Below are 72,089 nucleotides of genomic sequence, written 5' to 3' on the forward strand. Positions count from 1 at the left end.
GCACGACAGCGCTCCTCCACTGCAGTCGAGGTTCACCGGCACCACATCGTTTCGGTGTTCTAGTGTACCAAACTCCGATCAAAACATGCTACACGAAGAGGAGATTAAGGCAGACAAAGGAAAGATGGTTTTTCCGGCGATCAAGCGACAGATGGAGTTGGTCATGGTGTGGTGCAGATGTACGACAGAGGGTAAACATCGGTGACCAATTTCTTCCTCATCGCTCGATGATCTTTCCTGGTGTGGCCATGGACACCTTCCTCGCGACCTGGTGAAGCACTGTGATATCCTGGCCCCTGGGATGGTAATTTCCTGGCCCAAGGCTTAATAGAATTAATAGAGTATCCATATCAACAGGTGCATCTTCTTTTTTGGAAGCCTATCTCGGAAGTACCTCCAGTTAAGCGTGCTTGCCTTGGTGCAATTTGGGATGGGTGATCGACCAGGAAGTTTTCTCGTGTGCGCATGAGTGAGGACAAAGTGCGCACAAAAGTCTCTTGTTGGTCTGTGTGGACGATATATGATCCTAGAGAGCTGCCAGGAGTAAGTACCGTCGATCCAGGAATTGGACGGGGTATTACAAGTGGTATTAGAGCCGACCCTCGGGGTTTCACGGGCGTGTGTGGGCTAGGGGGTTAGGGTATATGTCGCATGGCGCATGTGGGCCCAGAGTGGTCACATGGCATGGTGAAAGGGAATTAGGCTTACACCTTTTTCCTAATTGATTTTGGTGGTTGAATTGCCCAACACAAATAGTTGGACTAACTAGTTTGCTCTAGATTATGAGTTCTACAGGTGCCAAAGGTTCACTACAAACCAATAAAAAGACCGTAAAAGGATTCAAATACAAGGGAGCAAAGTCAGCCGAAGTGTGCCCTGGTTTGGCGCACCGGACTGTCCGGTGCACCACTGGACAGTGTCCGGTGCACCAGGGACTCCAACTCCAAACTGCTCACCTTTGGAAATTCTGGAGGCCACTCCGCTATAATTCACCGGACTGTCCGGTGTAGCACCAGACAGTGTCCGGTGGCGCACCGGACTGTCCGGTGTGCCAGCGAGGCAACGGCTACTTCGCGCCAACGGTCGTCTGCAGAAGGCATTAAATGCGCTACAGTGCGCGCCAGAGTCAGAGCAGAGCCAGATGGCGCACCGGACACTGAACAGTGCCTGTCCGGTGCACCACCGGACTGTCCGGTGGCCCAGAAGACAGAAGCTCCAACGGTCGGAATCCAACGGTTTGGTGACATGGCAGGCGCACCGGAAAGTGTCCGGTGGCGCACCGGACTGTCCGGTGCGCCATGCGACAGCAGCCTTCACCAAACGGCTAGTTTGGTGGTTGGGGCTATAAATACCCCCAACCACCCACCATTCATTGCATCCAAGTTTTTAGACTTCCCACACCTTACAAGAGCTATAGCATTCAATACAAGACACACCAAAGAGATCAAATCCTCTCCCAAGTCCATAGATCATTTCCAATCAAATAGTGACTAGTGAGAGGGTGACTTGTGTTCATTTGAGCTCTTGCGCTTGGATTGCTTCTTTTTCTCATTCTTTCTTGTGATCAACTCAATTGTAACCAAGGCAAGAGACACCAATTGTGTGGTGGTCCTTGCGGGGACTTTGTGTCCCGTTTGATTAAGAAGAGAAGCTCACTCGGTCTAAGTGACCGTTTGAGAGAGGGAAAGGGTTGAAAGAGACCCGGTCTTTGTGACCACCTCAACGGGGAGTAGGTTTGCAAGAACCGAACCTCGGTAAAACAAATCATCGTGTCTCACTCTTTATTTGCATGTGATTTGTTTTTCACCCTCTCTCTCCGACTCATTCATATTTCTAACGCTAACCCGGCTTGTAGTTGTGCTTAAGTTTATAAATTTCAGATTCGCCCTATTCACCCCCCTCTAGGCGACTTTCAATTGGTATCAGAGCCCGATACTTCATTAGAGCTTAACCTCTCGAAGTGATGTCGGGAGATCACGCCAAGAAGATGGTGATCGGCGGTGAGAAGTCCGCTACAAGCCACGGGAAGGGTCCATCAAGGGAGTCCGCCAACAACAAGAAGGATGGATCCCCTTCACGCATTCGATCACACAAGAGTGGCGAGAAGAAGAAGAAAATGAAGAAAGTGGTCTACTACGAGACCGACTCTTCCTCGCCCTCTACATCCGGATCCGACGCCGCGTCCGTCACTTCTAAGCTCCAAGAGCGCAAGAAGTATAGTAAGATTCCCCTATGCTATCCTCGCATTCCTAAGCATACTCCATTACTTTCCGTCCCATTAGGCAAACCACCGACGTTTGACGGTGAAGATTATTCTAGGTGGAGTGATATGATGAGATATCACCTAACCTCACTCCACAAAAGCATATGGGATGTTGTTGAGTTTGGTGTACAGGTACCATCCGTAGGGGATGAAGATTATGATGAGGACGAGGTGGCCCAAATCGTGCACTTCAACTCCCAAGCCACCACTATACCCCTCACCTCTCTAAGTCGAGAGCAGTATAACAAGGTGCAAGGATTGAAGAGCACCAAAGAGATTTGGGACGTACTCAAGACCGCGCACGAAGGAGACGAGGTGACCAAGATCACCAAGTGGGAGACGATCGAGGGGGAGCTCGGTCGCTTCCGGCTTCGCCAAGGGGAGGAGCCACAAGAAATGTACAACCGGCTCAAGACCTTGGTGAACCAAGTGCGCTACCTCGGGAGCAAAAAATGGGATGACCATGAAATGGTCAAGGTTATTCTTAGATCACTCGTTTTTCTTAACCCTACGCAAGTACAATTAATACGTGGTGATCCTAGATACACACTAATGTCTCCCGAGGAAGTAATAGAAAAATTTGTGAGCTTTAAATTGATGATCAAAGGCTCAAAGAAAATCATCGAGCAAGATGGCCCCTCCACGCCCGAAGCACAACCGGTCGCATTCAAGGCGACGGAGGAGAAGAAGGAGGAGTCTACATCAAGTAGACTACCCATTGACGCCTCCAAGCTTGACAATGAGGAGATGACGCTCATCATCAAGAGCTTCCGCCAAATCCTCAAACAAAGGAGGGGGAAGGACTACAAATCCTGCTCCAAGAAAGTGTGCTACAATGTGGTAAGCCCGATCATTTTATTGCAAAATGTCCATTATCAAGTGACAGTGACAGGGATAACAACAAGAAGGGCAAGAGGAGAGAAAAGAAGAGGTACCACAAGAAGAAGGGCGACGATGCCCATGTGTGCTGTGAGTGGGACTCCGACGAGAGCTCCACCGAGTCCTCCTCCGACGAGGACGCCACCAACATCGCCGTCACCAAAGGACTTCTCTTCCCCAACGTCGGCCACAAGTGCCTCATGGCAAAGGATGGCAAAAGGAAGAAGGTAAAATCAAGATCCTCCACTAAATATGCATCCTCTAGTGATGAAGATAATTCTAGTGATGAGGAGGATAATGTGTGCACCCTCTTTGCCAACCTAAACATGCAACAAAAAGAAAAATTAAATGTATTAATTAGTGCTATTCATGAGAAGGATGAACTCTTGGACACCTAAGAGGACTTCCTAATTAAGGAAAATAAGAAGCATGTTAAGGTTAAGAATGCTTATGCTCTAGAGGTAGAAAAATGTGATAAATTATCTAGTGAGCTAAGCACGTGCCATGATATTATTGCCAACCTTAGAAATGAGAATGCTAGACTAATTGCTAAGGTTGATTCAAATGCTTGTGATGATTCTATTCCCAATCTTAGAGATGATAATGTTAGTTTACTTGCTAAGATTGAAGAATTGAATGTCTCTCTTGCTAGCCTTAAAAATGAGAATGAAAAATTAATTGCTAAGGCTAAAGACTTAGATGTTTGCATTATTTCCATTTCAAATCTTAGAAGTGAAAATGACATTTTACATGCTATGATTATTGAACTAAAAACTTGCAAACCCTCTACATCTACCGTTGAGCATGTTTCCATTTGCACTAGATGTAGAGATATTAATGTTGATGCTATTCATGATCACCTAGCTTTAATTAAGAAACAAAATGATCACATTGCTCAACTTAATTCCAAAATTAATGAGCATGACTTAGAAAATGAAAAATTTAAATTTGCTAGAAGCATGCTCTATAGTGGGAGATGCCCTGGCATCAAGGATGGTATTGGCTTCCAAAAGGGGGACAATGTCAAAATTAATGCCCCTCCTAAAAGATTGTCTAATTTTGTTAAGGGCAAGGCTCCCATGCCTCAGGATAATGAGGGTTACATTTTGTACCCTGCCGGTTATCCCGAGCATAAAATTAGGAGAATTCACTCTAGGAAGTCTCACTCTGGCCCTAATCATGCTTTTATGTATAAGGGTGAGACATCTAGCTCTAGGCAATCAACCCGTGCTAAATTGCCTAAGAAGAAAACTCCTATTGCATCAAATGATTTTAACATTTCATTTAAAACTTTTGATGCATCTTATGTTTTGACTAACAAATCCAGCAAAGTAGTTGCCAAGTATGTTGGGAGCAAGCATAAGGGGTCAAAGACTTGTGTTTGGGTACCCAAAGTTCTTGTATCTAATGTTAAAGGACCCAAAACCGTTTGGGTACCTAAAATCAAGAACTAAATTTGTTTTGTAGGTTTATGCATCTGGGGGCTCAAGTTGGATCATCGACAGCGGGTGCACAAACCATATGACAGGGGAGAAGAAGATGTTCTCCTCCTACGAGAAAAACCAAGATCCCCAACGAGCTATCACATTCGGGGATGGAAATCAAGGATTGGTCAAAGGATTGGGTAAAATTGCTATATCTCCTGACCACTCTATTTCCAATGTTTTTCTTGTAGATTCTTTAGATTATAACTTGCTTTTAGTTTCACAATTATGCAAAATGGGTTACAAATGTCTTTTTACGGATATAGGTGTTACTGTCTTTAGAAAAAGTGATGATTCAGTAGCATTTAAGGGAGTGCTAGAGGGTCAGCTATACTTATTAGATTTTGATAGAGCTGAACTCGACACTTGCTTAATTGCTAAGACTAACATGGGCTGGCTCTGGCATCGCCGACTAGCACATGTTGGAATGAAGAATCTTCACAAGCTTCTAAAGGGAGAACTAGGACTAACAAATGTTCATTTTGAGAAAGACAGGGTTTGTAGCGCATGTCAGGCAGGGAAGCAAGTTGGTGTTCATCATCCACACAAGAACATCATGACAACTGACAGACCACTCGAGCTCCTACACATGGACCTATTCGGCCCGATAGCTTACATAAGCATCGGCAGGAGTAAGTACTGTCTAGTTATTGTGGATGATTATTCTCGCTTCACTTGGGTGTTCTTTTTGCAGGAAAAATCTCATACCCAAGAAACCTTGAAAGGATTCTTGAGACGAGCTCAAAATGAGTTCGGGTTAAGGATCAAGAAAATTAGAAGCGATAACGGGACGAAGTTCAAGAACTCACAAATAGAAGGCTTCCTTGAGGAGGAGGGCATCAAGCATGAGTTCTCTTCTCCCTACACACCACAACAAAATGGTGTAGTGGAGAGGAAGAATTGAACTCTATTAGACATGGCAAGAACCATGCTTGATGAGTACAAGACTTCGGATCGGTTTTGGGCGGAGGCGGTCAACACCGCGTGCTACGCCATCAACCGGTTATGTCTACACCAAATCCTCAAGAAGACATCATATGAACTCCTAACCGGTAAAAAGCCCAATGTTTCATATTTTAAAGTCTTTGGTAGTAAATGCTTTATTCTTGTTAAAAGAGGTAGAAAATCTAAATTTGCTCCTAAGGCTGTAGAAGGCTTTTTACTAGGATATGATTCAAACACAAGGGCATATAGAGTCTTTAACAAGTCCTCTGGATTAGTTGAAGTTTCTTGTGACATTGTGTTTGATGAGACTAACGGCTCTCAAGTAGAGCAAGTTGATCTTGATGAGATAGATGATGAAGAGGCTCCATGCGTCGCACTAAGGAACATGTCCATTGGGGATGTGTGTCCTAAGGAATCTGAAGAGCCTCCACAAGCACAAGATCAACCATCTTCCTCCATGCAAGCATCTCCACCAACTCAAGATGAGGATGAGGCTCAAGATGATGAAGGAGAAGATCAAGAAATTGAGCCACCTCAAGAGACGAGCAATGATCAAGGGGGAGATGCTCGTGATCAAGATGAGGAAGATGAACAAGTTCCAAGACCGCCACACCCAAGAGTCCACCAAGCAATTCAACGAGATCACCCCGTGAACACCATCCTCGGCGATATTCAAAAGGGGGTAACCACTAGATCTCGTGTTGCTCATTTTTGTGAACATTACTCGTTTGTTTCCTCTATTGAGCCACACAGGGTAGAGGAAGCACTTCAAGATTCGGATTGGGTGGTGGCGATGCAAGAGGAGCTCAACAACTTCACTAGGAATGAGGTATGGCATTTAGTTCCACGTCCTAACCAAAATGTTGTAGGAACCAAGTGGGTTTTCCGCAACAAACAAGATGAGCATGGTGTGGTGACAAGGAACAAAGCTCGACTTGTGGCCAAGGGATATTCACAAGTCGAAGGTTTGGATTTCGGTGAAACCTATGCACCCGTAGCTAGGCTTGAGTCAATTCGCATTTTACTTGCCTATGCTACTTACCATGGCTTTAAGCTTTATCAAATGGATGTGAAAAGTGCCTTCCTCAATGGACCAATCAAGGAGGAGGTCTATGTTGAGCAACCTCCCGGCTTTGAAGATAGTGAGTATCCTAATCACGTATATAAACTCTCTAAGGCGCTTTATGGGCTCAAGCAAGCCCCAAGAGCATGGTATGAATACCTAAGAGATTTTCTTATCGCTAATGGCTTCAAAGTCAGAAAGGCCGATCCTACTTTATTTACTAAAACACTTGCAAATGATTTGTTTGTATGCCAAATTTATGTTGATGATATTATATTTGGGTCTACTAACGAATCTACATGTGAGGAATTTAGTAGGATCATGACACAAAAATTCGAGATGTCTATGATGGGGGAGTTGAAGTACTTCTTAGGATTTCAAGTGAAGCAACTCCAAGAGGGGACCTTCATTAGCCAAACGAAGTATATTCAAGACATTCTAAACAAGTTTGGGATGAAAGATGCCAAGCCCATCAAGACACCCATGGGAACCAATGGGCATCTCGACCTCGACACGGGAGGTAAATCCGTAGATCAAAAGGTATACCGGTCGATGATAGGTTCTTTACTCTATTTATGTGCATCTCGACCGGACATTATGCTTTCTGTATGCATGTGTGCAAGATTCCAAGCCGATCCTAAGGAAGCTCACCTTAGGGCCGTAAAATGAATCTTGAGATATTTAGTTTATACTCCTAAGTTTGGGCTTTGGTACCCTCGGGGATCCACATTTGATTTAATTGGTTATTCGGATGCCGATTGGGTGGGGTGTAAAATTAATAGAAAGAGCACATCGGGGACTTGCCAGTTCTTGGGAAGATCTCTGGTGTCTTGGGCTTCAAAGAAGCAAAATTCTGTAGCTCTTTCTACCGCCGAAGCCGAGTATATTGCCACAGGCCATTGTTGCGCGCAATTGCTTTGGATGAGGCAAACCCTTAGGGACTACGGTTACAAATTAACCAAAGTTCCTCTTCTATGTGATAATGAGAGTGCTATCCGCATGGCAGATAATCCCGTTGAACATAGCCGCACTAAACACATAGCCATTCGATATTGTTGGGTCTATGCTTCGTCGCCGAAGGTCTTCGAGGGAGAAGCGGCTTTCGGCTGAAGCTGTTTGTATGAGATGGCCGAAGGTTCCTCTTCATGAAGCTTCGATATTACAAACCGACTTAAAGATAGAATGACCTTTTAGTCCATAAAGGTCTGGGTCAATGTTGTAAACTTTTATGAGGGGCATAATTGTAATTCCTCACAGGCTGTGTCTTGTGCCTATAAATAGTGAACAGTATTCCGTTACTGTTCACGCATTCTGGTAATTGCAGTCGCATCTTTCGGAAATCAACCTTTGCCAAGGCAGAGGTATTATTGTATTCAATGATTCAATATATTAAGTAAATATAATATAATTCATCTATGATTTATTTACCCTTTTATACCCTTTATTTCATATTATTTTATACAATCTATTGGGATTTTATTACGAAGACTTAAGCTTCATAATTATATTCTCATCAACCTTCGCCCAAGACTCATTATCCTCAAGGGAATAATGTTTCATGGACGAAGGACGTTAACATTTAACATTTTATGTTGCCTTGTTCTTAATTCAGAGCATTTAAGAACAAGTCCCCAACATTGGCGCCCACCTCCGGTGAACTCACTTCCACCTTTTGAGCTGATGGCTTCGTTCAACGATCAAGCTGGAGCTGCTTCGGACCCGAAGCTGGTGCTCCCGATTACAGGTGGTTCGTCCTCAGAGCCAGCCAACAAGAAACAGAAGAAGGAAGCACAGAGAAGGGTACAGCATGTTGGGGTGCAAGGACCCTTCATCAAGTCAAGATGGTCTCACATCCCTATTACCTTCTCCCAAGAGGATCTTCAACTCAAGGATTACCCACACAATGATGCCATGGTTATCTCTTGTGTTATCAAAGGATTTCTGGTCCACAATGTCTTGGTTGACACAGGCAGTGCAGCTGATATCATATTTGCTAAGGCCTTCAGACAAATGCAAGAGCCAGAAGATAAGATTCATGATGCTACACATCCTCTCTGTGGCTTCGGAGGAAGGCAGATTGTAGCACTGGGCAAGATCACCATGTCAGTGACCTTCGGGTTCATCAACAACACTAGAACTGAACAAGTTGTGTTTGACATTGTTGACATGGAATACCCTTATAATGCAATTATTGGTCGTGGCACCCTCAATGCCTTCGAAGCAATTCTTCATCCTGCTTATCTTTGCATGAAGATACCTTCGGATCAAGGACCCATCGCTATTCATGGAAGTCAGGAAGCTGCCAGAAGGGCCGAAGGAAACTGGACTGACTCAAAAGCAATCCATAACATAGATGGAGCTGAAGTTTGTGAACAGTACAAATTCAGAAGGGAAAAAGCAGCTTCAGCAGATCAGCCGAAGCCCATGCTCTTATGTGAGGACATAGCAGAGCAGAAGGTGCTGTTGGGCTCTCAATTATCTGAAGAACAGGAGAAAACCTTGATAAGGTTTTTGTTCAACAACAAAGATGTTTTTGCATGGTCAGCCAATGATCTCTGCGGAGTTAATAGGGATGTTATTGAACATTCGCTCAATGTTGATCCATCCTTCAGACCTAGAAAGCAGAGGCTTCGGAAAATGTCTGATGATAAGGCCGAAGGTGCTCGTAATGAAGTCAAAAGACTCCTCAGTGCAGGAGTTATCAGAGAAGTAAAGTACCCAGAATGGCTAGCTAACACTGTTATGGTAAAAAAGGCCAATGGCAAGTGGCGAATGTGTATCGATTTTACAGATCTCAACAAGGCTTGTCCGAAGGACGAATTCCCATTGCCAAGGATAGACTCTTTAGTTGATGCAGCAGCTTCTTCAGAGCTCATGAGTCTGCTAGACTGTTACTCAGGCTACCACCAAATCTGGATGAAGAAGGAAGATGAGCCGAAGACTAGCTTCATAACCCCAAGTGGCACATATTGCTATCTTCGGATGCCTGAGGGGCTCAAAAACGCTGGAGGAAGTTTCAGCAGAATGACTGCGAAGGTTCTCCAGTCTCAGATAGGCAGAAATGTGCTAACTTATGTTGATGACATCATTGTAAAAAGCACGAAACAGGAAAATCATGTTGCTGATTTGCAGGAGACCTTCGCCAGTTTCAGACAAGCCGGCTTAAAGTTGAATCCAGAAAAATGTGTCTTCGGTGTAAAGAAGGGGAAATTTCTTGGATGTTTGGTTTCAACAAAGGGAATTGAAGCTAATCCAAGTAAAATTGAAGCCATACTTCGAATGGAGCCACCAACCACAAAAAAGGGGGCCCAAAGATTAACAGGAAGGTTGGCATCTCTTAATAGATTTATATCCAGATCAGCAGAAAGGAATCTACCATTCTTCGAAGTGCTGAAATCAGCCGAAGTCTTTCAATGGGGACCAAGCCAACAAAAAGCCTTCGAGGAGTTGAAGCAATATCTGATAGATTTAACAACATTAACTCCACCGACGCTAGGGGCTCCTTTGTTATTATATGTGGCAGCTTCGCACTCAGCGGTAAGTGCAGCACTTGTCCAGGAGAAGTTTGATGGTCAAGTCAAGAAGCAGGTCCCAGTATATTTTGTATCTGAAGTTCTTAGTATATCAAAGAAAAACTATACAGAATTAGAGAAGGTGTTATATGCTGTTTTGATGGCATCCAGGAAGCTTCGGCATTACTTTCAAGCATACAATATTGTTGTTCCTTCTTCGCAGCTGTTGAAGGATATTATGAGAAATAGAGAAGCTACTGGGCGGATTGGAAAATGGGCTGCAGAGCTCAATGAATTTTGCATTGATTATGTGCATAGATCTTCGATCCAGTCCCAGGCGTTAGCAGACTTCATTGCTGACTGGACGCCAGGGGCTCAGGATGAAGAAACAAATAAAGATGCCGAAGTATGGACAGTGTTTTGCGATGGGTCTTGGGGAACCTTCGGGGCAGGAGCAGCTGCTGTGTTGGTCTCGCCATCCAAAGTTAAAACTTGTTATGCGGCAAGACTCGATTTTAGTTGTACAAATAATATTACCGAGTACGAAGCCTTGCTTTTGGGTCTTCGGAAGCTAAGAGCAATGGGAATCAGAAGGGCCATTCTTAAAACTGATTCCCAGGTTGTTTCGGGTCATATTGACAAGAGTTGCTAGGCTAAAGATCCGAAGCTTGAAAAATATCTGGACATGGTTCGAAGAGTCGAAGCTTCCTTCGAAGGATTTTCTGTCAAAAATATCCCTCGAGGACAAAATGAGCATGCTGATTTGCTAGCTAAGTCAGCAGCACAGGGGCTGCCCTTACCTTCGGATGTGTTCTTCGAAACAATAAAAGCACCTTCGGTGGAACTTCTTGAAAGAGCAGTCCTCAATATATCTCCTGTTTATAGCGAAGATTGGAGAACCGAGATTATCTCTTACCTTCAGGGTAAATTCCTTTCAGATGACGAAACTTATAACAGGAGGATAGAAGCAAGAGCTCATCCATATGTCATGATAGAGGGGGAGTTGTACAAGCATGGAGTTTGTGCTCCGTTACTCAAGTGTTTATCTAGAACCGAAGGCATAGAGTTGATGAAAGAAATACATGCAGGCCTGTGTGGATCTCACATTGGATCTAGGCCGTTACTTGGAAAAGTTTTCCGCCAAGGGTTTTATTGGCCGAAGGCAGCTTCGGATGCAGCGGAATTGGTTCAAAAGTGCGAAGGTTGTCAGAAATGTGCAAGAGATCAAAAACAACCTTCATCTTTAACACAGCTCATACAACCCATCTGGCCATTGCAAAGGTGGGGCCTTGACTTGTTGGGTCCATTACCACCGGCCCAAGGGAACTTAAGATATGTTGTAGTGGCTGTGGAATATTTTTCCAAATGGATTGAGGCAAAGCCTTTAGCCACAATAACTTCGGCCACCATTCAAAAGTTTTTCTGGCAGAACATTGTTTGTCGTTTCGGGGTACCAAAGGCCATCACTATGGATAATGGAACACAATTTGACTCCGAAGCTTTTAGGGATTTCTGTGATCAAATTGGTACGAAGATCCATTTTGCATCAGTCAGGCATCCGGAGTCAAATGGGCTCGTTGAAAGAGCCAACGGCATTATAATGACAGGAATAATGAAGTTAATCTTCAATCAACCCAGGGGAAAGTGGCCAGATCAGTTAACCAAAGTGGTGTGGAGCCACAACACAACAACATCAAGGTCTACAGGCTTTACTCCATTCAAGTTATTATTCGGTGACGAAGCAATAACTCCGGAGGAAGCTAAAACTGGATCAATAAGAGTAGTAGCTTCGGCAGAATCAGGTTCTGAAGATGCTTATTCTGTGGAAAAAGATGCTTTAGAAGGGATTAGGCTTCAAGCTGTGGAGAATATCAATAAATATCAAGCCGAAACAATCAAATGGCGAGATAGAAAGGTTCGGCTAAAGAATATTGAGCCTGGACACTTGGTGCTTCGGAGGGTGGCCAACCCAGACACAGTGGGCAAGTTGCAGTTGAAATGGGAGGGACCTTTCTTAGTAGCATCTTCGTCAAGACCCGGTTCATACAGATTGAAGGATATGGACGGCAACGACATTCCTAGATCTTGGAATGCGGATGAGCTTCGGCGATATTATGTGTAACTTGATGTAACTTTTTATGTTTCTTCTTTTTATGGCACCCTTTTCCTTTCTAAAGGGGGAGAAAGGTTTTTAATGGGGCCATCATATGTAATTTCCTTTTTTAGTTCTATAAGAGCAAAATCCCCCCAAGGAATGTAAATGTAAAAGCTGAGAACGCACCATCGAGTGCCGAAGTAAAAAGCGAAGAAGCTCCAAAGTCGTTCCTAAGGGAATGCAGAGCTTACAGCAAAAAGTCAACGCTGATTCCGCCAAAAAGTAAAAGGCGAAGAAGCTCCAAAGTCGTTCCTAAGGGAATGCAGAGCTTACAGCGAAAAGTCAACGCTGATTCCACCGAAAGTAAAAGGCGAAGAAGCTCCAAAGACGTTCCTAAGGGAATGCAGAGCTGATGTATTATTGTTTCTAAGGAAATAATGGCTGAGAGTATGGCTTCGGATATGTGTTTGGACATTCATTTGCACATCACATTACATCATAGCATTTGCATTCATAAACATTCATCCAGGCATATGTAGGATAATCATCATCATGGCATAAATGGTTGCTTCGGCAAAAAAAAAGAGAAGAGCTTCTTCGCGTACAAAAAGGAGAGCTTCAGAAAAAAGGGAAATGTTGTTTTCTATGCTTCGCTGAGTACGAAAAGAAGGGAAGGTGTTTTTTCGCCTTCGGCTCAAAAAAGATAATTTCGTCCACAACGAAGCACATCGCGTACATTAATGGAAGGGCAAGAGCATGATACAAGGTATGAACAGAACTCATTAAAGACAAGTTTAGTTACATTTACAAAAGTTATCTCAAAAGTTTTCTGAGTCTGTCTACAGTCTACTCCTACTTAATCTTCGGGGGATCTTAGCTTCGGCATCATTCTTTTCAATCATCGCCTTCAGCTTCGTCATTCTACATGAATTAAGTTGTTGTAAGTCAAAATTGAGCTTGAGGGAAGAGGTAAGCACAAGGTATGATTTCTTACTGGTTCAAGATGACTCCGAGCTTCGTCTCCAGCCTTCTCTCGCCCGCCTTTTGTCCATATCATTTTCACAAATCTATTGGAAATACTTCGGGCGAGATTAGGAATGTCATCTAGGATTGATGGTGATAAAGTGAAATTAGGCCTATTGACAATCTTTCCGTGATCACAGCCAGCTTTTAGGAAGGCTGCAGCAGTGCCCCGAGAAGCTACCCAGGCACAGAAGTCACCGTGCCCAGCTATAACTTCGTCGAGCTCGTCAATTTCACCTTCAATATGTTCGAAGGTCTTCGATAAATCTTCAGTTGAGGGGGTGAATTTCTCACTGCTGGCTCCAACTGAGTGAAAAAATTTTATTAGTCGTTGAATGCATCTGTTGCTAAATTCCAAACATTTTTCTTGAAGGCCCGTCAATAGTTTTTTCAAATCTGAATTTTGTTGAGCTTCGGCTTCAAGTTTTATATTAAGTTCTTGCTTTTCTTGTTCAAACTGCTCAGATTGGCGGAGAAGCTTCGTGTTCAGTTCTGTTATTTTTGCTTTGGCTTCCACCAATAAACCTTCGGTTGCCTGGAGCTCAAAGTTCTTTTTCTCGATAGCATCTGATTGCTCCTTTATTTTGCTTTCTAAATTTTCAATTATAACTTCGTGTTTCTTGTCTTCAAAATCTTGCTGCATTTTCAAGGCTTTGCTCAGCAGCATACTCTGCACGAAAACAACTCTTGTTAGACATGATTTTATTATTAAAAACAATAAAAATTAAAGGAAAAGTAGTTCACCTTGAAATTGGAATAAAATAAACTACCAACGATATGTTGTCGTCGGTAGCGGCTAATGTCCGTTTCTAGGTTCGGAAAGCCGATACTCTTTGACAGAGTACCGATAACTTTGGCTCCAGTTTGGTTTCGGATACAATCTAATTTCTCATCATCAATACCTCCGAAGAGGAGTGCTCCTGGCTTGTACCCGCAAGATTTGGCATACTCTTTAAGTTCTTCTATTTCGGGTTTTGACAATTTTTCTCCAATTAAATTTTGAAACATGAAGGCTTCGTTTTCTGAAGCTTCATCAGCAACTTCCTTTCCTTTTCCCGACGCTGCGGCCGCGGCCTCTTCGGCGGCGGTGGTAGTTTCTTCTGTGGCCATGTCTAGCAGTATTTTGTCAATGTGTTCGATTGTGGTCTCCAGGTTTAAATCTTCAGCTGAGGCAGCTTCGGCAACCGCGACCTCCGAAGGTGTGATTTCAATATCTGTCCTTTCCTCAGCCGCTGGTGTCTTCTGAGCTGAAGCTCTTGGCGGTGTCTTGTCAATCACTTCTGTCACACCGATGATTCTTTGTCTCTTTACTTTAGTCGTTTTCTTCATTTGTTCGGGCTCCTTTTCCTTCTGAAAAAACTTTGTCAGTTGAGGCCCCAATGGACTTAGCTTCGCAGGCAGGGATTCAGTCATTACCTTCAAAATTGCCTCCACATCAGTGGCAGAGGGTGATGCGGGGGTTTCTTCTTCGTCGGATATTTTTCGTTTCGGAGAAGACGCTTTCCTCTTCTTCGGAATTTTCTTCTTTGGTGTTTCTTTTTCATCTTCATTTAAGGCTTCGGTTATCCTTTTCCTTTTTTGGCCTCCGGCACCTTTGTTCAGATTTTCATAGTCAGGGTATTCAAAACCCAAGGCGTCCAGCACTCGGTTCAGTCTTCGCTTCGGACGGGTGCCGAAGGCTGCAGTCATCAATTGATCTTCTTTTTTGGAGTAGTTGCCAAGTATTTCATTACACATTACTTCAATTGTATCCAGCCACTCTTGGCAAGGTGTTTTAAAGTATTTCTTAAACTTGAAATAGTAAGGTAAACGCACAAGTTCACCTTCTTTCTTCTCCCCCTTCAGCTTCGGCATGTCCCATTCTTTCAAACTAGGAAAAACTTTGAAAGCCAAAAACTCCTGAACCAGGTCTCTTGTACTGATATGCTCTGCAATAATCCTAAATTCATTCAATGCTTGTTGTGTTGGACCTTCTGGTGTCATGTTGCAGCGAGGTCGGGTTTCTCCGAAGATTAGTTCGAGTGGACTTTGCACAAGCTTCTCCTTGTCGCCATCAACCTTGACATAGAACCACTCCGACTTCCAGCCTGCTGCCCATTTGCTTCGGTAGCTGATTACAGGAAACTTTGTGGTTTTCCGATAAGCAAAATTATAGCAACCAAAATTGTCTTGCAATCCATCTTTTCTAGCCTTCGTCTGATAGTGCAATTCATGAACTCGACCAAAGCTGTCCGCAAACGGCTCCACCGCTTGGCTTCGGAGGGCCCAGATATAAACACTAAGCCTAACAATAGCGTTAGGAGTCAACTGATGAAAATAGATACCGAACCTCTTCAGTACCTCTGCAATAATCCCATGTAGGGGGAATCTTAATCCAGCCTTTAGAAAGCTTTTGAAAATAACAATTTCATCCTTCTCGGCTTTGGGGTAGTCTCCTCTCCCCCGAAGTGTAATAGCTTCTTCTGATTTTCATTAAAAAAGCCCGACTTTACCATCTTGGAGAGATCAGCCTTCGAAACAGTAGACTTTCCGAAGTCCAAGTGGCTGGGCTTGCTTGGCATGGCAATGCGATAATCATCTTCAGGATCAGTTTCCTCAATATCTTCTTCTGCTTCGGCAATTGCTTGTTCTGCTTGTTCCGCATCATCACTGGAGATCTTTTCCGAAGTTACCAGTCCGGATCTTTGCATCGCTTCGGAGATGGGAATAGTCTCCTAACCTTCAGCTTCGCCCCCCTCACGCTCAACCCTAGCGGTAGAACGCACTCTGGCCATTTAATTCTGAATTTGTGGAAATTAAATACTTTTTTCTTCCGAAGTTTTTTCTTCTGACGAAGCAGAATTCAAGCTGGAGCTTCGTCCGAGTCCGAAAGTCAAGCTTCGGTGATGGTTAAAAATTTTGGCAGCAAAACAGTGCAAATAGCAATGAATGCTGTGGTAACTTCACACCTACCCGTCTGTTTATATAGCACTGCAGGTAAGAAGGCGAAGCGCCAGGATTTTTACACCAGGCGGACACCCGCTCGCACTCGCTGCGTGGTGGACCGCAGAGACCAAACAGTAACTCTGCAAGGTGGGACCGCTACGCGCTGGGAAACTGAATCGTTTCTCGACAACGAGTTCAGGGAAGGTGTTTTTTTGGACCTTTGGCTCCCCGAAGCTTAAGAGACTTTTTTCACGGATCAAGCTCGTTACGAAAAACGATCTAGCACCGCGAAAGGGGCTACTGTTGGGTCTATGCTTCATCGCCGAAGGCCTTCGAGGGAGAAGCGGCTTTCGGCTGAAGCTGTTTGTATGAGACGGCCGAAGGTTCCTCTTCATGAAGCTTCGATATTACAAACCGACTTAAAGATAGAATGACCTTTTAGTCCATAAAGGTCTGGGTCAATGTTGTAAACTTTTATGAGGGGCATAATTGTAATTCCTCACAGGCTGTGTCCTGTGCCTATAAATAGTGAACAGTATTCCGTTACTGTTCACGCATTCTGGTAATTGCAGTCGCATCTTTCGGAAATCAACCTTTGCCAAGGCAGAGGTATTATTGTATTCAATGATTCAATATATTAAGTAAATATAATATAATTCATCTATGATTTATTTACCCTTTTATACCCTTTATTTCATATTATTTTATACAATCTATTGGGATTTTATTACGAAGACTTAAGCTTCGTAATTATATTCTCATCAACCTTCGCCCAAGACTCATTATCCTCAAGGGAATAATGTTTCATGGACGAAGGACGTTAACATTTAACATTTTATGTTGCCTTGTTCTTAATTCAGAGCATTTAAGAACAAGTCCCCAACAGATATCATTTCTTAAGGGATCACCAACAAAAGGGGGATATCGAGATTGCATATATTAACACCAAAGAACAATTAGCCGATATCTTTACCAAGCCATTAGACGAACAATCATTTACCAAACTTAGGCATGAGCTAAATATTCTTGATTCTCGGCATTTCTTTTGATGTTTTGCACACATAGCTCATAAATATACCTTTGATCATATCTCTTTAATGTGTTATGACTAATGTGTTTTCAAGTATATTTCAAACTAAGTCATAGATTGACAGGAAAAGGAGTCTTCGGTGAAGACAAAGGCTTCCACTCCACTCCATCAAATTACTCATCCTTCGCCGTCGCTCCGCGCAGCTCTCCGTCTTTGGTATAATCTTCACTCATATTTTGTTCGCCAAAGGGGGAGAAAGTAGTTATAAGGGCTTATATTTCGCTCAAGTATCCGTTTTTGGTGATTCATGCCAAATGGGGAGAAAAGTATTAGCCCAAAGCAAAAGGACCGCACCACCACCAATTTTCAAAAATTTGAGTTAAGAAAAGATTTTTCAATTGATGATTTTTCAATAGGTATCTTACTTTTGATAGAATTTCAAATTGGTACAACCCTTCCAAAACTAATATCTAAAACCCTCTTGAACACTAAGAGGAGGATTTAATTGAGGGGGAGTTTTGTTTAGTCAAAGGAAAAAGCATTTGAAACAGGGGGAGAAAATTTCAAATCTTGAAAATGCTTCTCAAAATCCTATTCATTTACCTTTGACTATTTGCAAAAGGACTTTGAAAAGAATTTACAAAAGAATTTGCAAAAACAAAACATGTGGTGCAAGCGTGGTCCAAAATGTTGAAAAAGAAGAAACCAATCCATGCATATCTTATGAGAATTTATTAGTTCAATTCTTAGTATCCTTTGCACTTACATTATGCAAACTAGTTCAATTATGCACTTCTATATTTGCTTTGGTTTGTGTTGGCATCAATCACCAAAAAGGGGTAAATTGAAAGGGAATTAGGCTTACACCTTTTTCCTAATTGATTTTGGTGGTTGAATTGCCCAACACAAATAGTTGGACTAACTAGTTTGCTCTAGATTATGAGTTCTACAGGTGCCAAAGGTTCACTACAAACCAATAAAAAGACCGTAAAAGGATTCAAATACAAGGGAGCAAAGTCAGCCGAAGTGTGACCTGGTTTGGCGCACCGGACAGTGTCCGGTGCACCAGGGACTCCAACTCCAAACTGCTCACCTTCGGAAATTCTAGAGGCCGCTCCGCTATAATTCACCGGACTGTCCGGTGTAGCACCAGACAGTGTCCTGTGGCGCACCGGACTATCCGGTGTGCCAGCGGGGCAACGGCTACTTCGCGCCAACGGTCGTCTGCAAAAGGCATTAAATGCGCTACAGTGCGCGCAAGAGTCAGAGCAGAGCCAGATGGCGCACCGGACACTGAACAGTGCCTGTCCGGTGGCCCAGAAGACAGAAGCTCCAACGGTCGGAATCCAACGGCTTGGTGACATGGCAGGCGCACCGGACAGTGTCGGGTGCGCCATGCGACAGCAGCCTTCACCAAACGGCTAGTTTGGTGGTTGGGGCTATAAATACCCCCAACCACCCACCATTCATTGCATCTAAGTTTTCAGACATCCCACACCTTACAAGAGCTATAGCATTCAATACAAGACACACCAAAGAGATCAAATCCTCTCCCAAGTCCATAGATCATTTCCAATCAAATAGTGACTAGTGAGAGGGTGACTTGTGTTCATTTGAGCTCTTGCGCTTGGATTGCTTCTTTTTCTCATGCTTTCTTGTGATCAACTCAATTGTAACCAAGGCAAGAGACACCAATTGTGTGGTGGTCCTTGCGGGGACTTTGTGTCCGGTTTGATTGAGAAGAGAAGCTCACTCGGTCTAAGTGACCGTTTGAGAGAGGGAAGGGTTGAAAGAGACCCGGTCTTTGTGACCACCTCAACGGGGAGTAGGTTTGCAAGAACCGAACCTCGGTAAAACAAATCATCGTGTGTCACTCTTTATTTGCCCGCGATTTGTTTTTCACCTTCTCTCTCGGACTCGTTCATATTTCTAACGCTAACCCGGCTTGTAGTTGTGCTTAAGTTTATAAATTTCAGATTCGCCCTATTCACCCCCCCTCTAGGCGACTTTCACATGGCATATGACTACACTAGACACAGACGTTGCTAAGAGGGGAGGTTCCTGGATTGGGGTTGACTGACGAGGACGTGGGTCTTCTAAGGGGGTGGATTGTGATATCCTGGCCCGTGGGATGGTGATTTCCTGGCCCAAGGCTTAATAGAATTAATAGAGTATCCATACCAACAAGGTGCATCTTCTTTTTCAAAAGCCTATCTCGAAAGAACCTCCAAGTTAAGCGTGCTTGCTTTGGAGCAATTTGGGATGGGTGATCGACCAAGAAGTTTTCTCGTGTGTGCATGAATGAGGACAAAGTGCGCACAAAAGTCTCTTGTTGGTCTGTGGGGACGATATATGATCCTAGAGAGCTGCCAGGAGTAAGTACCGTCGATCCAGGGATTAGACGAGGTGTTACAAGCACCCAGGCACAACTCCGAGGACACGACGGTGAGGAGCATGCGAGATTGATTATGGCGGCGGCGAGGCTCTCCCTCCCTCTCTGCGACTAGGGTGGTAGGGCTTTGCTCGCACGGTGATATGGTCTCGCACTTGCGATATCGCTCGACCACATTCTCGATTCCATTCCAATGCCCTGGCAAGGAGTAGCCACAGAGATGAGCTCCATTCTTTGTTCGACAACGCAGGTGCCCAGAGCTCTCTCTTCACGGTTGCGCAGCAGCGAGGAGAAGGAAGTTGTTGCACAAGGTTTATGGCGATAAGGTGCGCACAGCTCAGGTTTTATACCCCGGTGGGTAGAGTTTGCCCCCGAGGATTCCAGTCGATCCCAGCAACCACGCGGCGGACAATTTCTGCGGCGGTGGGTTGAAGACAATCTTGGCGAACATGGCCCATGTGGAAGGGAGTGACGCGAGCGCGTGGACACGGTTGCAACGCTGATGTGCGGGCCCCGCAGGTCAACGTGAGCAAGGGCGTCCATGCACGGGCGTAGGGAGACCGCCCGCCCGGACCCAAATGTCGGCGCCGAGACGCCAGCGTGGAGCAGTGCTGGCGCGGGGAATAAATGGGCTGACCAGGAGATTTCAGCCCGCAAACAAGTTTGTTTCTTCTTTTTTTTTCTTTTCTATTTCCTATTTTCTATTTCAATTCCATCCAAGTTTGAATTTCAAAATATTTAAGTTAGATGTACAAACAAACTCCAGCATGTATGCAAAGCGCATTTTATTTATTTAGGAAAATATTCAGAAGATGTCATGGACACACATTATTAAAATAATTCCTAATGTAAAATTTGTATTAAGGAATAGTTTAACTTAATTTTTTAAAGGATATCTTTAAATATATAATTCAATAAAGGATATAAAACATAGTTATTTTGGGAGATGTAACTTTTAAAAGTAAGAGACTTTTAATTACAAGATATTCTAATTCAAAAATCTCTGGAGAGTTTTACTAAATTCTTAAAGTAAGATTTTTGAGGTATTACAAATTGGATCTAGACCCTGGATCGCTGATCCAACGGCCCATCCAGCGTACCGGTTCGCATAAGGGTGCTGATTTGATCTAGGACACACGTCTTTGATTCATCGGCCAGAAGCGAAAGATACCCCTTCGGCCGTGATACTTTGCAAAAGAGACCCTGTCTTTGTTTAAAAATAACCCGCCGTCCACATGTATCTAAAGAACATAGCAGGAAGCTCCTAATTTCTTTGATTTGAACCTTGGGTTCTCTTGTATTTATGGCGACAGCCAGAGGTTAAATAAAATGAGTAAATTAATATAGAAAATGATTTATAATATAGAAATAATCCTAGAATCTTGTTTAATTCATAAGCAATTCATTTTAACCCCTTTTTGATCCATTCCGGTTGCATTAAACTCATATTAATATTGTTCATCATCTAGTGACCTTATTTTATTCTGAGACATATGGTTAAAATTATGCACTTAATTTGTTTTCTGTCTAACACATAACCTTTAGAAAATCATAACTCCTTAATCGTAACTCTGATTTTAGTGGTTCTCGAACCTATAATTTCATAGCAACGTGTAGATCATTATTATATAGTTTATGCTCATGTTTGTTGTGATGTTAATTTCTCCTATACCATGTTTGTTTGTATTGCTGCGAGTAGACGAGCAAGTGACCGAGGACCCTGGTACTCAGCAGGTGGAAACTACTGAGCAGGAGCTCGTTGAAGGCAAGTTGTGCCCTTGATCACCTTTCTTTACCCAATAATATTCATATTAATCATTATGATTTGTATAGGTAAATTTTGATGGGACCTAATAGGTTACCCTAGTTTTGTTTACCCCACACCTTGCAAACAAATGAACTATTGGGTAGACATGCTATTGCTCTACATGGTTTTGGATTAATGCTATACTGATTTATGATCATGTTTCATTATTATTGCTGGTTTATTATTGTTCATGACAAGATCATTGTGTTAATTGAAAAATAGAGCGACCACCCGGGATAGCAGTGCTACCATAAGGGTGGTATGGGACGCCCTTGGCTGACTAATTAGGAAAGCTAGTGGAGGACTACCTTACCCGAAAGGGGCAAGGGCGGTAGAGGAGTTGTGGTATAGGGAGTTTCTCTGGTCAATCATGCTGTGATGACTTTTTGGACGAGGGATTCCTACGTCGTTCTTCTCAGAAACCGTAGCGTGTTTTCTGAAGGTAGTGGAACTTTGTAAAGGCCTCGTAGTGCTACCCTGCCTCACCTCCTCGGTAGAGCTATATGGAGTCCGTACAACCCCGTGACAGATGGGTAACACAACTTGTGGGTAGAGATGCGCAACCTCTGCAGAGTGTAAAACTAGTATATCAGTCATGCTCACGGTCATGAGCGGCTTGGACCCTCACATGCGTAACTTATGAAATTAAACTTAATTGGTCATTTGCATCGCATTGTGGTTTTATTATTAATTATGATCTCATTTATTTGGGTTGATATTTACTTATACTTAGTAATTGCTAATAAAATTTGACCAACTTATTAAAAGCAATGCCTTGCCTTAACCATTATTTGTTGACCAGCTTGGCACTATACTGTAAAGCCCAAATTTTGTATAAGAGAAAAATAATAAAAATAAATGAACAAATGTATTTATGTGATAGTGTTTTTGTGATTATGGAACCTTTGGAGATTATTTGGTTTCCTTTCCTTTTTTCATATTAAATTAATGGAATCAAATTAGTTAGGTAACCAATAAATAAAGAAAAGTGCATTTCATGCTGGTATCTTTTGTTTGTGGCATTTGGTTCGAGCAACCAGAAATTGAAATGCATTCAAATTGAGTTTGAACCTTGGAAAACAAAAACAAGAGAAATAGAAGTGATAAAAGAAAAAGGAATGAATACCAGCGCCAGCTTGGGCCCAAAGTCGAACCACGGCCCAAAACAGTCATCCTTTCGCGTGGCCCATATCCTGCTCGCGCAACCCGGCGCTGACAAGCGGGCCTGGTCTGTCAGCCACCCGTCGCGCGTGCCACTCGTGGGGTCGCTACTCACCCTCTCAACCGCGTGCACCTGCATTAGCTTTATCGCCGACGAGTGGGCCCGCTGGATCAAGTCGAGCTTCCGGCTCCTAGCTCGGGGAGCGGCCGTTGCAACAGAATCCGGGGATTCCAGTGTGGCAGATCTCAACGGCGTGTGCTCTGGGCCTTTATGTGCCGGCACTGTGATCGACTTCCCCACCCTCGCGTTGATGCTATCGGGCTCGGGGGTAGTGTCCTTGGGCGCGGGACCGCAGTTCACCAGCGTAGTCGCCGCCGCACGGAGTGGGCGCCGCCGTGTCCTGGGGCCGGTAGGAGAAGAGAAGCCGCCAGCCGTTGATTTCATGGCAACCGGCTGGGATTAGAAGATAGCTTACCCCTTCGTCCAATAGAACCCAGGCCATAGATCTATAATCCAATGGGTACATCAATCTCAGTCATTTAGAATCCGGACCGTAGATCTCAGATCCAGTGGTCTGCGCTGCGCTCCGTTTATTATATGATCGATCTAATCTGAGCTGTATGATTCAAATCCAACACCCTTCGACTAGGGAAATTTACATATGAATCCCCGGTAATAGTAAGAATTAACCCGCCGTCCGCCTAGACACGAGAAACATCACAGAGAGGTCCCGAAAATTACAAGTTGATCTGTGAGCTTTCAAATTTTTGCGTCCGCAGTCCATAGGCAATCAGGAAAATAGTAAATTAATATTGAAAATGATTTTTAGTATGAAAACAATTCTAGAAACTTGTTTAATTTATAATTAATCCATTTTAACTCCTTTTTTTACGATTCTAGTTGCATTAAATACATATTAATATTGTTTATTTTTTGGTAACTTTATTTTGTTATGAAACTTAGGATAAAATTATACACTTAATTTTTTTTAAATATAACACCTAAACCTTCGGAAAATCATAACTCTTTAACCATAACTCCAAATTTAGTGGTTCTCTAACCTAAGATTTCGTTACGATGCATAGAATATTATCATGCATTCTGTTCTGATGTTTGGTGTGATGTTAATTTCAACTATAACATGTTTGTTTGTATTGTTGAGAGTAGACGAGCAAGCAACCGAGGATCTCGATACTCAGCAGTTGGAAAATACTGAGCAGGAGCTCATTGAAGGCAAGTTGTGCCCTTGACCACTTTTCTTGACCCAATAATGTTCTATATAATTACTGTGGCATTTTTAGGCTTAATTTTGATGGGACCCAATAGGTCACCCTAGTTTGTTTTACTTATTGCCTTGATCACCACTAAACTTTTGGGTAGTCACTGCTCTTGCTCTATGTGGTTTTGGGTGTTAAGATAAATATGCTTCATGATCATACTTTATTATTGTTATTCTACTCTTTAATGTTCATGATAATACTATGGTGTTAATTGGACATGAAGCTTAACTTGAGAATACAGTGCTACCACAAGGGTGGAATGGGACACCCTTGGCCAAGTAATTAGGAAAGCTAGGGAGAGACTACCTTACCTGAAAGGGGCAAGAAGGAACGCGTCACTGCAGAGTATAGGGAGGTTCTCGGGTCAGACTATTTGTTTAGCTTTCTGGACGAGGGAATCCTATGCTTCCTTCGTCCTGAATCCGTAGCAGGTTTTCTCGAACTAGTGGAACTTTGGAAAGGCTTCGTAGTGCTACCCTGCATTGTCTCCTTGGTAGAGATGAATGGGACTTATAGACCCCTTGGCAAATGGGTAGCATGACTTGTGGGTAAAGATGTGCAACCTCTACAAAGTGTAAAACTGGTAAACTAGCTGTGCTCGCGGTCATGAGCAGCTGAGGACTCTCACATGATTAACTTATGGAATTAAACTCAATTTGTCATATGCATCGCATAGTGGTTTTATTATTAATTTTGATCTATTATTACTCTGGTTTAGTATATACTTATATTTAGTATCTGCTAAAAAATTTGACCAACTTATTAAAAGCAATGCTCAGCTTTAACCATTATTTGTTGATCAACCTTATACTTCACATGAGCCCTCACCTTTGATGAGTTCATGCACATTATTCCCCACAACTGTTGATCTATGATCTTTTGTGAGCTCACTCTTGCGATATATATAAAGCCCCCCACAGGTGAAGAGCAGGTAGACCAGGAGGAGGACTACTATGAGGAGTACGAGGAAGTCTAGGTGGCGTCTCCTAGTCAGCTTAATGTGCAAGGAATAATATTAGTTAGCTTTATTGTTATCATTTATTATTGTAAGACACTTCCGCTATGTAATAATGTTTGTGACATTTATCTCTATACACTTGGTCATTATACGTGTTGTTCTTCTTTGGCGCACATATAAGACGCACCCGGGTTTACCCCTTAAATCCGGGTGTGACAGAATGTGGCAGAACCACCCGAATTGTTCCAACTTAAGTGCCTAAGTTACGCCTCAGGGGTTGTAACACACTTAAATAGGAATAACCCGTCAGTCCCTCAGATCTAGTCTGATAAAGCCACTTAACCAGGATCAAATACCACAAACCCACTCGAAGGCGAGTCACAGAAGAAATACAATAAAACAGGAAAATCTCAAATTAAAGTACTGAATTATTACATAGATCAGAGTTTTTCAAGTAGTGAATAAAAGTTCACAAAATAAAATGCAGCGGATAATTGATATCGTCGGTAGCGAGGAATCGGGCAAGGCCTAGCCCACTACTCCTCTTGCTCCTCTCCTGCTGGAGCAGCATCCCACTCGACCGTCCAACCCGGTGGCAGGGTGGTAGGCCAAGTCACACCATCAACCATATCTTGAAGCGTACTTGCAAAATTATGCCACAAGCAAGGCTGAGTATACTAATACTCAGCTAGACTTACCTGGTGTGAGGAAACTACTCCTCTACCTCTAGACCATGCAGCTGTTTGGCTGAGGGGTTTAGTTTGCCAAAGGCACTAGCTGAGTCTAAAATCAATTTTTAGCTTTTCAAATTCTAGCATCATTATCTTAGCTAAATTTGTTCCTTCTAGGCATACATGGTAACAAGCATTTAGTACAATCAACAAGTTATCTCATGTAAACCTCATTTCACTTCTTACTCAATGTAGTACAAGGGGTCAAGCAGTCTCATTAGCTGCGAGAAGCAGACGATTCGAATAGAGTTTTTATCCATGCAAGGTAAACCTAAACACACGACATGTCATGTCACTCCGTCCCCACACATGTCAACCATCCCCATCGATTCCCCGTTCGTGGCCAGGGCTCACCGCCTTGGCATACAATGCTCCACTGACCCTGGCTGCCGCCGTGCAGTGACCGCACTTGTACCCACCATAGCTAGCATGGGAGACCCAGTCTCAAGACGAGTGAGGGATAAAGTCTGCGCCCGGCTTCACTCAGGTACTAGGTTTACCGGTTACCATATTTCCCGACATGTGCTTAGTACGTTCAAACGCTTGACTCAGGTATCCACACATTAATCCTTAATTCTTTTTCCTGTCTCATGGACAAGGCATCCTCCCTGGATCCAAGTCCATAGACCATCATAGATCCTGTTATCAAGATGAATACAATCAATTCCTGACCTCGCGCGAGTGCTAGAAAAATCACTCGACTTCTACCGAGATCCTGTTTAGCAAGCAGCTACTCGACCTAGCATACTAGTATTCATCTCAAAAAGGAATCCTAAGTTCATGCAACTACAGATTTCAAGCAATTCCTGCACTTAAGTGCACATTACAAGCCTACAAACATTAAGTGTAGTAAAGTAGCATATATAAATACGGTTATGCATAAAACCGGGGCTTGCCTTCAATAGCTGGGGCAGTGGCAGTCTCGGGAGCTTGCTCCTGGTCTTCCTCGTGGACAGCTCCTTGCTCGGGGATGAGCACGTACTCTCCGTCAGCTAGATTGCAGTCTAATGAATGCATTGAGTAAGATACATGCATGATATGATATGTAATTTAGCAATTAACTTTGATGGTGACTAATCTACTTAAATCAGGTAGAGTTTAATCTTGCTACAACAGATTCTTGTGGTACATTTAGCAAATTAGGGTCAAGGTTAGTTAAACTAAGTAGTAAGTCTATTTTGGTGTTCCACTGATTTCCTTTTAATGTCTTAGTGAGAATTTAATAAGATTTCTAGTTGAATTTATTGGAGCGAGGTTTATTATTTTCCTTTCTTCTTCTTATTTCCTTTATGCTTTTAAGGTGGGTTTGAACTACAAGTTATATTAATAAATTTCCACAAATTCTGAAAAATTACAGTGGGCTTATTACTAGTATATGAGTCTCTGTCTAAAAATTTGGGGTTTAAAAAGTAAGTAGTTCTTTCTGGATAAAATTATCAAATATTAGGGCAGGAGAGGTGTTTTGAACTATGGCTCCTTTTTAACAGAGGGTTATTCCTTAAGACATATTTTTGCTGGCATCTAGATGTTATAACATGACTTTGCACAAATTTCTAGCCATTAATACTTAACAGTTATTTTATTATGATTTTCCAAAGTTTCTAGCCAATGGCGTGCTTTCTACTAACACTATATTTGAAAAATATCAAACAACCGATTTCTGATTTTTCCTAGCTTTTAATTTGTGCAAGAGCAATCATTCTAAAGTTTGACACCTTTTTGCTTAAGAGAAAGGTGGTAGGAATTATTTGGATTAAATGGCCTTTTTCATGAAGTATTGGTAATGGGTATTATTTTGCAGCCTTCAATTGGGTTTTGCATTTTTCTCAGGTGGCTTATCTCATCATTGATCTAGTATAATTTTATTTGCCCATTATTGCCTTATTTTTGGGTTGCTCATGATTTATTTGGAATAGGACCCAATATCAAGTTTTACTTGTTTACCCTACTTAAAATGATGGGCTGGGGTGGTTATCATTTTTGTAGTGGGGTTCTAGTGGTTACAAGTCCACTGGATTTTTGTTAACAATTTTGAAATTGTTTTCATAATTCTAATAATTGTTTTTCTAGTTGATTAGTGCCTAATAAAACATTTCTTCTAGAATTTGCTCTGGACTAGGGGTCCCTTTATTTTTCCTAGATTCTCTGTTGCTTAAGTAGGCTAGGAAAAATAAATGCATTCACTGCTCCTTATTTTCTAATACTTCTCTGATTTTCTTAAGTTTTGGGCAAAAATGGCTTTTATTGGATAACTATACTTAAATTTCCAATATTGGGGTGCTCACTATTTTAAACAGTGTCTAATTGGGGTTTGAACATCTACAAATTTCCTCAAGCCTAGCACATAAGCATAACCATTTTTCTTTAATTAAACAAGGTTTGGTCAGTTTCTGTATTTAATTCGAAACTCTAAAATTTAGAACAGAAAGCATGAGGTTCAGTATTTTTAATTGATAGTCCATAATATTTAGAATCCAGCAAAATTGGTTTGAAAATTTTTGGTTAATTATTTCTCAAGTTATGAATTTCCTAAATCTTCTGCTGAATAATAAAAGATTAATTAGAAATGGTTTAAAGAAAAGCAGTTTTGCGCTGGGGTCCTGGCGAAAGTTCTTAAAGGAATTACAGACAGGTCCCCGGGGCACTATTCATTTGAGTCTATGGCTCCGCAGAAAACCCCCTAGGGTTTCTGGAAATCGAACCCGCGGTCCTTTCCCCAATTAAACAGTACCGGCGGCGGAGAAAAGGGCGGAGGGGCTTACCGGCGGCGAGGCTGCTCCGGTGAGGTGGTCGAGGACGTAGGGGAGGTCTTGAGGATCACGGCGATGTGCGGGTCGCCATCGGGGATGGTCGGAGTCGGCCGGTCCACGTGCGCTGGCGGAGATGCTCGTCGGCGGCGAGGAATCCGGCCTACTCATGGCGCGATAGTTCAATCAAACGGGTCAGAGAGCTCCACTGGGTGCTAGGGAAGACATGGGTGCAAGGAATTTGAAAATGGCTTACCGGAATGCTCGGTCCACGCGCGACGGCGGGCGACCGAAGTCCGACGAGGGCGATCTCGGGCCTCCGGTGAAGTTCTGCCGGGTCCGAGGACTTGGAAAGCTTCACGGGCTAATGGTGAAGCTAACCGAGTGGTTTGGCGCGGCTTGGAAGCGACTGGAGGGAGCTGGCCACGGTGGCCGAGGCTCAGAGGGCTTGGTGGGCGGTGGCGCGGCGTGCTCAGGGCGAATTCCGGCGATCTTTGGCTTGGGCAGGACTTGTGAGCGCGTGGGGAGGTATGACCGAGGCTCAGGACTGCTTTATAGGCACAACGCGGTGCACGGGCGGCTGTGGACATGCGAGCGCGCGCGAGTGTGCACTGGGGAGCGCGGGTGCGCGAACGGGCGTGAACCGGGGGTGTCAGCCACGGTCGAACACGTGGAACCGTTGCTTCTGCCCGAGTTCTAACGCCGATTGGGCGCAAATCTTCGCGAATTTGGGAAAGATTGCTGTGAAGGATTTGTTCCCCTGACAGTGCTTTGCCTTTTGTGTGTGGACGTCGCGCGGTTTTAGGCTAGGGACAGAGAGTTGTAGCGTCACCAAGGTGCCAGTGTCAGATTGCCTGGTCCCGAGGTCAAACAGTGCCAAAACCGTGCCAAATGAATTTGGTTTGAGTTCAAATTTTTCCAAAGCGTGTTCAAGGAAATTTGGCACTACTTTGATATTTGGACTTCTTGGTTTTGAGTTTTGAAAAACAGAGAACACGATTGATCTTTGGAAAAGGGTTCTGAAATTCAGAATTCAGAATTATGAATTTCCCCATAGGACCTTGGTTCAAGGGCTGATTTGGGGATTTTGGAAAAACCAAATGGCCAAACTTTCTTACTATGATTTGTTGGTTAATTGGTGAACTAAAACTTTGTAATTTGGTTTTTACCAAAATTTGTATTCTTCCCCCAAGATCTTCTCCCAATTACCCTTTATGCTTAATTGGTTCACTTAGGATTAATTAGGGTTTGAGATTTTTCCTTCCTTAAGATTCATGACAAGATTAAGGAGAGTTTAAGAAGACTCATTATAAATCTTTGTTCTCATCTTTGAGGTTTATCCCTTCATTAGGTTTACATGTGATAATAGTGTGGGTTAGCTTAAGGAAGAAACCCTAGGTGACACTGGGGTGTCATAGCCTTCCCCCCTTAAAGGAATCTCATCCCGAGATTCGGGTCGGAGTCCTACCGGGGTGAAGCGAAGGGTAAGACTTACTCGAAGTGGATGCTTTCTTTATTAAAGCAAACTACTCTTTGAATGTCATTCTCTTTGCAACTTTAGAAGGAAGTCCTTTTGAATTTTGTTTTATAACTTATTCTCTCCAATTCAAGATTATATTACTAAAATTTAGATTCGAAGGGCAGGAGGAGGGGTTGGGCGTGAATACACACCAATTTCCTTAAGCAGATAATCAGGAAAGTTGGAACGCAAAAATTCTTCAGTCTCCCAAATAGCCTCTTCCTCTGAGTGATTACTCCATTGGATCTTATACATCTTGATCGATTTTGCCCGAGTTGATCTTTCTTTGCAATCCAGAATCTTGGAAGGGTACTCTTGGTACGATAGATCTGGCTCTATATCCAATTCTGGTTCCGCTATGATCTCAGTCGACAATCGAACACACTTTTTCAGCTGAGATACATGGAACACACTATGGATGGCAGACATTTTTTGAGGTAACTTCAACTTGTATGCCACGGGTCCACATGCCTCTATGATCTCATAAGGTCCAATGTAGCGAGGGGCTAACTTGCCTTTGATCCCAAACCTCTGCACTCCCTTGGTGGGTGATACTTTTAGATAAACGAAATCTCCCACCTCGAACTGGAGAGGTTTCCTTCTCTTATCATGGTAACTCTTTTGCCTGGCCTGAGCAGCTTCTAGATTCTTCCTGATTAGTTTGATCTTCCTTTCGGCTTTAGTCACTAAGTCAGGTCCAAAAACTTCTCTTTCTCTAGGCTGAGACCAATTGAGTGGTGTTCTGCATCTTCTCCCATAGAGAGCTTCGAAGGGTGCCATCCTTAGGCTAGATTGATAACTGTTGTTATAAGCAAACTCTGCCAAGGAGAGGTTCTTATCTTAGTTCTTGCCACAATCGATCGCACAAGCTCTCAGCATATCTTCAAGAATTTGATTTACCCTCTCGGTCTGACCATCAGTTTGTGGGTGGTAAGCTGAACTTCTGATTAGCTTGGTTCCCAAAGACTCTTGCAGTTGTTCCCAAAATCTGGCAACAAACGGGGCTCCTCGGTCAGAAACAATGGTCCTGGGCAATCCGTGCAAACACACAATCCGGTCAATGTACAACTCAGCATACTTTTGAGTCTCATCAGTAGTGTGCACTGGGAGAAAATGTGCCACTTTCGTTAGTCGGTCCACAATAACCAAAATCGAATCATGATGACGAGAGGTGTTGGGCAGACCCACAATGAAATCCATGCTGATGTCATCCCATTTCCACGAAGGTATAGACAGGGGTTGCAAAGCTCCAGCTGATTTCAAGTGGCTTGCCTTTATCCTCTGACAGGTGTCACATTCCGTTACATATCGGGCTATCTCCCTCTTCATTCTGGTCCACCAATACAAGGGCTTCAGATCATGGTACATTTTGGTGCTTCTTGGATGCATGGAGAATTTGGAGAGATGGGCCTCATCCAAGATTTTCTTCTTGAGATCGTCGTTTTTAGGAACCACCAATCTGCTTCCAAACCATAATATACCCTTTCCATCTTGGCGGAAACATTTATACTTCTCAGTCTTCTGATGGAGATTCTCCTTGATAATTCACACTCCCTTGTCACTGAGCTGGGCCATGATGATCTGATCTTGCAAAGCTAGCTCAACAGAAATGTGAGACAAAGCACTAGAAGGAATAACTTCAATCTTCATCTTGCTCAACTCATCACACAAGGTGTCAATACGAGAATCCATCATAACATAGTTACATTGCAACTTCCGACTCAAGGCATCTGCTACCACATTGGCCTTCCCTTGGTGATAATGTACCTCTAGGTCATAATCCTTGATCAGCTCTAGCCAACTTCTCTGCCTCATGTTGAGATCAGCCTAAGTAAAGATATACTTAAGGCTCTTATGATTAGTGAAGATGTTGCAGTGGGTTCCCATCAAATAGTGTCTCCACATTTTTAATGCATGAACCACCGCTGCTAACTCCAGGTCATGAGTGGGATAATTTTGCTCATGAGGCCTGAGTGCTCTTGATGCATAAGCAATGACTCGGTTGTCTTGCATCAAGACACAACCTAGTCCAGTGCCAGAGGCATCATAGTACACATCAAATGGCTTGCTACTGTCGGGTTGCGCTAACACTGGTGCTGTGGTCAGATGTTGCCTCAATGCATGGAAGGCATCTTCGCACTTCTGACCCCAAACAAACTTGGCTTCTTTCTTCAACAGCTCAGTTATGGGCTTCGCAATTCGAGAGAAATCCGGAATGAATCTTCGGTAATAACCAGCTAATCCCAGAAAACTCCGAATCTGACGGACAGTCGTGGGTGGCTTCCAGTTCATCACCTACTGCACCTTATCAAGATCAATAGCTATACCTGCCTGAGAGATAGTGTGACCCAAGAATTTGATCTCCTTTAGCCAAAAATCACATTTTGACAACTTGGCATAAAGGTGGTGCTCTCGTAGACGTTGAAGCACTACATGCAAATGCCCGACATGTTCTTCTTCGTTCTTTGAGTACACCAAGATGTCATCGATGAAAACCACTACGAATTTGTCCAATTCAGGCATGAAAACAGAATTCATCAGATACATGAAATATGCTGGTGCATTCGTCAGCCCAAATGACATCACCAATAATTCATACAACCCATATCTGGTCGAGAAAGCTGTCTTCGGAATATCACTCGCCCGTATCTTGATCTGATGATAGCAGGAGCGAAGGTCTATCTTAGAAAACACTTTGGCTCCAACCAACTAATCGAAAAGAACATCAATACGAGGCAAAGGATACTTGTTCTTGATAGTCACCGCATTAAGAGGGCGGTAATCTATACACAGCCTCAAGCTTTCATCCCTCTTCTTCACAAACAAGGCTGGACCTCCCCAAGGCGAAATACTTGGGTGAATAAATCCCTTGTCCAGCAACTCTTGCAATTGCTTCTTCAATTCTGCCAACTCAGCGGGTGGCATCCGGTAAGGCCTCTTGGAAATGGATGTCGTTCTCGGTTGCAACTCGATGGCAAATTCAATGTCCCGGTCTGGTGGCATTCCTGGCAATTCATCAGGAAAGACATCTGCATATTCATAGACCACTGGAATCTTCTTCAAGGGTAACTTCGTCATAGCAAAAGCACATAACTGAGTAGAGCCTTGACTGGGCAAAAACAAGGTGAAACTTCCACATATCGGGGAATTGACTTCCACGATGCGGCTGGCTACATCAAGCACTACTTGCTGTAGGGCCATCCAAATAGTGCCCACAATAATATCCACACTTTCCAAACCCAAAACAAGAAGGGTGGTTTTGATAATGTGGCTTCCCAGTTGAATAGGCACACTTCGGATTAATTGGTTGGTTACAGTTTTACCCCCAGGTGTGGCTATCATAAATGACCCTTTTGCATGACAGAAGGGCAATTGGCATTTAGTACTGAACTTCTGGCTAATGAAACTATGAGATGCACCAGAATCAAACAGAATTAAAGCAGGTTGATTAAAAACTAAAAAGGTACTAGTCATGATGGGGGCTCCCTCAGGTAACTCCTCTAGAGTAGTCAAGTTGAGCTTCCCTTGTCTAACTTGCACCTTCTGCTTCCTCCCCTTGTCTTGACTTGGTGCTGGCATCTGCCTCTGCTGATTTCTGGGGCAGTTCTTGGCATAGTGGCCCACATTGCCACAAGTGAAGCACTTGTTCCCATTGCCCTGGTGGAACTGCTGCTGCTACGGAGGCTGATTGTTCCTTGGGGCGGGAGCTAGAAAGCGGTTGGGTGCCAGCTGCTGCTGCTGAGGTGGCCTGATCACCCATTTGCCTGCCTGCTGCTGAAATCCCCTGTTCTGATTGTGAGAAACAATCCTGAACCTCTGAGCCTAAGCGGATGGTGCTGCCGTTAGTGCCTTCCTCTTCTTCTCTGCTCGGTGAGCTACAATACAGTCCTCCTGGGAGATGGCCATGTTGACCAACTCATTGAAGCTATCAGCACGGACAATGTTGAGACGTTCCCGCAGCTTGGTGTTGAGACCCCTGCGGAAGCGGTCTCTCTTCTTCTCATCAGAATCAGCATGGTAACCTCCATACTGACATAGGTCGTTGAAGGCCTGAGCATACTGCAAGACCGTGCGGGTTCCTTGATTGAGTGCCCGAAATTCATTCAACTTGCGATCAAGAATTCCAGCTAGGATGTGGTGCCCTCTGAAAGCAGTCTTGAATTCCTCCCAAGACACTTCACGATCAGCGGGTAGCATAGCACAGAAGTGGTCCCACCATGTCCGAGCAGGGCCACGAAGCTGCTGCGCGGCGAAGCGAGCCTTGGCATCATCAGGGCAGTCTCCCATGAGGAGGGGAAACTTGGACTTAACGACGCGAAGCCACACGTCTGCGTCCAACGGATCCTCTGCCTTGGTGAACAAGGGTGGATGCGTGCTCAGGAACTCCTGGTAGGTTGCCGCTGCTGGAGGTCGCTGATGCTGGCCTCCACCATGCTGCTGGGGGTGGGGCTAGCGCTGCAAGAGCTATCGCAGGATCTCGTTCTGCTGGGCCATCAGCTCCTGCACTGTGGGAGCTGGAGGAGGCGGCGGGGGAACCTGCTCGTTATGCCCGCGACGCTGCCTAGCTGCCATCTGAAAACAGAGATTGTCGCCATTGTTATCCCAACTCGCAATTTTGAACGACATGCTATCATCTTATATGGAAAGAAAATTGCCATAATCATAACATTAAGTTCGAAATGAAGATAACATGGTTACAACATCCCATAGATCTCAAAAGTTCTCAAGGGTTACATCAATTAGGGGAAAGTACCCGTAAGCCTAGTCCAAAATCTGCCAGTAACTAAGCTCGTGTAGGTTTCTATCCTTTGAGACGTCAAAACAACTCGTCAACCCTGAGCGGTGGAAGCGACACTGGATGCGGGTGAAGGGGGCATCGCGGAGGTAGTCCCATTGGCACCAGGGGCTGGTCCTAACTCCTCGGGGGCCTCTTCTCCCTCGCTTCCGGCTTCATTGGCCTCCATCTCCAAGTGGTGCATGTCCAAGTGGTCATTAGCTTCTTCGAGTTCCCGCTGCACATCGTGGAGCTGGTTCTCCAAGACATCAATAGTGTTGTCTCGGATCTCCACCTGCTGCTCCAAGGTGGTAATGCGCTGGCTCAGCCTTTCCACCTGTAGATCCTTCTCCACCAACTCGGAGGACAAGTCGACCACAAAATCTTCTTGGCTGTCAAGGGTGAGCTTGGTGGTTTGAGCGATGTTAGCAAGATGTGCCATATCGTCGCTCTAAAGGGTCTGGAGGCGGTACAACACACTCATGCACTGAACAGTGACCCTCCCAACCAAGTCAGGATACATTGCCCACACATCCTTCATGTGGCTCACACGGTTACACCACATGGGGTCATCCTTCTTCTCAGCAGGGAAAAGTCCCAAGGGGTGCATCACCATCTCCAGGGGATGGTAGCCACAGAAAGTCGTCAGAGTCTTCATGGCTACTGCTTCAGTGGTGTCGTCCGCCCTGAATCCAATCGTCTCGGAGTCAAGAGAACGCCAACCCGGCTGAAGGGGATGAGCCTCCAAAGTCAGCCAGACTCGGCAACGAGGTACCCGATGCTCCTCATACAACTGCACCGTGTACAAAGGGGGTGTGGGGTAACCGGCGGAGTTAAGCACTTCCCACAAGATGGAAGGGAAGCCATCGTGAGAGAGGAAGTCAGAGCTGAAATGAGTGTCTCCTCCGCTGGCGGGGGTGGGTGAATTCATTTGCGGAAGGGTATCAGATGTAAAGATTATGGTGGAAGGAAGAAAAATAAAGAGCCTGGATGGTTTGAAAAGAAGCGGGTTAGCTCGAATTTTTACTTCTTTAATTCTTAATCCTTCAAATTTTATAATGCATGCATGCTGAAAAATAACAGCTCCTCTCCGAAATAAAGGGTGCTCCTAGGGCATCCTTTTAAAAAAATCTAAATACTGGCCCACAGGGCCTACTTACTTAGCCACATATTTCTCCCACTATCCCTAAGGCCTTTCGTCCTAGGTCTAGCGTTCTAGTCCTAACGATTCTTATAAGTTTCTAAGCAAGTTTTAGATTTTGAAAATTGGTAATCATGGTTTATTGTCCTTCTCTGTGGTGGTATTTGCTCTGTACCAGCTGTGGCAGAACCGCCCAAATTGTTCCAACTTAAGTGCCTAAGTCACGCCTCAGGGGCCGTAACACACTTAAATCGGAATAACCCGTCATTCCGTCAGATCTAGTCTGGTAAAGCCACTTAACTAGGATCAAATACCACAAACCCACTCGAAGGCGTCACAGAAGAAATACAATAAAACAGGAAAACCTCAAATTAAAGTACTGAATTATTACATAGATCGGAGTTTTTCAAGTAGCGAATAAAAGTTCACAAAATAAAATGTAGCGGATAATTGATATCGTCGGTAGCGAGGAATCGGGCAAGGCCTAGCCCACTACTCCTCTTCCTCCTCTCCTGCTGGAGCAGCATCCCACTCGACCGTCCAACCCGGTGGCAGGGTGGTAGGCCAAGTCACACCATCAACCATATCTTGAAGCGTACCTACAAAATTATGCCACAAGCAAGGCTGAGTATACTAATACTCAGCTAGACTTACCCGGTGTGAGGAAACTACTCCTCTACCTCTAGACCATGCAGTTGTTTGGCTGAGGGGTTTGGTTTGCCAAAGGCACTAGCTGAGTCTAAAATCAATTTTTAGCTTTTCAAATTCTAGCATCATTATCTTAGCTAAATTTGTTCCTTCTAGGCATACATGGTAACAAACATTTAGTACAATCAACAAGTTATCTTATGTGAACCTCATTTCACTTCTTACTCAATGTAGTACAAGGGGTCAAGCAGTCTCATTAGCTGCGAGAAGCAGACGATTCGAATCGAGTTTTTATCCTTGCAAGGTAAACCTAAACACACGACATGTCATGTCACTCCGTCCCCACACATGTCAACCGTCCCCATCGATTCCACGTTCGCGGCCAGGGCTCACCGCCTTGGCATACAATGCTCCACTGACCCCGGCTGCCGCCGTGCAGTGATCGCACTTGTACCCACCATAGCTAGCATGGGAGACCCAGTCTCAGGACGAGTGAGGGATAAAGTCCGCGCCCAGCTTCACTCAAGTACTAGGTTTATCGGTTACCATATTTCCCGACATGTGCTTAGTACGTTCAAACGCTTGACTCAGGTATCCACACATTAATCCTTAATTCTTTTTCCCGTCTCATGGACAAGGCATCCTCCCTGGATCCAAGTTCATAGACCATCATAGATCCCGTTATCAAGATGAATACAATCAATTCCTGACCTCGCGTGAGTGCTAGAAAAATCACTCGACTTCTACCGAGATCCTGTTTAGCAAGCAGCTACTCGACCTAGCATACTAGTATTCATCTCAAAAATGAATCCTAAGTTCATGCAACTACAGGTTTCAAGCAATTCCTACACTTAAGTGCACATTACGAGCCTACAAACATTAAGTGTAGTAAAGTAGCATATATAAATACGGTTCTGCATAAAACCGGGGCTTGCCTTCAATAGCTGGGGCAGTGGCAGTCTCGGGAGCTTGCTCCTGGTCTTCCTCGTGGACAGCTCCTTGCTCGGGGATGAGCACGTACTCTCCGTCAGCTAGATTGCAGTCTAATGAATGCAATGAGTAAGATACAAGCATGATATGATATGTAATTTAGCAATTAACTTTGATGGTGACTACTCTACTTAAATCAGGTAGAGTTTAATCTTGCTACAACAGATTCTTGTGGTACATTTAGCAAATTAGGGTCAAGCTTAGTTAAACTAAGTGGTAAGTCTATTTTGGTGTTCCACTGATTTCCTTTTAATGTCTTAGTGAGAATTTAATAAGATTTCTAGTTGAACTTATTGGAGCGAGGTTTATTATTTTCCTTTCTTCTTATTTCCTTTATGCTTTTAAGGTGGGTTTGAACTACAAGTTATATTAAAAAATTTCCAAAAATTCTGAAAACATTACAGTAGCTTCTTATTGGTGTATGAGTCTCTATACAAAAATTTGGGGTTTAAAAAGTAAGTAGTTATTTCTGGATAAAATTATCAAATATTAGGGCAGGAGGGTTGTTTTGAACTATGGCTCCTTTTTAACAGAAGGTTATTCCTTAAAACATATTTTTGCTGGCATCTAGATGTTATAACATGACTTTGCACAAATTTCTAGCCTTTAATACTTACCAGTTATTTTATTATGATTTTCCAAACTTTCTAGCCAAAGGGGTGCTTTCTACTAACACTATATTTGAAAAATATCAAACAACAGATTTCTGATTTTTCCTAGCTTCTACTTTGTGCAAGAGCAATTATTCTGAAGTTTGGCACCTTTTTGCTTAAGGGAAAGGTGGTAGGAATTATTTGAATTAAATGACTTTTTCATGAAGTATTGGCAATGGGTATTATTTTGCAGCCTTCAATTGGGTTTTGCATTTTTATCTTGTGGCTTATCTCATCATTGATCTAGTATAATTTTATTTGCCCATTATTGCTTTATTTTTGGGTTGCTCATGATTTATTTGGAATAGGACCCAATATCAAGTTTTACTTGTTTACCCTACTTAAAATGATGGGCTGGGGTGGTTATCATTTTTGTAGTGGGGTTCTAGTGGTTACAAGTCCACTGGATTTTTATTAACAATTTTGAAATTGTTTTCGTAATTCTAATAATTGTTTTTCTAGTTGATTAGTGCCTAATAAAACATTTCTTCTAGAATTTGCTATGGACTAGGGGTCCCTTTATTTTTCCTAGATTCTTTGTTGCTTAAGTAGGCTAGGAAAAATAATTGCATTCACTGCTCCTTATTTTCTATACTTCTATGATTTTCTTAAGTTTTGGACAAAAATGGCTTTTATTGGATAACTATACTTAAATTTCTAATACTAGGGTCCTCACTATTTTTAAACAGTGTCTAATTGGGTTTGAACATCTACAAATTTTCTCAAGCCTAGCACAAAAGCATAACCATTTTTCTTTAATTAAATATTGTTTGGTCAGTTTCCGTATTTAATTACAAACTATAAAATTTAGAACAGAAAGCATGGGGTTCAGTATTTTTAATTGATAGTCCATAATATTTAGAATCCAGCAAAGTTGGTTTGACAAATTTTAGTTAAATATTTCTCAAGTTATGAATTTCCTAAGTGTTCTGCTGAATAATAAAAGATTAATTAGAAATGGTTTAAAGAAAATCAGTTTTGCGCTGGGGTCCCTGGCGAAAGTGCTTAAAGGAATTACAGACAGGTCCCCGGGACACTATTCATTTGAGTCTACGGCTCTGCAGAAAACCCCCTAGGGTTTTTGGAAATCGAACTCGCGGTCCTTTCCCCAATTAAACAGTACCGGCGGTGGAGAAAAGGGCGGAGGGGCTTACCAGCGGCGAGGCTGCTCTGGTGAGGTGGTCGAGGATGTAGGGGAGGTCTTGAGGATCACGGCGATGTGCGGGTCGCCGTCGGGGATGGTCGGAGTCGGTCGGTCCACGTGCACAAGCGGAGATGCTCGTCGGCGGCGAGGAATCCGGCCTACTCACAACGCGATAGTTCAATCAAACGGGTCAGAGAGCTCCACTGGGTGCTAGAGAAGATGTGGGTGCAAGGAATTTGAAAATGGCTTATCGGAATGCTCGGTCCACGCGTGGCGGCGGGCGACCGAAGTTCGGTGAGGGCGATCTCGAGCCTCCGGTGATGTTCTGCCGGGTCCGAGGACTTGGAAAGCTTCACGAGCTAATGGTGAAGCTAACCGAGTGGTTGGCGTGGCTTGGAAGCGACTGGAGGGAGCTGGCCATGGTGGCCGAGGCTCGGAAGGCTTGGTGGGCGGTGGCGCGGCATGCTCGGGGCGAATTTCGGTGATCTTTGGCTTGGGCAGGACTTGTGAGCGCGCGGGGAGGTATGACCGAGGCTCGGGGCTGCTTTATAGGCACGGCATGGTGCACGAGCGGCTGTGGACCGGCGAGCGCACACAGACGTGCACTGGGGAGTGCGGGTGCACGAACGGGCGTGAACCAGGGGTGTCAGCCACGGTCGAACACGTGGAACCGTTGCTTCTGCCCGAGTTCTATCGCCGATTGGGCGCAAATCTTCACGAATTTGGGCAAGATTGCTGTGAAGGATTTGTTCCCCTGACAGTGCTTTGTCTTTTGTGTGTGGACGTCGCGCGGTTTTAGGCTAGGGATAGAGAGTTGTAGCGTCACCAAGGTGCTAGTGTCAGATTGCCTGGTCCTGAGGTCAAACGGTGCCAAAACCGTGCCAAATGAATTTGGTTTGAGTTCAAATTTTTCCACAGCGTGTTCAAGGAAATTTGGCACTACTTTGATATTTGGACTTCTTGGTTTTGAGTTTTGAAAAACAGAGAACGCGATTGATCTTTGGAAAAGGGTTCTGAAATTCAAAATTCTGAATTCTGAATTTCCCCATAGGACCTTGGTTCAAGGGCTGATTTGGGGATTTTGGAAAAACCAAATGGCCAAACTTTATTACTATGATTTGTTGGTTAATTGATGAACTAAAACTTTGTAATTTGGTTTTTACCAAAATTTTTATTCTTCCCCCAAGATCTTCTCCCAATTACCCTTTATGCTTAATTGGTTCACTTAGGATTAATTAGGGTTTGAGATTTTTCCTTCCTTAAGATTCATGACAAGATTAAGGAGAGTTTAAGAAGACTCATTATAAATCTTTGTTCTCATCTTTGAGGTTTATCCCTTCATTAGGTTTACATGTGATAATAGTGTGGGTTAGCTCAAGGAAGAAACCCTAGGTGACACTGGGGTGTCACAAAGAAGTGGTATCGGAGGCAAATGTTGACTGTAGGACGAAACCTAGATAGAACTAGACTAAACCCTTACCTACTTACCTTACTTTGATTCTTTCTATTTTTTTCTTGATCCTGTCTCACCTTTGGCTGTTCTACTCTGACTACTCTTATATTTGCTACTCTAGAAAAAAACAGAAAGGATTTCACACCTTGGAATCCTACATCTAAAGGACTCCCTTAAGGGTTTATTTATGTGTTTGGATGTTTCTGCTAGTGATAACTGCTTGATTTGCTTCTTTGATTGATTGAAATAGTATAGTAGGGCATTCTAGCATGTACCACCATAAGATATTGTATTAGGCAGTTAACACTCTAATTTGCTGAGCTATTATGACCCAAAAGATCATGACCTAAAAGTTGGATGTCTCGTAAATACTCGTCTTGTTTGCAATTCTATGTTACCATGTGTTTCTAACCCAGATGGTCAATACCAGGAAGGAAGGTGGTATCGATCTACCTATTGGCATCCATCGCAGGAGGATTGTTACCCAACCACAACCGGAGATAATCCTCCTCCGAACCCTCCACCGTCTGGAACAGATCCTGTGGCTATCACTCAGATGCAGCTATTACAGCAGATGGTGAACACCATGACAGAAATCCAAGCGCAGATCCATCAGGAGCGCTAGGAGATGCGACAGGAGCGTTAGGAAATTCGCCAAGAACGACTGGAACGATAGCAATTACCACCTCCACCACCAGCAGCTCCACCCCAGGACAAGCACCGGGAATTCATGAGTCACATGCCACCAACCTTCTCCAGCTCTCCAGATCCTCTTCAGGTGGATGATTGGTTGAAGACAGTGGATAAAATGCTCAATATTGCTCAATGTACTGATCGGGAGAAGGTTCTCTATGCATCGGGTCGCCTCACTGGCACCGCTGCCGATTAGTGGGACTCCTACTGTGCTGCTCATCCTGCTGCTAATACTATTACTTGGGCAGAATTCTCTACGCATTTTAGGAACTATCATATTCCTTCTAGATTGATGAAAATTAAGAAGAAGGAGTTCTTGTCACTCAAGCAAGGCGACATGATAGTGAGTGAATACCGAGATAAATTCATTCAGGTATCAAGGTATGCTCCAGAGGAGGTTGCTGATGATGAGAGAAAGCAGGAGAAGTTCATGGAGGGACTCATTGTGCCACTCCAGTACCAGCTGATATCCCACACCTTCCCATCTTTCGAGAGGCTTCTGGACAAGGCCATCGCACTTGAACACAAACATGTTCAGCTTGGCGAGATGAAAAGGAAGGCTATCACCCAGGGTCAGGGGAGTAGTAGCATCCACCCTCGCTATGCTCCACCCAAGGTACACCAGCTCATCTTGGAGGAGGGCAATAGTCTCACTAGCAACCTACTCAGCTGTAACGCCCCGAATTTGAGAGTTTAATTTTTCTTCTCCAGCACTCACCAAATTCGGGCGTTACCTCTCCTCTTTCTTTTTCTTCTCGCTGAGCCTTGTTCATATTCAAAGTTCTAACGAGATTTAGCTCGATATCTTGTGTAAGTAAAACCCTAGAAATACTTTCTTTGTTTGTTGCACCATGCCGGTCCATGCATTTGTTTTGGTTGAGTGAATTTGCGAAATCATTCATTTTGAAAATAAATTAAAATGGGAAATTAGGAGAAGAATTAAAAGGGGAATTTCTCTCTTCCCCCCCTTTTTTGGGCCGACTTCCAGCCGTGGCCCAGCCGGCGTCCCTCCCCTCCCTGTCGTGGGCCCCGCGTGGCCTAGCCTGGCGCGCGGCCTAGCCAGGCGCGTGGCCCAGCCGCCCCTCCCCCCTGCGTCCTCTATGCGCGGCGCGCGTGGGCGCAACCGCCGCCATCGCCACCCCTCTGGTGGGGCCCGCCCGTTAGCCCCACCCCTCCCCCAAACCTCCCACTCTCTCTCCCCTACCCCGCGCATGTCTCTCCCTCTCTCCCTCGATGCCACTCGCCCTCGCCTCTCCCGCGCGGTAAGCCCCTCCCTCCTCTCTCCTCCCACCTTCCCTCCCCTTCTCCGACCATGGCGCCATCCGGTCGGCCCTGGCCCCCTCTCCCTCGCGCGCGGTCCGGCCTTGGCCCCGTCCGCCTCGGCGTTGGCGGCCATGGCACGTGGCCCGGCCTTGGCCCCGTCCCGGCGCGACGTCCCCCGGCCCGGTCCCGGCGCCCCTGCTCCCTCCTCGGCGGCGCGCCCGCGCGGCCCCGCGCGCGGCGCGACGTTCCTTGGCCCGGCGTGGCTCTCCCCCTTGCCCCGCCTCCGTCTGGCCCAGCCCTGGCGCCCTTGCTCGGCTCAACGACGTCTCCGCGCGGCCCCGCCCGCAACGCGGCTTCCCCCGCCCTGGCCCACTCGGCCGCCGTCCCTGGCGCGCGCGATGTCCTAGCCCCTTCCCCCAGCGGCCCGGCCCCGACGCCCCTACTCGGCGCGCCCGCGTGGCCGCGCCGGCGTGGTTCCCCCGCCTCGGCGTGCCCGCCCCTGCGCGGCCTTGAGCTCGGCCCGGCGTGCCTATGCGCGTGGCTTTGAGCTCGGCCAGCGCTCGGCCCCGCGCGTTCGGTCCCGGCGCGGCCCCGCTGCCTGCTCTCGCGCCAGGACCAAACGCGCGGCCCCGGTGCGTCAGCGTGGCCTTGTGTAAAGCCCAAAAATTGGTATAAGGAAAGTAATAATAATAATAAAATGAATAGATAAATAAATAAAGAAAAGTGCATCCCATGCTCATGTTATTTTTGTGATGCATTTTATTGGAATAAAGAAAATAATAAATTGGCCTAAACTCATAAATAAAAATATACTAGTCGGTTGCCCGTGCGTTGCGACGACTTACAAAAATACTCATGTAAACTATTCATTAAAAAAATTCAAGATTTTTTATTGATTGTCTCCACTCTCTATATAATATTTTTTTGATTTGGCTAATTGATATTATTGTTTACTTCATGCAATATGTCTTGGTACAATACGACCAATGAAGTGAGCGATTAGAAAGAGTTCACAATGACTGATGAATGAACAGAGATTATAAAATGACATAATTCCATTATACAGAGACCAAATAAGACAAAATTTGTGAGCTCAATTTTCTAAAATAAGTCTCATGAAGTCAAACTTATAAAAAAGATAGATCAAAATATGGAGTGATTGCTAAAGTCAGGCATCAATAAAAACCGGATGCGCTCCATATAAATTATGCTACTTGGTAGCAATTACTAACGTTTAAAACCAACAAATAACCTTTTATTTTGTTGTTAGTGTGACAAATCATTGTTGCTCCATCCAATTCAGCAACCTCAAACACCATGTAGTCCATTGTCCCAATGTGGTCTCACAAACGACCTAATGTTTGCAAAAGCCAAGAACATCGTGCCGTGCTTGGGCTGTAGCCTCAGCCCGTAGTGCTGGCCCGACCCGACACGATTATTTTTTTATTTTACAAAAAAAGTATATACCTATATACAATTTATATTCAATATTAAAAAAATCTTAGCATGATGTTCTACTGGTTAGACAGCTTCACCTAGTGTCTCCCGTCCTTCTTCCATCAAGACATGGGTTCGAACCCCACCTCCTGCACCGTTTTTAACATTTTACGTTGATTTAATTAAATGGGTCGACGGGCTAACGGGCTGGCTCGACACAGTTAGCAGGCCGACATGACGTGCCTGGGCCATAGTTCTGGCCCGCTTGCGTCTAGCCCGTGCCGGACGCCGTTTAGCCATCTATATAGACGTGCAGCGGATTAATTTGAAATAACTGTGAGGAGTTATTTGTAAAAAGATGACGCATGACGACCGTTGAAACTGGTGCTTTAAGTATAGTATAGAAAAATAGAAAATAAGAAAGGAAATCCTAATCAATCCATTTCTAATTAAAGAATAAATAATAATGGAAATAGGATTCACCGTTACATTAGAATTATATATTGAAAGTTGAAATCTGAAAGTTTAAACATGGATTTGAATTTGAATTTGATATCTGAAATTGAAATAGAAAAAATAAAAGAATAGAAAAGAAAATGGGAGAATTTCCTGCGCTTGGGCCGATTCCCTACTTTCGGTCCACTTCGCATGAGCCTCTACGAGCCCACCTGCGAGTAGTCTCATTGATCGCGGGGCCCTGCCGTCAGCTGACCTCGCCGCGCGCACCTCGGAGCTCTCCACTGATTGACCGCACGGGTCCACTGACCTGTGTCATTCACCTCTGCTCACTGGCTCGTGGGCCCAAGTTTCCAGGCACACTTTAGCCTTTGCACGCATGAACAGCCAGCGCCATGGAGTCCGCGCGGAGATGACGCAGGCGGCCAACGGAATCCGCGACTTGACCGTCAACCCTGTCGGCCAAGATCCTCGCATGACTACCTATAAGACCGGCCACCTCCTCTCGTCCAAAGCATCGAGCGAAAGCACCAAAGAGCGTGGAGTGGGAGAGAATCGTGCGGTCCCGAGCAAAGAAAACGGGCAGGGTGTGGTGCGAATCAATATCCGTCGTAGCCTATCTTCATCCATGCCGCCGGTCGGGCCGCGATGTGCGACCCAGGAGGTTCACTGGTGAACGGTGAATCGTGGCGGGTCTTCCTTATGCACGGCATGTGTCTCATTGATGGTTAATTTCTCATCGGAGACGTTCAAGCGCCACGGAATCACTTTCAGCGCCGTCGGGCCACCACGTCACTATCGATGGTAAGAAAACCCCATCCTGTAGGATTCGAATTGGTCGCCGCATAGTCTAGGATTTGTTGGATTGGGTAGTTGACCATGGGGTCACCGGTTGGGAGGCTGGTCGGCGTAGTATCGTGACCAAGCTTTGGGCGCCGCCATGACTCGTGGCGGGTTGAAGAAGAAAGCATGTGGACCGTGGGATCTGGCTGGGATGGTGGGGATTTGATCAGGGTTAGGGGTGATGTGAACCGTTAGATCTAGGTGAGCGTGCGGCTTGGATCGCGTCTGGTTGTTGGAGTAATGTGATCCGTGGATCGCCAATCTAACAGCCCATGTAACTGATTGATTTAAATGTTAAAGAGATCTAATCTCGGCCGCAAGCTGTGAATCCCCCGGCTAAGGTTGGGGATACCCCTTCGGCCTGAGACAATTGCAAAGCAACCCCTCTATTTTCACAAAAACAACCCGCCGTCCTCGCGGGAGTAGTCTGAGTCTAGTAGAGTTTTATAAATTTAACCCTAGGCTCTCTGATATTAGTGTCCTTGGTCCCGAACACTTAGGATATTCAGAAATTAATAAAGAAATAGGTTTTTAGTATAAAAATAAATCCATAAACTTGTTTAATCCGCATTTAATTCATTCTAACTCTGAATTGACCCATTCCAGTTTCTATAATTTTTTATTAATGTTGTTTATCACCTAGTACCTTTGTTTAACCATGAAACTTGAATTAAAGTTGCTCAATTGAATTAATCTATTCTAGGTGCTAAATAATTTCGAAAAATCATAACTCGATAACCGTAGCTTTGATTTTAGTGGTTCTCGAACCCACGATCTCGTAGCAGTGCGTAGATTATTATTACGCAGTTTATTCTTATGTTTGGTGTGATGTTAATTTTGCCTATACATTGTTTGTTTGTATTGCTACGTTTAGCAGTGAGAACACGTGTCACCTGAAGATCATCCTGATACCTGGAATCTCAAGTGCCAGGCAAGTTGTGCCCTTGATCACTTCTTTTTACCCAGTCATGTTCTGATTAATCATAATGATCTGCATAGGTTAATTTTGATGGGACCCAATAGGTTACCCTAGTTTGATTATCTTTATACCTTGACTCCACTAAACTTTTTGGGTAGTACCTGCTATTGCTTTTATGTGGTTTTGGGTATGAAGATTACACTATTCATGATTATACTTTTGTTATCAGTTGTTATTTATTGTTCATGTTAAGATCATTATGTTAATTGGAAATGGAGAATCACCCGGGAAAACAGTGCTACCACAAGGGTTTATGGACGCCCTTGGCTGATTAACTAGGAAAGCTAGTGGATGATTACCTTACCCGAAAGGGGCAAGGGCAGTAGGGGAGTGGTCAGTGTAGGGGGGTCCTTGGTTGATTTTGCTGCGATGGCGGTCAGTCGAGGGACTCCTGCACTGGAGCTTCCTATAAATTGTAGCGGGTTTTCTGAAGCTAGTGGAACTTTGTAAAGGCCTCGTAGTGTTACCTTGCCTCGCCTCCTCGGTAGAGGTGTATGGGATTGGCCGTCTCTTGGCAGATGGGTAACATGACTTGTGGGTAAAGATGTGCAACCTCTGCAGAGTGTAAAACTGGTATACTAGCCGTGCTCACGGTCATGAGCAGCTCGGACACTCACATGATTAAATTATGGAACTTAAACTCAAATTGTCATATGCATTGCATCGCAGGTGAGGTTGTTACTTTTGTTCTACTACTTAATTGGGCTGGTATTTAATTATACTTTGTAATTGCTAATAAAATTTTGACCAACTTTAAAAGCAATGCTCAGCTCTAACCATCCTCTTTGGTAAGCCTTACACTTCACGTGAGCTCCCACCTTTGGCGAGTTCATGCACATTATTCCCCACAACTTGTTGAGCGATGAACATATGTGAGCTCACTCTTGCTGTCTCACACCCCCCACAGGTCGAGAACAGGTACCACAGGATGAGGCGCGTGGAGGATGCTGAGATGTGTTTGTGAGAGGTCTAGGTCGTCGTCTCCCAGTCAACTTTGGGTTTGAAAGTCGCCTAGAGGGGGGTGAATAGGGCGAAACTGAAATTCTCAAAAATAATCACAACTACAAGCCGGGTTAGCGTTAGAAATATAAACGAGTCCGCGAGAGAGGGAGCAAAACAAATTGCAAGCAAATGAAGAGTGTGACACGTGGATTTGTTTTACCGAGGTTCGGTTCTTGCAAACCTACTCCCCGTTGAGGAGGCCACAAAGGCCGGGTCTCTTTCAACCCTTCCCTCTCTCAAACGGTCCCTCGGACCGAGTGAGCTTCTCTTCTCAAATCACTTGGGAATCAAACTTCCCGCAAGGGCCACCACACAATTGGTGCCTCTTGCCTCAATTACAAGTGAGTGTTTGATCACAAGAAAGAATCAAGAAAGAAGGAAGCAATCCAAGCGCAAGAGCTCGAAAGAACACAAGCAAATCACTCTCTCTAATCACTAGGACGTTGTGTGGAATTTGGAGAGGATTTGATCTCTTTGGTGTGTCTAGAATTGAATGCTAGAGCTCTTGTAGTAGATGGGAAGTAGATAACTTGGATGCAATGAATGGTGGGGTGGTTGGGGTATTTATAGCCCCAACCACCAACTTGACCGTTGGTGGAGGCCGTCTGTTTGATGGCGCACCGGACATGTCCGGTGCCCCCGCCACGTCATCAGTGCCGTTGGATTCTGACCGTTGAACCTTCTGACTTGTGGGCCCGCCTGGGTGTCTGGTGCACACCGGACATCTACTGTTCCTTGTCCAGTGTGCCAGTATGGGCACTCCTACCTTCTGCGCGCGCTGCGCGCGCATTAAATGCTCTTGCAGGTAGCCGTTGGCGCGAGTTAGCCGTTGCTCCGGAGTTGCACCGGACAGTCCGGTGCACACCGGACAGTCCGGTGAATTATAGTGGACTAGCCGTTGGAGATTCCCGAAGCTGGCGAGTTCCTGAGGCCGCTCCTCCTTGGCTCACCGGACACTGTCCGGTGTACACCGGACAGTCCGGTGAATTATAGCGCGAGTGCCTCTGGAAATTCCCGAAGGTGGCGAGTTCGAGTTGGAGTCCTCTGGTGCACCGGACATGTCCGGTGCGCTAGACCAGAGGTGCCTTCGGTTGGCCCTTTGCTCTTTTGTTGAACCCAACTCTTGGTCCTTTTATTGGCTAAATGTGAACTTTTAGCACCTATATAACTTATACACTAGAGCAAACTAGTTAGTCAATTATTTGTGTTGGGCAATTCAACCACCAAAATCATTTAGGAACTAGGTGTAAGCCTAATTCCCTTTCAATCTCCCCCTTTTTGGTGATTGATGCCAACACAAACCAAAGCAAATATGGAAGTGCATAATTGAACTAGTTTGCATAATGTAAGTGCAACGGTTGCTTTGAATTGAGCCAATATAAATACTAACAAGATATGCATGGATTGTTTCTTTCATTTTTAACATTTTGGACCACGCTTGCACCACATGTTTTGTTTTTGCAAACTCTTTTGTAAATCCTTTTCAAAGTTCTTTTGCAAATAGTCAAGGGTAAATGAGAAAGATTTTGCAAAGCATTTTCAAGATTTGAAATTTTCTCCCCCTGTTTCAAATGCTTTTCCTTTGTCTAAACAAAACTCTCCCTAAAAGAGATCCTCCTCTTAGTGTTCAAGAGGGTTTTGATAGATCCTTTTTGAAATACTACTTTCTCACCTTTTTGAACACAATAGGATACAAATTGATAAATACTCTTGGAAAACACTAAGTTTGTTTGAAATAGGTGGTGGTGCGGTCCTTTTGCTTTGGGCTCATACTCTCTCCCCCTTTGGCATGAATCGCCAAAAACGGAATCATTAGAGCCCTCGAAGTAACTTCTTCCCCTTTGGTCATAAACAAATGAGTTAAGATTATACCAAAGATGAAGTCCTTTGGCTTGCTCTCTCCCCCAAAGAAGGAGAGTGGCTTGGAGCGACGGCGAAGGATGAGTTACGGAGTGGAAGCCTTTGTCTTTGCTGAAGACTCCAAATTCCTTTCAATATACCTATGACTTGGTTTGAAATAGACTTAAAAACACATTAGTCATAGCATATGAGAGAGACATGATCAAAGGTATATTCATGAGCTATGTGTGCAAGTTAGCAAAAGAAATTTCTAGAATCAAGAATATTGAGCTCATGCCTAAGTTTGGTAAAGGTTTGTTCATCAAGTGGCTTGGTAAAGATATTGGCTAATTGATCTTTAGTATTAATATATGCAATCTCGATATCTCCCTTTTGTTGGTGATCCCGAAGAAAATGATACCGAATGGCTATGTGCTTAGTGCGGCTATGCTCGACGGGATTATCGACCATTTTGATTGCACTCTCATTATCACACAGCAAAGGGACTTTGGTTGATTTGTAACCGTAGTCCCGCAGGGTTTGCCTCATCCAAAGCAATTGCGCGCAACAGTGGCTTGCGGCAATGTACTCGGCTTCGGCGGTGGAAAGAGCGACCGAATTTTGCTTCTTTGAAGCCCAAGACACCAAGGATCTCCCCAAGAACTGGCAAGTCCCTGATGTGCTCTTCCTATTGATTTTACACCCCGCCCAATCGGCATCCGAATATCCAATCAAATCAAATGTGGATCCACGAGGGTACCAAAGCCCAAACTTAGGAGTATAAGCTAAATATCTCAAGATTCGTTTTACGGCCGTAAGGTGGGATTCCTTAGGGTCGGATTGGAATCTTGCACACATGCAAACGGAAAGCATAATATCCGGTCGAGATGCACATAAATAGAGTAAAGAACCTATCATCGACCGGTATACCTTTTGATCCACGGACTTACCTCCCGTGTCGAGGTCGAGATGCCCATTTGTTCCCATGGGAGTCTTGATGGGCTTGGCATCCTTCATTCCAAACTTGGTTAGAATGTCTTGAGTGTACTTCGTTTGACAAATGAAGGTGCCCTCTTGGAGTTGCTTGACTTGAAATCCTAGAATCAACTCCCCCATCATAGACATCTCGAATTTCTGTGTCATGATCCTACTAAATTCTTCACATGTAGATTCGTTAGTAGACCCAAATATAATATCATCAACATAAATTTGGCATACAAACAAATCATTGTTAAGAGTTTTAGTGAATAGAGTAGGATCGACCTTTCCGACTTTGAAGCCATTAGCAATAAGGAAATCTCTAAGGCATTCATACCATGCTCTTGGGGCTTGCTTGAGCCCATAAAGCGCCTTAGAGAGCTTATAGACATTGTTAGGGTACTCACTATCTTCAAAGCCGGGAGGTTGCTCAACATAGACCTCTTCCTTGATCGGTCCGTTGAGGAAGGCACTTTTCACGTCCATTTGATAAAGCATAAAGCCATGGTAAGTAGCATAGGCCAATAATATGCGAATTGACTCAAGCCTAGCTACGGGTGCATAGGTTTCACCGAAATCCAAACCTTCGACTTGGGAGTATCCCTTGGCCACAAGTCGAGCTTTGTTCCTTGTCACCACACCATGCTCATCTTGTTTGTTGCGGAAGACCCATTTGGTTCCTACAACATTTTGGTTAGGACGTGGAACTAAATGCCATACCTCATTCCTAGTGAAGTTGTTGAGCTCCTCTTGCATCGCCACCACCCAATCCGAATCTTGAAGTGCTTCCTCTACCCTGTGTGGCTCAATAGAGGAAACAAAAGAATAATGCTCACAAAAATGTGCAACCCGAGATCTAGTGGTTACCCCCTTTTGAATGTCGCCGAGGATGGTGTCGACGGGGTGATCTCGTTGAATTGCTTGGTGGACTCTTGGGTGTGGCGGCCTTGGTTCTTGCTCATCCTCCTTTTCTTGATCATTTGCATCTCCCCCTTGATCATTGCCATCATCTTGAGGTGGCTCATCTTCTTGATCTTGCCCTTCATCAACTTGAGCCTCATCCTCATTTTGAGTTGGTGGAGATGCTTGCGTGGAGGAGGATGGTTGATCTTGTGCATTAGGAGGCTCTTTGGATTCCTTAGGACACACATCCCCGATGGACATGTTCCTTAGCGCGATGCATGGAGCCTGTTCTTCACCTATCTCATCAAGATCAACTTGCTCTACTTGAGAGCCGTTAGTCTCATCAAACACAACGTCACATGAGACTTCAACTAGTCCAGTGGACTTGTTAAAGACTCTATATGCCCTTGTGTTTGAGTCATAACCAAGTAAAAAGCCTTCTACAGTCTTAGGAGCAAATTTGGATTTTCTACCTCTCTTAACAAGAATAAAACATTTGCTACCAAAAACTCTAAAATATGAAACGTTGGGCTTTTTACCGGTTAGGAGTTCATAGGATGTCTTCTTGAGGATTCGGTGAAGATATAACCGGTTGATGGCGTAGCAGGCGGTGTTGACTGCCTCGGCCCAAAACTGATCCGAAGTCTTGTACTCATCAAGCATGGTCCTTGCCATGTCCAATAGAGTTCTATTCTTCCTCTCCACTACACCATTTTGTTGTGGCATGTAGGGAGAAGAGAACTCATGCTTGATGCCCTCTTCCTCAAGAAAGCCTTCGATTTGAGAGTTTTTGAACTCCGTCCCGTTGTCGCTTCTTATTTTCTTGATCCTCAAGCCGAACTCATTTTGAGCCCGTCTCAAGAATCCTTTTAAGGTCTCTTGGGTTTGAGATTTTTCCTGCAAAAAGAATACCCAAGTGAAGCAAGAATAATCATCCACAATAACTAGACAGTACTTACTCCCGCCGATACTTATGTAAGCAATCGGGCCGAATAGGTCCATGTGGAGTAGCTCAAGCGGCCTGTCGGTCGTCATGATGTTCTTGTGTGGATGATGAGTGCCAACTTGCTTCCCGGCTTGGCATGCGCTACAAATCCTGTCTTTCTCAAAATGAACATTTGTTAATCCTAAAATGTGTTCTCCCTTTAGAAGCTTATGAAGATTCTTCATTCCAACATGGGCTAGTCGGCGGTGCCAGAGCCAACCCATGTTAGTCTTAGCAATTAAGCAAGTGTCGAGTTCAGCTCTATCAAAATCTACCAAGTATAGCTGACCCTCTAACACTCCCTTAAATGCTATTGAATCATCACTTCTTCTAAAGACAGTGACACCTACATCAGTGAATAGACAGTTGTAGCCCATTTGACATAATTGTGAAACGGAAAGCAGATTGTAATCTAAGGAATCTACAAGAAAAACATTGGAAATAGAATGGTCAGGAGATATAGCTATTTTACCAAGACCTTTGACCAAACCTTGATTTCCATCCCCGAATGTGATAGCTCGTTGGGATTCTTGGTTTTTCTCGTAGGAGGAGAACTTCCTTTTCTCCCCTGTCATATGGTTTGTGCACCCGCTGTCGAGTATCCAACTTGAGCCCCCGGATGCATAAACCTACAAAACAAGTTTAGTTCTTGATTTTAGGTACCCAAATGGTTTTGGGTCCTTTGGCATTAGACACAAGAACTTTGGGTACCCAAACACAAGTCTTTGACCCCTTGTGCTTGCCCCCAACATATTTGGCAACTACCTTGCCGGATTTGTTAGTCAAAACATAAGATGCATCAAAAGTCTTAAATGAAATGGCATGTTCATTTGATGCATTAGGAATTTTCTTCTTAGGCAACTTAGCACGAGTTGGTTGCCTAGAACTAGATGTCTCACTCTTATACATAAAAGCATGGTTGGAACCAGAGTGAGACTTCCTAGAATGAATTTTCCTAATTTTGTCCTCGGGATAACCGGCAGGGTATAAAATGTAACCCTCGTTATCCTGAGGCATGGGAGCCTTGCCCTTAACAAAATTTGACAATCTTTTAAGAGGGGCACTAATTTTGACATTGTCTCCCCTTTGGAAGCCAATGCCATCCTTAATGCCAGGGCGTCTCCCATTATAAAGCATGCTACGAGCAATTTTAAATTTCTCATTTTCTAAGTTGTGCTCGGCAATTTTAGCATCTAGTTTAGCTATATGATCATTTTGTTGTTTAATTAAAGCCATGTGATCATGAATAGCATTGATATCAACATTTCTACATCTAGTACAAATAGAAACATGCTCAACATTAGATGTAGAGGGTTTGCAAGATTTTAATTCAACAACCTTAGCATGTAATATATCATTCTCACTTCTAAGGTTGGAAATAGTAACATTGCAAACATCAAAATCTTTAGCCTTAGTAATTAATTTCTCATTTTCACTCCTAAGGCTAGCAAGAGAAATGTTTAATTCTTCAATCCTAGCAAGCAAATCATCATTATTATTTCTAGGATTGGGAATTGAAACATTACAAACATGTGAATCAACCTTAGCATTTAAACTAGTATTTTCATTCCTAAGGTTGTCAATCATCTCACGACAAGTGCTTAGCTCACTAGATAATTTTTCACATTTCTCAATTTCTAGAGCATAAGCATTTTTAACCTTAACATGTTTCTTATTTTCCTTGATTAGGAAGTCCTCTTGGGAGTCCAAGAGATCATCCTTTTCATGGATGGCACTAATTAGCTCATTTAATTTTTCCTTTTGTTCCATGTTAAGGTTGGCAAAAAGGATACGCAAATTATCTTCCTCACCACTAGCATTATCATCACTAGAAGATTCATATTTAGTGGAGGAGTTGGATTTAACCTTCTTCCTTTTGCCGTCCTTTGCCATGAGGCACTTGTGGCCGACGTTGGGGAAGAGGAGTCCCTTGGTGACGGCGATGTTGGCGGCGTCCTCGTCGGAGGAGGAGTCGCTTGAGCTTTCGTCGGAGTCCCACTCCCGACAAACATGGGCATCGCCGCCCTTCTTCTTGTAGTACCTCTTCTTCTCCTTTCTTCTCCCCTTCTTGTCGTCGCCCCTGTCACTATCACTTGATAATGGGCATTTAGCAATAAAGTGACCGGGCTTACCACACTTGTAGCAAACCTTCTTGGAGCGGGACTTGTAGTCTTTCCCTCTCCTTTGCTTGAGGATTTGGCGGAAGCTCTTGATGACGAGCGCCATTTCCTCATTGTCGAGCTTGGAGGCGTCTATTGGTTGTCGACTTGGTGTAGCCTCCTCCTTCTTCTCCTCCGTCGCCTTGAATGCGACGGGTTGAGCTTCGGATGTGGATGGATCATCAAGCTCGTTGATCTTCCTCGAGCCTTCGATCATGCACTCAAAACTCACAAAATTCCCGATAACTTCCTCGGGGGTCATTTTAGTATATCTAGGATTACCACGAATTAATTGAACTTGAGTGGGGTTAAGGAAAATGAGAGATCTTAGAATAACCTTAACCATTTCGTGGTCGTCCCACTTTATGCTCCCGAGGTTGCGTACTTGATTCAACAAGGTCTTGAGCCGGTTGTACATGTGTTGTGGCTCCTCCCCTTTGCGAAGCCGGAACCGACCGAGCTCCCCCTCGATCGTTTCCCGCTTGGTGATCTTGGTGAGCTCGTCTCCCTCGTGCGCGGTTTTGAGCACATCCCAAACCTCCTTGGCGCTCTTCAACCCTTGTACTTTGTTATACTCCTCTCTACTTAGAGAGGCGAGGAGTATTGTTGTCGCTTGAGAGTTGAAGTGCTCGATTTGGGCCACCTCATCCTCATCATAATCTTTATCCCCTACGGACGGTACCTGTGCACCAAACTCAACAACATCCCATATACTTTTGTGGAGCGAGGTTAGATGAAATCGCATTAAATCACTCCACCTAGCGTAATCTTCACCATCAAAAGTTGGTGGTTTGCCTAATGGGACAGAAAGTAAAGGTGTATGTTTAGAAATGCGAGGGTAGCGTAGGGGGATCTTACTATACTTCTTGCGCTCTTGGCGCTTAGAAGTGACGGATGCCGCGTCGGATCCGGAGGTGGATGTTGATGAAGTGTCGGTCTCGTAATAGACGACTTTCCTCATCCTCTTGTGCTTGTCCCCACTCCGATGCGGCTTGTGAGAAGAAGATTTCTCCTTCTTCTCTTTGTGGTGAGAAGAATATTTCTTCTCCTTCCCTTTGTTGGAGGAGCTCTTCTTCTTCTCCTTCCTCTTGGTGCGGGACTCTTCCGATGAAGTGCTCCCGTGGCTTGTAGTGGGCTTTTCGCCGGTCTCCATCTCCTTCTTGGCGTGATCTCCCGACATCACTTCGAGCGGTTAGGCTCTAATGAAGCACCGGGCTCCGATACCAATTGAAAGTCGCCTAGAGGGGGGGGGGGTGAATAGGGCGAAACTGAAACTCTCAAAAATAATCACAACTACAAGCCGGGTTAGCGTTAGAAATATAAACGAGTCCGCGAGAGAGGGAGCAAAACAAATCGCAAGCAAATGAAGAGTGTGACACGCGGATTTGTTTTACCGAGGTTCGGTTCTTGCAAACCTACTCCCCGTTGAGGAGGCCACAAAGGCCGGGTCTCTTTCAACCCTTCCCTCTCTCAAACGGTCCCTCGGACCGAGTGAGCTTCTATTCTCAAATCACTTGGGAATCAAACTTCCCGCAAGGGCCACCACACAATTGGTGCCTCTTGCCTCAATTACAAGTGAGTGTTTGATCACAAGAAAGAATCAAGAAAGAAGGAAGCAATCCAAGCGCAAGAGCTCGAAAGAACACAAGCAAATCACTCTCTCTAATCACTAGGGCGTTGTGTGGAATTTGGAGAGGATTTGATCTCTTTGGTGTGTCTAGAATTGAATGCTAGAGCTCTTGTAGTAGATGGGAAGTAGAGAACTTGGATGCAATGAATGGTGGAGTGGTTGGGGTATTTATAGCCCCAACCACCAACTTGACCGTTGGTGGAGGCCGTCTGTTTGATGGCGCACCGGACAGTCCGGTGCACACCGGACATGTCCGGTGCCCCCGCCACGTCATCAGTGCCGTTGGATTCTGACCGTTGAACCTTCTGACTTGTGGGCCCGCCTGGGTGTCCGGTGCACACCGGACATCTACTGTTCCTTGTCCGGTGTGCCAGTATGGGCACTCCTACCTTCTGCGCGCGCTGCGCGCGCATTAAATGCTCTTGCAGGTAGCCGTTGGCGCGAGTTAGCCGTTGCTCCGGAGTTGCACCGGACAGTCCGGTGCACACCGGACAGTCCGGTGAATTATAGTGGACTAGCCGTTGGAGATTCCCGAAGCTGGCGAGTTCCTGAGGCCGCTCCTCCTTGGCTCACCGGACACTGTCCGGTGTACACCGGACAGTCCGGTGAATTATAGCGCGAGTGCCTCTGGAAATTCCCGAAGGTGGCGAGTTCGAGTTGGAGTCCTCTGGTGCACCGGACATGTCCGGTGGTGCACCGGACAATGTCCGGTGGCACACCGGACAGTCCGGTGCGCCAGACCAGAGGTGCCTTCGGTTGGCCCTTTGCTCTTTTGTTGAACCCAACTCTTGGTCTTTTTATTGGCTAAGTGTGAACTTTTAGCACCTGTATAACTTATACACTAGAGCAAACTATTAGTCAATTATTTGTGTTGGGCAATTCAACCACCAAAATCATTTAGGAACTAGGTGTAAGCCTAATTCCCTTTCAGGGTTGCTGGACCGTTGTCTCCTTATAATGTAATTATTTATTTATTTTGTATAGAACTCCTATATGTAGTAAAGATGTGACATTCGATCCTGTGCCATGATTCATCATATGTGTGAGACTTGGTCCCAACACACCTGGTAATTATGTTCGCGCCCGGGTCTTGGTGCCCCGAAACCCGGGTGTGACAGAAGTGGTATCGGAGGAATGTTGACTGTAGGACGAAACCTAGATAGAACTGGACAACCATTATCTACTTACCTTTGCTACTCCGATCCTTTCTAAACTTTTCTTAATCTTTTCTCATCTATTTCCGCTTTACTCTGATTATTCTTACCTTTTTTCTTTTAAAGACAAACTTGGATTTCACACTTTGAAATCCTGTGCTTAAAGTGACCTTTAGGACTGGGAGACCTAATCTTAGGAACAAAAACAAAACTATTTTTATAGGTATCTATATGCTTGAATGCTTGTTCTTATGATATTTGTCTGATTTGGATCTTTGATTGAGTGTGATGAGTTGTGGAGTAATGTCCACATTTACATCTGCATATATAGGCATAAATATAATAAAATTCATAAGATAAAAAAATCTAGATTATCCTCCATTAAAGTGTATCTATATCCCTCTTATCTTAAAAGAATCTCTCTTATCTTAATAGATTCATCTTATCTGTAAGAATTCACCATATCCTAACCACTCTACTCATCTCATCCTAAAGTAACAACCATGATCTAATCCAAATTAATGTGATATAAACTATTCTAATCTAATCATATCCAATCTAATCTAGATCTGAGCTAATCTAATATGATCTAATCTAGTGTGAGTTACTTAATGCTGATACAAAGGATAAAACCATACTCCTAATTCACTTAAGCCTAAGTTAGTGCCATAGATTAACTCAGCCATACACTCCCAATAGGTTACATAATCCGCCTATGTGAACCTATTGAAAAATGTCCTACCGATAGACCCCAGCTATCTTAACTATATCCCCCCTGCTCAGATGGAGACACCAAGTGTCGGGGACCATAATTAGGGGTACCCTCAAGACGCCTAATTCTCAGCTGGTAACCCCCATCAGCATAAAGCTGCAAAGGCCTGATGGGCACGATTAAGTCAGGGATCAGTCCACACGAGTGACTCGATCACGCTTCACCCGAGCCTAGCCTCGGCCGAAGGCAGCCGACCTCGAGAGACTTCCGTCTCGCCCGAGGCCCCCTTTTTATGGCGGACACATCACCGGCTTGCCCAAGGCCTTGGCTTCGCTCAGAAGCAACCTTGACTAAATCACCACACCGACTGACCAAATTGCAGGGGCATTTAACGCAAAGGTGGCCTGACACCTCTATCCTGACACGCGCCCCCGGCAGAGCCGAGGTGACCGCCGTCACTCCACCGCTCCACTGGCCAGTCTGACAGAAGGACAGCGCCGCCTGCGCCACTCCGACTGCAGTGCCACTCGACAGAGTGAGTCTGACAGGCAATTAGACCTTGCCAAAGGCGCCACGGCGAACTCCGCTCCGCCCGACCCCAGGGCTCGGACTCGGGCTAAGACCCGGAAGACGGCGAACTCCGCTCCGCCCGACCCCAGGGCTCGGACTCGGGCTAAGACCCGGAAGACGGCGAACTCCGCTCCGCCCGACCCCAGGGCTCGGACTCGGGCTAAGACCCGGAAGACGGCGAACTCCGCTCCGCCCGACCCCAGGGCTCGGACTCGGGCTAAGACCCGGAAGACGGCGAACTCCGCTCCGCCCGACCCCAGGGCTCGGACTCGGGCTAAGACCCGGAAGACGGCGAACTCCGCTCCGCCCGACCCCAGGGCTCGGACTCGGGCTAAGACCCGGAAGACGGCGAACTCCGCTCCGCCCGACCCCAGGGCTCGGACTCGGGCTAAGACCCGGAAGACGGCGAACTCCGCTCCGCCCGACCCCAGGGCTCGGACTCAGGCTAAGACCCGGAAGACGACGAAACTCCGCCTCGCCCGACCCCAGGGCTCGGACTCCGCCCTGGCCTCGGCCGGACGACTTCCGCCTCGCCCGACCCCCTGGCTCGGGCTCGGCCACGGCAACTGAAGGCAAGACTCAACCTCGGCTTCGGAGGAAACCCCACGTCGCCCTGCCTAGAGCACAGACCGCCACGTCAACAGGAAACGTCATCATCACCCTACCCCGAATCGACTCGGGTCACGGAGAACAAGACCGGCGTCTCGTCCGGCCAGCTCCGCCAGAGGGGCAATGATGGCGCTCCACGAGCTCTATGACGACGGCGGCCCCCAGCTCTCTTACGGCAGCAGGACAACGTCAGCAGGGACTCGACCGCTCCAACAGCTGTCCCTCCATCAGGCTCCGCCGCACCACCGATAGCCACGACATCACGCCAGCAGGATGCCCAGATCTCTCCGGCTGCCACATCGGCATGTACCTAGGGCACTAGCTCTCCCTCCGCTAGACACGTAGCACTCTGCTACATCCCCATTGTACACCTGGGTCCTCTCCTTACGACTATAAAAGGAAGGACCAGGGCCTTCTCAGAGAAGGTTGGCCGCGCGGGACCGAGGACGGGACAGGCGCTCTCTTGGGGCCGCTCGCTTCCCTCACCCGCGTGGACGCTTGTAACCCCCCTACTGCAAGCGCACCTGACCTGGGCGCGGGACGAACACGAAGGCCGCGGGACTTCCACCTCTCTCACGCTCGGCTCCGGCCGCCTCGCCTCTCCCCCCTCCGCGCTCGCCCACGCGCTCGACCCATCTGGGCTGGGGCACACAGCACACTCACTCGTCGGCTTAGGGACCCCCCTGTCTCGAAACGCCGACAGTTGGCGCGCCAGGTAGGGGCCTGCTGCGTGCTGACGAATAGCTCCCCGTCAAGCTCCAGATGGGCAGTCTCCAGCAACCTCTCCGGCCCGGGACGGTGCTTCGTTTCGGGGCTCTCGAGTTCATGTCCTTCGACGGCAGCAACGACATGATACTTCTTCCACCGCCGTGCGACCACGACAATGGCGGCCGACAACCCGCCCGCCGGCGGCGGAATCGACGACGTCTACCCCGCGTGGTGGAAAAGCAACATTCGGGCTCGCTCCGTTCTCTCCCCCGCCAACGGAGGAGGAGGCGGGGCCGTCAAGGCCAGACGGGAGGCCGCGCTTCGCCGGCCGTCGAGCGAATCGACGCCCCCGACGCCCCGACGGAAGGCACGCCGGACATCGACCTCGCGTTCAAGACGGAGGCAAGCGCCGTCCCCCCGCGGCACGACGACCCCGAGCAAGAAGACGACGCCGGCGCGCTCGCGGAAAGCCTGCAGGACGTCGCCCTCGAACCAGAGATGACGGCGCAACCAGTCCCCGATGTGACTACGTCGCTCCTCGTCGACCAAAAGGTAACGACTAACTCCCATCTTGTGTCATTTCGACTCAACCTCCACCCGCCAAACGACCTCGATTTGGCGGGCGCTCTCATTGAGGCGAGTGCAACCCCACTGAGGTTCTGTATGCGATCGCCTTGGGACCGACTGACGGACGTCTCGACCTACGGGCCCTCTGGGTCCGAGGAAGATGACGATCCCAGCATCGGTTGGGATTTCTCCGGACTTGGCAACCCCAGTGCCGTGCGGGACTTCATGGCCGCATGTGACTACTGTCTGTCCGACTGTTCTGATGCAAGCCGCAGCCTTGGCGACGAGAGCTGCGGCCCAAGCCGCGAATGTTTCCACATCGAGCTAGGGAATCCCACCGAAGGCAACCATCTTGGCATGCCGGAGGATGGTGATCTCCCTAGGCCGGTGCCTCGCGCCGACATCCCACGGGAGCTAGCTGTGGTCCCCGCTCCGGCGGGGGGTTACGACCCACAACTCGAGCAAGTCCGCGAGGCGCAGGCCAGGCTCAACGAGGGAACGGGAGCGCTTGAGCCGATCCGTCGGGACGTCGGACAGGCATGGGTGGGCCAACCCCTGGCCGGAGAAATACGTCATCTGCCCCAAGGTCTCCAGCACCGCGTCGCCAACGACGTCAGGATCAGGCCGCCGCCCGCATCCAGCGGGGTCGGTCAGAACCTGGCAACCGCAGCAATGCTCATCCGCGCGATGCCGGAGCCGTCAACCACCGAGGGTCGGCGGATCCAGGGAGAACTCAAGAATCTCCTGGAAGGCGCCGCGGCCCGGCGGGCCGAGAGTACTGCATCCCGAAGGCAAGGATATCCCTCGGAACCTCATGCCGCGACTTCCCGATCCATGCGGGAAGCCTCGGTCTACACCGGGCGCACGCGCAACACCGCGCCTGCGGCCCCGGGCCACCTCGGCAACGAGCACCATCGACGCGACCGTCGGGCTCACCTCGACGAAAGGGTGCGCCGAGGCTATCACCCCAGGCGTGGGGGACGTTACGACAGCGGGGAGGATCGGAGTCCTTCGCCCGAACCACCCGGTCCGCAGGCTTTCAGTCGGGCCATCCGACGGGCGCCATTCCTGACCCGGTTCCGACCCCCGACTACTATCGTAAAGTACTCGGGGGAAACGAGACCGGAGCTGTGGCTCGCGGACTACCGCCTTGCCTGCCAACTGGGTGGAACGGACGACGACAACCTCATCATCCGCAACCTCCCCCTGTTCCTCTCCGACACTGCTCGTGCCTGGTTGGAGCACCTGCCTCCGGGGCAGATTTCCAACTGGGACGACTTGGTCCAAGCCTTCGCTGGCAATTTCCAGGGCACATACGTGCGCCCCGGGAATTCCTGGGACCTTCGAAGCTGCCGGCAACAGCCGGGGGAGTCGCTCCGGGACTACATTCGGCGATTCTCGAAGCAGCGCACCGAGCTGCCCAACATCACCGACTCGGATGTCATCGGCGCGTTCCTCGCCGGCACCACTTGCCGCGACCTGGTGAGCAAGCTGGGTCGCAAAACCCCCACCAGGGCGAGCGAGCTGATGGACATCGCCACCAAGTTCGCCTCCGGCCAGGAGGCGGTCGAGGCTATCTTCCGAAAGGACAAGCAGCCCCAGGGCCGCCCGTCGGAAGAAGCTCCCGAGACGTCTGCTCCGCGCGGCGCCAAAAAGAAAGGCAAGAAGAAGTCGCAATCGAAACGCGACGCCGCAGACGTGGACCTTGTCGCCGCCGCCGAGTATAAGAACCCTCGGAAGCCCCCCGGAGGTGCAAACCTCTTCGACAAGATGCTCAAGGAGCCGTGCCCCTACCATCAGGGGCCCGTCAAGCACACCCTCGAGGAGTGTGTTATGCTTCGGCGTCATTTCCACAGGGCCGGGCCACCCGCCGAGGGTGGCAGGGCCCGCGACGACGACAAGAACGAAGATCACCAAGCAGGAGAATTCCCCGAGGTCCGCGACTGCTTCATGATCTATGGAGGGCATGCGGCGAACACCTCGGCTCGGCACCGCAAGCAAGAGCGCCGGGAGGTCTGCTCGGTGAAGGTGGCGGCGCCAGTCTACCTAGACTGGTCCGACAAGCCCATCACTTTCGACCGAGCCGACCACCCCGACCATGTGCCGAGCCCGGGGAAATACCCGCTCGTCGTCGACCCCGTTGTCGGCGATGTCAGGCTCACCAAGGTCCTGATGGACGGGGGCAGCTGCCTCAACATCATCTACGCCGAGACCCTCAAGCTCCTGCGCGTCGATCCGTCCACCGTCCGAGCAGGCGCTGCGCCCTTCCACGGGATCATCCCTGGGAAGCGCGTCCAGCCCCTCGGGCGACTCGACCTCCCAGTCTGCTTCGGGACACCCTCCAACTTCCGAAGGGAGACCCTGACGTTCGAAGTGGTCGGGTTCCGAGGAACCTACCACACCGTGTTAGGGAGGCCATGCTACGCGAAGTTCATGGCCGTCCCCAACTACACCTACCTGAAGCTCAAGATGGCGGGCCCCAACGGGGTCATCACCATCGGCCCCACGTACAAACACGCGTTCGAATGCGACGTGGAGTGCGTGGAGTACGCCGAGGCCCTCGCCGAGTCCGAGGCCCTCATCGCCGACCTGGAGAACCTCTCCAAGGAGGTCCCAGACGTGAAGCGCCATGCCGGCAACTTCGAGCCAGCGGAGACGGTCAAGGCCGTCCCCCTCGACCCCAGCGGCGACACCACCAAGCAGATCCGGATCGGTTCCGGGCTCGACCCCAAATAGGAAGCAGTGCTCGTCGACTTTCTCCGCGCAAACGCCGACGTCTTTGCGTGGAGTCCCTCGGACATGCCCGGCATACCGAGGGATGTCGCCGAGCACTCGCTGGATATTCGGGCCGGAGCCCGACCCGTCAGACAGCCTCTGCGCCGATTCGACAAGGAGAAGCGCAGAGCGATTGGCGAAGAGATCCACAAGCTAATGGCGGCAGGGTTCATCAAAGAGGTATTCCATCCCGAATGGCTTGCCAACCCTGTGCTTGTGAGGAAGAAAGGGGGGAAATGGCGGATGTGTGTAGACTACACTGGTCTCAACAAAGCATGTCCGAAGGTTCCCTACCCTCTGCCTCGCATCGACCAAATCGTGGATTCCACTGCTGGGTGCGAAACCCTGTCCTTCCTCGATGCCTACTCGGGGTATCACCAGATCCGGATGAAAGAGTCCGACCAGCTCGCGACTTCTTTCATCACGCCGTTCGGCATGTACTGCTACGTCACCATGCCGTTCGGCCTGAGGAATGCAGGCGCGACGTACCAGCGGTGCATGAACCATGTGTTCGGCGAACACATCGGTCGCACAGTCGAGGCCTACGTCGATGACATCGTAGTCAAGACACGGAAGGCTCCCAACCTCCTCTCCGACCTTGAAGTGATATTCCGGTGTCTCAAGGCGAAAGGAGTCAAGCTTAATCCTGAGAAATGTGTCTTCGGGGTGCCCCGAGGCATGCTCCTAGGGTTCATCGTCTCTGAGCGAGGCATCGAGGCCAACCTGGAGAAGATCGCGGCCATCACCAGCATGGGGCCCATCAAGGACTTAAAAGGGGTACAGAGGGTCATGGGATGCCTCGCGGCCCTGAGCCGCTTCATCTCACGCCTCGGCGAAAGAGGTCTGCCCCTGTACCGCCTTTTAAGGAAAGCCGAGTGTTTCGTTTGGACCCCTGAGGCCGAGGAAGCCCTCGGCAACCTAAAGGCGCTCCTTACAAAGGCGCCAGTCTTGGTGCTGCCGGCGGACGGAGAAACCCTCTTGGTCTACGTCGCCGCGACCACTCAGGTGGTTAGCGCCGCGATTGTGGTCGAAAGGCAGGAGGAAGGGCATACATTGCCCGTTCAGAGGCCGGTTTACTTCATCAGCGAAGTGCTGCCCGAGACTAAGATCCGCTACCCACAAGTTCAAAAGCTGCTGTATGCTGTGATCCTGACGAGGCGGAAGCTACGACACTACTTCGAGTCCCATCCGGTGACTGTGGTGTCATCCTTCCCCCTGGGGGAGATCATCCAGTGCCGAGAGGCCTCGGGAAGGATCGCAAAGCGGGCAGTGGAGATCATGGGCGAAACGATCTCGTTCGCCCCTCGGAAGGCCATCAAGTCCCAAGTGTTGGCGGATTTCGTGGCTGAATGGGTCGATACCCAACTACCAACGACTCCGATCCAACCGGAGCTCTGGACCATGTTTTTCGACGGGTCGCTGATGAAGACGGGGGCCGGTGCGGGCCTGCTCTTCATCTCGCCCCTCGGAAAGCACTTGCGCTACGTGCTGCGCCTCCACTTCCCGGCGTCCAACAATGTGGCCGAGTACGAAGCTCTGGTCAACGGATTGCGGATCGCCATCGAGCTAGGGGTCAGACGCCTCGACGCCCGCGGTGATTCGCAGCTCGTCATCGACCAAGTCATGAAGAACTCCCACTGCCGCGACCCGAAGATGGAGGCCTACTGCGACGAGGTTCGGCGCCTGGAAGACAAGTTCTTCGGGCTCGAGCTCAACCATATCGCTCGGCGCTACAACGAAACCGCAGACGAGCTGGCGAAGATAGCCTCGGGGCGAACGACAGTCCCCCCGGACGTCTTCTCCCGGGATCTGCATCAACCCTCCGTCAAGCTCGACGACGCGCCCGAGGTATCCTCGGCTCAGCCCGAGGTACCCTCGGCTCAGCCCGAGGTACCCTCGGCTCAGCCCGAGGTACCCTCGGTTCAGCCCGAGGCACCCTTGGCCCAGCCCGAGGTACTCTCGGCCCCCGAGGGTGGGGCATTGAACGTCGAGGAAGGGCAGAGCGGGGCCACGCCAGACCAGGATTGGCAGGCCCCGTACCTGCAATATCTCCGTCGAGGAGAGCTACCCCTCGACCAAGTCGAGGCTCGGCGGGTAGCGCGACGCGCCAAGTCATTCGTCTTGCTGGGCGACGAAGAGGAGCTCTACCATCGCAGCCCCTCGGGCATCCTCCAGCGATGCATCTCCATCGCCGAAGGTCGGGAACTGCTGCAAGAAGTACACTCGGGGGCTTGCGGCCACCACGCAGCACCCCGAGCCCTTGTTGGAAATGCTTTCCGGCAAGGCTTCTACTGGCCAACGGCGGTGGCTGACGCCACTAGAATTGTCCGCACCTGCGAAGGGTGCCAATTCTATGCGAAGCGGACACACCTGCCCGCTCAGGCTCTGCAGACAATACCCATCACCTGGCCCTTCGCTGTATGGGGTCTGGACCTCGTCGGTCCCTTGCAAAAGGCGCCCGGGGGCTACACGCACCTGCTGGTCGCCATCGACAAATTCTCCAAGTGGATCGAGGTCCGACCTCTGAACAGCATCAGGTCCGAGCAGGCGGTGGCATTCTTCACCAACATCATCCATCGCTTCGGGGTCCCGAACTCCATCATTACCGACAATGGCACCCAGTTCACCGGTAGAAAATTCTTGGATTTTTGCGAGGATCACCATATCCGGGTGGACTGGGCCGCCGTGGCTCATCCCATGTCGAATGGGCAAGTAGAGCGTGCCAACGGCATGATTCTACAAGGGCTCAAGCCTCGGATCTACAACGACCTCAACAAGTTCGGCAGGCGATGGATGAAGGAACTCCCCTCGGTGGTCTGGAGCCTAAGGACGACGCCGAGTCGTGCCACGGGCTTCACGCCGTTTTTCCTGATCTACGGGGCTGAAGCTATCCTGCCCACTGACCTGGAATACGGCTCCCCAAGGGCGAGGGCCTACACCGAGCAAAGCAACCAAGCCAGCCGAGAGGAATCGCTAGACCAGTTGGAGGAAGCTCGGGACAGGGCCTTACTACACTCGGCGCGGTACCAACAGTCCCTGTGACGTTACCACGCCCGAGGGGTCCGGTCCCGAGAACTCCAGGTGGGCGACCTGGTGCTTCGGCTGCGACAAGACGCCCGAGGGAGGCACAAGCTCACGCCCCCCTGGGAAGGGCCGTTCGTCATCGCCAAAGTTCTGAAGCCCGGAACATACAAGCTGGCCAACAGTCAAGGCGAGATCTACGGCAACGCTTGGAACATCAAACAGCTACGTCGCTTCTACCCTTAAGATGTTTTCAAGTTGTTCACATACCTCGCACCTACGCAAAGTTTAGTTGTCAAGGAAGGGTCGGCCTAGCCTCGGCAAAGCCCGACCCTCCCTCGGGGGCTAAAAGGGGGGAGACCCCCTCTGCGTCGAATTTTTTCCTCGAAAAAGGACCTCTTTTTAGCAGGATTTCTTCCGTGCTTCTTGACTACTTTGGAAAGCGGATCCTGGAAACGACGAGGTACACGTAAGCAGCCAAGGCTGACCGAGCCGAGGGACTCCTACGCCTCCGGGATACGGATACCTCACTCGTCCCCTTCTGCGATAAGTAACTTGCGCTCGGATAAAGCGACTCCGTGGACCAAACGAGTCATCACGATCGGAAGCTCTCCTGCCGAAGCAGTCCTTCAAGCTTTCTCGACTAAATCGGGGACAGGGCCTCATGGACGGGTGAAAGTACGCGTAAGCGGCAAGGCCGACCGAGCCGAGGGATTCCCACGCCTCTGGGATACGGATACCTCACTCGTCCCTTCCGCGAAAAGCAACTCTCGCTCACACAAACATCCCTATTACCGACAGAGTCCAGATGCTCGAAACAAGAGGAAAAAAGGACGCAGCTTCGCAAGCGCGGCGAGGGCGTGTTCCTCTGGCCTCGGCGGCCGCAGAAAACACACGCTACAAGACGATCTGATCCTGCAGGCTCGGGTCTTCGCGCCGAGGGGAGCCGTAGCACCCTCGGCATCGACGACGTCTACAGCAAAGCCCGACCCAGCCTCGGGCGGCGCCGAGGTCCAGGGGCTCCTCCAGGAATCCGGCCCGAGCAGGCGGCTCAACCGGTTACCCCTGGGGCCTCGGGCAACCGGCTTCCAAGGGCGCTAGCCCGATCCGAGGCCTCGACTGACCGACTTGGGCGTCGGCACCGCTGACGGGCGACACGGCTAGGCTCCGGCCGACCAGGTTCCCCATTCTCGAGCCAACTCCGCCTCTGTTCATACTAATATCGCTACCCCCGGCCTCGATCCACCAAAGGGCGGCCGAGGGGTCCCTTCAACTAAGCTAGAGGAGCCTCACGTAACAAGGACGAACGGGCCGAGGGATTCCTACGCCTCCGGGATACGGATACCTCACCCGTCACCTTGACACGGGGTAACTCATGCTTGGTAAAGCGGTTTAGATAATAAAACAGGCGAGACTTAGTGCTCGGAAATGAGGAAAAAACACGGCTCCGTGCCAAAATTACATACACGTTCAGGCCTCGACAGCCACAATGAACGAACTCACTGGCATTCGAAGTGCCATTACAAACGGAACTCCGGTTCCCCCTCCGCAGGTACGAACAACCCCACTCCGAGGGGGAAGGCCTGCGGAGCAACGGAAGACCGACGAACGGCGCGCCGTCACCTGCTCCAGCAGTGGCGACGACGGCGACTTCTGCTCCGGGGGGCCGAACAGCGGCAACGCTGACCTCAGGGTGGATGCCGCTGTCAGGAGGCCCCCGCCCATGCCAAAACTCGTGAGGCAAGGACGGGCAGAAGGCCGTAGAAGATGGAGGTCAGCCCGTGGCCGGTCCCGGCCGCCACGCCGGCGGAAGAACCTCTTCCGGCTGCCGTGGCAGACGCCGACGCCGCAAGGGGCCCCGAAGCCACTCGCGGCTGAAGACCAGGCACGCTGCAGCTGCCGGACGCCACGGGCAATGCCCGCTTCTCCCCCCATCACTGAGTGAAGGAGCGGGCCACCGCCCACGCAGGGGCCGACCCAACTCGGCACTCTCCCCTCCCCAGCCTTGGTGATGAAAATCCTTGAGGCTGAGGAAGGGGCAGAGGCCGCAGCCCGGCTCGCTTTCCCCCACCATCAAGCTGGAGGTCGCCATCTCGGGTGACCGCCGGTGAAGGGGTGCGACCGGGCTGCGTGATGAAAATCCTTGAAGCCGAACGATGGCTGAGAGGTACCAACTCCCATGGAGTTGCGTTCCTCCAACGAGGAGGCGGAAAGGCGGCGGATATCCCCCATCCGGGGGCTTGGAAGACGGGAAGACCCGGCGCTTAAGGGAGGAAGAAGACATGGTCGCCTTACGAAAGGAGCCTCCCTCCTTTTAAAGGCAACTCCCCCTACGTGCGCCCCCAGGCGCCGCGGGCCGAGTCTTCTCCAACACGCTCCAAGGCCCTCCCCTGCGACTCGGGGGCTGGGTCCCGCATGTCATGCAAGCCGGCTCAGGGCAGAAGAAGCCAAACCGCCGCGCATGATGCGCACGACCGTCCAGCGGTTACAGGCGACCCCCCATTTCTGCCCAGACCAACGGGCAGAAGGGGCGAGCAGCCATGCAGGCGGCATGCAACCGCGCCAGATGGACGCGCTTCTCCAACTTCTGACACGCCAGCCTGGGGCCCAGGCCCACGCGTCGAGCAACTGGCACGCCAGTTGCTGCATGCAAGCAACCGCACCGCCACTTGTGCCACCGTCGCGCCTCTTCGGTTGCGAAGCCTATGCCACGACTCGAGGCGACCCAACAGCGCCAGACTGGCGCGTCGGTCAAAGCGACCGAAAGTGGGCCGGCAGTAATAGCGGTGGCAGGCGGGCGGGCGCGGCGGTCACGTCGTCAGCCAGGCTCACGTCCCATCCTGAGACAGCAAGAGAGCCTCCTCTCACGGCGTGAAGACGGTGCACCCGTGACCCGTTCCTCGAACGGATCACCCACGCGCAACGGCCGCCCCGCCAACCACTCGCCCCGTCGCATTAACTCCGCGGCGGGACACGCGGCGCTTCTGGCGGGAGGAGCGCGCGACGCTTCACCTTCGCCTTAATAACCGCGTCAGAAAAGATACGCCACGTCGTCTGATTTCGTATCCTTTTCCGTTTTCCTCTTTCTCTATCTCTTGCAACAGGGACCGGGGAAGGGGGATACCCCGAGAGGGATCCTTCTCCGCGAAGGAACCGGGCTCCGTGCCCCCCATTACTGATCAGGGGTTCGAAGGCTGGCCCCCCGAGGGTTCAACAGCCGCCTCAGATCGCGTGGGCCCGACACCCACTACTGGTCAGGGGTTCGAAGGCCAGCCCCCCGAAGGGCTCCATGGCCGCCTCAGGCTACTCGGGCTCCGCGCCCATTACTGATCAGGGGTTCGAAGGCTGGCCCCCGAAGGGTTCACAGTCGCCTCAGACACCGAGCGAGGGATGACCAGGGGTACGTTCGATACATAACCGAGGCTCGGGCTGCGCTCCCGAGGTACCCTAGGACATATCCGAGACCAGTGGGAACGATCTTGTAACGGAATCCCATCGGAGGGAGGCATCGAGCCCTCGGACCCCGTCGCCAGGGGACCGGGTCCGGCAAGTCACCCGCAGGTACTTTTGGGCGTGCCTCTGGGCCCCTAGCCGACCCCCAACGAACGGGGCACGGACGTCCACTCGGATTACCCGCTTGCAGCTCACCGGAGACACCATGTTCGGTGCCCATCGAGGGTAACATGGCGCACTCCCCCCCTCCTCCTTGCGGAAAGGCGACGAAGGGGCGTATGTAAAAAGCCGAGTCTGTCCCTGATCGTCCTCTCGCCCTGTGCAGAGGCTCGGGGGCTGCTCTCGCAAAAACCGGCTCCGGCCAAATCGTTGACAGCGTCAACATACCAGCCCGAGAGCTTGGGCCCCGACCGTGCACCCGGGCTATGGCCAGTTCGCATGAGGGAACGACCAGACCAGCCGAAGCGTAAAGCGAAGCATTAAGACCTCGAAGGAGTGTAACCACTCCTCCGAGGCCTCGGGGGCTACACCCGGCGGGTGCGCTCGCGCGCACCCACCGGAACGAAATGCAACCGAGAAAGGCTGGTCCCCTTGCAAAAAAGTGCGACAAAAGCCTCCAAGCGAGTGCTAACACTCCCTTCGAGGCTCGGGGGCTACTGTCGGGGACCATAATTAGGGGTACCCTCAAGACGCCTAATTCTCAGCTGGTAACCCCCATCAGCATAAAGCTGCAAAGGCCTGATGGGCACGATTAAGTCAGGGATCAGTCCACACGAGTGACTCGATCACGCTTCACCCGAGCCTAGCCTCGGCCGAAGGCAGCCGACCTCGAGAGACTTCCGTCTCGCCCGAGGCCCCCTTTTTATGGCGGACACATCACCGGCTTGCCCAAGGCCTTGGCTTCGCTCAGAAGCAACCTTGACTAAATCACCACACCGACTGACCAAATTGCAGGGGCATTTAACGCAAAGGTGGCCTGACACCTCTATCCTGACACGCGCCCCCGGCAGAGCCGAGGTGACCGCCGTCACTCCACCGCTCCACTGGCCAGTCTGACAGAAGGACAGCGCCGCCTGCGCCACTCCGACTGCAGTGCCACTCGACAGAGTGAGTCTGACAGGCAATTAGGCCTTGCCAAAGGCGCCACGGCGAACTCCGCTCCGCCCGACCCCAGGGCTCGGACTCGGGCTAAGACCCGGAAGACGGCGAACTCCGCTCCGCCCGACCCCAGGGCTCGGACTCGGGCTAAGACCCGGAAGACGGCGAACTCCGCTCCGCCCGACCCCAGGGCTCGGACTCGGGCTAAGACCCGGAAGACGGCGAACTCCGCTCCGCCCGACCCCAGGGCTCGGACTCGGGCTAAGACCCGGAAGACGGCGAACTCCGCTCCGCCCGACCCCAGGGCTCGGACTCGGGCTAAGACCCGGAAGACGGCGAACTCCGCTCCGCCCGACCCCAGGGCTCGGACTCGGGCTAAGACCCGGAAGACGGCGAACTCCGCTCCGCCCGACCCCAGGGCTCGGACTCGGGCTAAGACCCGGAAGACGGCGAACTCCGCTCCGCCCGACCCCAGGGCTCGGACTCAGGCTAAGACCCGGAAGACGACGAAACTCCGTCTCGCCCGACCCCAGGGCTCGGACTCCGCCCTGGCCTCGGCCGGACGACTTCCGCCTCGCCCGACCCCCTGGCTCGGGCTCGGCCACGGCAACTGAAGGCAAGACTCAACCTCGGCTTCGGAGGAAACCCCACGTCGCCCTGCCTAGAGCACAGACTGCCACGTCAACAGGAAACGTCATCATCACCCTACCCCGAATCGACTCGGGTCACGGAGAACAAGACCGGCGTCTCGTCCGGCCAGCTCCGCCAGAGGGGCAATGATGGCGCTCCACGAGCTCTATGACGACGGCGGCCCCCAGCTCTCTTACGGCAGCAGGACAACGTCAGCAGGGACTCGACCGCTCCAACAGCTGTCCCTCCATCAGGCTCCGCCGCACCACCGATAGCCACGACATCACGCCAGCAGGATGCCCAGATCTCTCCGGCTGCCACATCGGCATGTACCTAGGGCACTAGCTCTCCCTCCGCTAGACACGTAGCACTCTGCTACATCCCCATTGTACACCTGGGTCCTCTCCTTACGACTATAAAAGGAAGGACCAGGGCCTTCTCAGAGAAGGTTGGCCGCGCGGGACCGAGGACGGGACAGGCGCTCTCTTGGGGCCGCTCGCTTCCCTCACCCGCGTGGACGCTTGTAACCCCCCTACTGCAAGCGCACCTGACCTGGGCGCGGGACGAACACGAAGGCCGCGGGACTTCCACCTCTCTCACGCTCGGCTCCGGCCGCCTCGCCTCTCCCCCCTCCGCGCTCGCCCACGCGCTCGACCCATCTGGGCTGGGGCACGCAGCACACTCACTCGTCGGCTTAGGGACCCCCCTGTCTCGAAACGCCGACACCAAGATTGGAGACCGAAGATGATCTACCTCATGAAGAAAGGATAAGCACCAACTCAAGTCTTCAAGGATCAAGCGGGATCACCAGATGAATCAAGATCCACAGTTCTGGATGAAGTCTTTCCTTATTATACTCTTCCTTGCCACAACCTATACTTGCCATAACCGTACCTCATCTGACATATTAAATGGCTAGACATACATATCCATATAAAAAAACTTTAAACAAAACTTTGATTCAAAAAAAACCAAATGAGAAACTAAAATTCTAGACCAAACTTATT

This window comes from Zea mays, chromosome 8 (assembly GCF_902167145.1).
Source record: "Zea mays cultivar B73 chromosome 8, Zm-B73-REFERENCE-NAM-5.0, whole genome shotgun sequence".
Taxonomy (NCBI): domain Eukaryota; kingdom Viridiplantae; phylum Streptophyta; class Magnoliopsida; order Poales; family Poaceae; genus Zea; species Zea mays.